The sequence below is a fragment of the Varroa jacobsoni genome, unplaced genomic scaffold, assembly GCF_002532875.2.
Source record: "Varroa jacobsoni isolate VJ856 unplaced genomic scaffold, vjacob_1.0 contig01508, whole genome shotgun sequence".
NCBI lineage: Eukaryota > Metazoa > Arthropoda > Arachnida > Mesostigmata > Varroidae > Varroa > Varroa jacobsoni.
The window spans coordinates 30215-81608 of record NW_019214649.1 but is presented as its reverse complement, the minus strand read 5'-3'; the positions used below and the strand labels follow the sequence as shown (position 1 = coordinate 81608).

Genomic DNA, 51394 nt, shown 5'->3' with positions numbered 1-51394 from the left:
ATAAGATCGGATTAGTCCCTTTACTTCGTGTTCAAAAGCTGGCGACGAGTCTCAAGGTCAGTATCTCCGCTAGGTTACATTATACATCGAAAAAATATTATATTGAATAGCTTCGTTTGTAGCCGAATAATCAGGTATTAAACATTACATTTCATCGATATCCACCTGTCACAAAACCAACGGTCTGCAAGCGAAATGATTCAATATTCAATTGAGAACAGTATCAGTAGTAGTCTACTTTCGGATAGCCGCATCAGTTCAGGTTTAGGGAGTACTGCAAGCCCGTTTTTCGGGGTGCTACGACCCAGATCTCCTGAAAGTCGACTCTCTATGTTTATACGATGATACCAACCCATAACGCTTGCACAAGCTTCGCTGCGTAGGCGTAAAGGTCGAAGCATATCGAATCTTCCTAACGTGAGCTTTATAACATGCCACGGGCCATGAATTTATGGCGAGCAGACGATAAACGACAAGCAGAACTCCCTTAGACAGAAGGTGTACATTATGAACCTGTCATTAGCCTAAGAGCTAAACACACTGATGAAGCGCCTTCAATACCCAATGGCTTGCTACACGATTAGATCGCTAGAAATGCATGTCTATGGACTATTTGGGCTCTACGTTGTATGTACTATATATCAGGGGGTTGCCACAAAAAGAGTGTGTGGTTGTTTGCCCTCGTTCCTCACCAGTTTTGCTCGTGTAGAATAGTCCGTGTCGCGTCTGTCGCAAACAGTGGGTCAGCCTGTGAGTCCGCTCTCTTGGTAGTCATCCTCCACGGACCTCGTTTCATCTGGGCAAATGGGTAAAGGTTTGTAAAGGGTAAACTTTTATTATGGCGTTCGACCAGTGTTACAGCCAGGTAAAAGTTTAAGATCTGCGTGTATCCGCATCATGAACATCGCCTCGGGTATTCTATTTGATTTAACCAGGACTAATACGCTAGCTACGAGCTAAACGAAATCAGTCGCATAGCGAATCCGTTGAAGCCAAACTCTGAAAAAGCTTAATTCGAGGATTAGGTGAGGAGCAACCATAGTGTTTACGTGCATCGATGACCGAGACCCTGGAACCTTTGCAAGAACAGTCTGCCACAGCCTAAAAGCAGCCTTTGAACGTGGCATACCTATAACTTCAAGATACAGCCCGGTGCTGTTGGGAAATCGGTCGGTTAAATCCTCGCGTAGGTGGATACCATAACGAACTTAAGGTGTCGGGGTGCAGCAATGGGGAAGCCAGAACCTGGTAGATTCGACATTTCCATTAGAGCCCTACTTAGCCCGTCGGAAACTGCTGAACGAGGTACAAGAACAATTATAACATGAAACATGTCTAGCGTACATATCTACGGATGCTGTTTAAATATGCAAGAAGGTGTCGGAGTTGCGAAATAAGCGACCCACACGACCGGCTCAGCAGCGTAGCATGACCTCGTTAATATCATACACTCAGATGCATTATTTTTTTAAAAGGTTAGAGTTAAGTCTGACCATCAAACAAATGCGTAAACAGATTATGTCGTAGGCCAGCCAGCCTCAGATACACGTGTTCTCTATGGCATTATCGAATAACCTGGGAATTTCCTTTAGTCCAACAAGGCAAGTATCACAATAAAATTAAAATTTTTATCCCATTGCAAATTAGGTTCAAAGCTAGTTCTTGCGCCTACCGATCAATGCGAGGCTATCGATCCAATGGAATGGAGGGCCTTACCACGTAGTCTCGTAGCTATGCGTAACGCGCTTTTGCGTCGTCCTTCATCGGACGCAGGCTTCTCCTCCAGTATAGGGTGGCGTTAGAAACGTTACGGCCTCCTTGTTTTTTATTCTTTTAACCAAGGCATCATTTCGCTCATTTGGTTCCTGTCCCAAACTGTAAGACGAAACTGCAAAAATCCTGGCAACCTCGTCTACCTTGTCATATTATCGTAACTCTGTTTTTCTGCTGCCATGTCGACTATGTGAGGCCTACCATGCCAAAATTGTCCACGATGAAGTCACGCCACCGAGTCGTTCCAGCAGTTAACCTCTATGACGCTGAGCACGATGCGGTTAACCGTTTGTTGATGGCACATGCTCTAACCACACAGGACCAAACTTGATCATCTCGTGGTCTTAGCACCACCCTCAGCCTAGCTCATCATCCGTCAAGAAGTAGGAATCCACCACTGGCCGTAGCGACAACCCACGCAGGGCGTGCTTATCCTTGAACGGATCAGCCATGTTCGGGAATTGAGGTCGCAAATAATCTTATTTAGCTATCGACAACATGGGCCGTTAGACAGCTAGATACGTTTTGATTTGGTGATTTCTTGTAGCAAAATGGGTATAACTAAACTTTCAACCGGCAATATGAGAGGCTGCTATTGTGGTACTACCAGTAGACGATAATGGCTACCCCGATTTGACAAGGCCATGGACCTAGTGTGAGGGCCACAAGCATGTCCCTGAACTGATCCGCTTCTGTTTAGCATTGGAGCTTATCTTGCCATTTTAGCCTGTCGCTACGCTATCTCTTTCCCGGAATACCGATCAAGGGGCGTTAAACACGCTAACTTCGTCGTACATGACATTTTCTACTTATTACGTGCCTCAGTATTTCGAGTGCAAGATAGCTGTCAGCCTGATGCAAAGAGCTTCAGTAGTTCTGAGCTCTACAGTACAATGCTATTTAGCTCTGGATTTCAGTGGATAAGTCAAGGAATGGTTCGAGTTGTACGTTCGATACAGCTTTGCGGATTATGTTTCGGTTCAGAAGATTAGCGTTCAGCTAAAAGCGAAGCATGCCTACGCCTAGTCTCGAACCTGAAACATGTCAGATGTCCCTCGATTTAGCAGGGCCAACACGTTGCCATAGAACCACCGCGAAAACTTATGCCAGAACACAACGGCCCTTGACCAAGCCATAGTCTTGTCATTTTCGTTGGCGTCAGCAGTCTAATCTTCAAAAAAATGGGTTGTTTCCAGTAGTTCCTGCTTACGTATGCCGATTTAGAGCTGGCATATTGGTAGCTTGATCTGAAGATACCACCTTATTGTTCCACCGACAGTAATTACTCAAGGAAATACCCCATAACGTAATCATCCAAGACCCCAGTTTACTAGTTACGGAAAAGTCTACTTGCATCAAAGTGTTATTTACTACCGTGCCAAAATGGATTGCAAAGTCCGCCTAGATCTGAGAATAATGAAATTTCTACTTATTGAAAAAAACACTGATGTTCGCAAACTTTTTAATTAGTTCGGCTTGATGTGCCCTGCCAGAACGTACATGGATACCGGATGAAATGCCTCTGATCGCGTACTAGGTTATTCAGTTTGACAATATGTTACATTTGTTAGAAGATGATAATAAATATCAATGCAATTGTTATTTCGAATAAACGAAATGTAATGCTAATAACTTTAATCACAAATAACTAAAAACGGTGGTAAACTAGCAACAGTCACAGATTTTTCAGTCATATTTGACACCCAGATCTATCAGTCAATTGAAGCGTAGATGTGCAGTACGAATAGCGTAGCAGTGTGGTACGGAAATCATATTAATACTACAATGTATTATTGAATATCGGGATTTTGTACACATACATATGGATTCTTTGTCAAATATTCGTTTCTTTACAATCTGTTTAGCTAATGTAGGAGTTCTGTTGTTGTCCTCATCAATAAAATTTGCTATTTGTAAGCATTGCCAGCGATAAGAACACAGTGCACTTTTCGACAGTCAACCTTATTAGCTGCCTGTCTCACCTACCGATTCCTTCTTCCCGTATATACGTAATACTAATACCGCCCAGAGGATGCTTCTAACGACGGAACATTCCAATTACATCGCATTGATTTTAGTCGACGTCGTACCGGGAACGGTCAACGTCCTCCTCTTTAGATTCAGCTTCAGCTAATACAGAGTCTGAAAGACGGAAACAGCTCCTTTTACTATATCTGTTGAAGCAACGATCAAGCAAGCCTACAAATAGCAGATACGTGCAGCTTCCATAAGCGAAGTAGCTACATCAGCGGCATGCGACTGGACCGAGCTGGAACTACCTCGTGACAATGAGGTACTCTAGGGTGAACAAAATGGTCGCTGCAACACAGCACTATCGGCTGGCGGTCGAAGTAGCCCACGATGACTAGCAGTACATAGGAATTTTTAGAACAACGAGCAACACGGGATGTGGAAAGGGACTTAAAGACCAAGGTAGGGAAAAGGACAAGCGGGAAACTCGGGGCTTGCGATTGCATTTAAAAGGTGCCCGGGGATCGTCAATGGTTTGCCCTTCCCCTCAAATTTCAGTTTTCGAAAACGGAATCAAACTATTAGCCAAGTTGCATTTAGCCCCTATTCTATGTTGGGTTCTAGGATCCGAGATCTACAATGGGTCTGGGCGCAGAAACCACTCTAGTATTAAGTGTTTGCTGCTTTTGGAAAAAATTCCTGGTGACATGACCTTCAGAAGGTATTAGTATCTTTATCTCGTTGCGACGTTTAAATCTAGCCTGGTACGTGCTGGCCTAACTCAGCTAACGCGATAATTGCTCCCTTGTGTCTCATTCGCTTTTCTCCCCCTTCGGTTTGTCTAGCAAATGATCAGCAAAGTGATGTTTACGTCGGAGCGCTATCTATTAAAGCACTCGATCAACACGTCGGCTTGCAATGAGATTGTCTGTGTAAATGGCTGTGTATGTGGTGGAAAGAAACCTCCAAGAACGAGAAGAAAAAAAGCGAAAAGACTGAGTTGTCGGTTCAGCTAGGACTGAACAAGGTCTGAAGGCACAACGCGCTACTTTGGCCATTGACCCTGTGTGCCTTGCTGCATTTAAAGAGCAGGCCAGTCGAACCGAATTAGGCTTCTTCGTTCGTTTTGACAGAGAAAGCCGCCAGGGGGCGATCGCCGCGCGGGTCAAGGGGACAGGCTCGATGCCTTAGATTGGCGACGGGGTATAATTCGTACCGTACTGACGTACACATAGACACAGAAAGGTATTCGTGCATTTCTTACCAATTCATGTTGGATGTATTTTAAGATTTTTCCGTAGGTACGACTTGTGGCTGCTGATATATCGGCTCAATGTGGAACTAAATGAGTAATGCTGAAGTTTCTCGAATCCAAAAGTTACCGAGAAAATATTAAGTTAAGGAGGTCGCAGCAACCGACTTTGACTGACAACGTCGTAGGAAAAGAAACCTGAAATCATGAACTCAGTAGGAGAATGACTGAAATACTTTGACAAATTCTATACATCGGCAAGAAGCTCTGTTGAAAGTACATTATGCACATCAAAGTAAACTTTCACTGGAATTTAACATCGTTGCTGCTATAATAAAAATTGGATCTGGTGCTACTTGTAAGTAAGTATACATATTCCGTATACATATTCCGATAATATCGTATAAGTTTATCTAATAAATACGATAAAAATAAAAAAACATCGTTTTCAAATTACCGAAATGTTTTAGTCTTTACAGGAAATCTGCTATCAGTTCATATTTTTCAAGTTCTATCTAAACCATAATTTCTGTGCGAAAACATGCTCTTTTTGTCGTCTGTCCCTGTACATAAGCAGTGGTAATTGTTGCGCAACTGACAAAGTGTCTCTACTAACTCTATGTCGATAAAACATCTCTTGCGGCATCTGTACGAAATCAATGTAAAGTCTTCAGTGAATATAAAAAAAATTGTTGCTTAAGCTTTATATATAACCTTGTTTATACACGGCGTACAAAATAGTGAGACACTGACATCCGTTTTCATCGTAGATAGCTATACTTTTACCTTGTCATATCATACAATGGCAAAAGAGTGTATAATATTCGTATGACTGTTAAGATGAAAATGGTACACCTTTGACGGCTGTATTTTAGAGAGTCGGTTACCTCTAGAGAAGTTATACTTCCTCTAGGAAATTACCATTGTCATCTGGAAACGTGCCCAGCTTTCGGCTGACACCTATTACTGCTCTACTTTCATCTGCCAGCATCGCATGTTGACCAATAGATAGTTTTCGGTAAGAACGGTAAATTGCAACTCCCTTGGTACGAAATGTTCTTATCGTCTAGATGATGGCTACTTTGTTATTGTGACAATAATAACACTGTACACCTTGTGAGGCCTATTTTTGGGCTAACGCAGATTTTACACTTCAATATTCTAGGATGTAGGAATCACGACTGCGTTTATCCCGGCCGTAATTACTCGTGATGAAAGCATCTAGCGCGTTCTGCCAAAGCTACCTATTAGAAGCAAAGTAATTTTCGCGACGCATATATAGCCACTGTGACATCGCTCGTAAAGACAAACCAGCTTAACGAGCTCCATGCAATACTTCAATTTAGCTAGAGCACCGAGCAAATGGCCGAACTGAAACTATGGCAGCCTTATTGAAGACTAAGCTTACCCCTGCTTCATATGGTGGGAAAAATAGAGGTGCCACTGCCTCAACTGGTGGTGGAACTAAAGCTCAACCCGCAGACCTTTGCTAGCAAAGTAATGGTTTGTCCAGGTGGCTTCAGTGTGCAGGATGCGTTCGTATGGTTAATTTACACGGATTATCAGTACCAGATGCGTCCGGACCCCCTTCAGTCGACCTTACGAGCATTATACACTTTCTGATTCGTTGTTACCATGCTCACTTGCCTTTTGTAGACACTACACACGTAAAAAAAAGTGGCACTGCTTAGCCGACATTCATATGCAGATCTTTTTCTGTCTCCAACCTACGCTTGAAACAGTATGCCTTCAAAATTCGCTTAGGGTTTTTATCTTTTTTTTTCTATTTTGTTTATTGTAGGACGCTCGTTCGAGCGCAGGAGTCTGCATCCTACAAAGGTTGTGTGAGTAGGCAATATTGTTAGTGGATATGGTGGACAAAACCTGGATCAAAGCCGAGAGTTCAGCTCGAAGGAGCAATAAGTTAAAGGCCCCCCACGCGTCCCTAACCCTTCAGCATCTTAGATATTTTTCGGTTTAGGCTATACGACGCCATTGTTTGCACTTGATCAGTACGCATATTTAGGTTGCGGCTGTTCTTAAATGTTCTGAAAAGGTTTAGAGCAAATTTTCCTGCTGCGATCCTAAGGCGACGACCGTAAAATCTTAAAGTTTCCTACATACACTACCGCTCTCTTCTTTTGGGCCTGAGAAGGCTGAAAAAGGGAAGAAGGCCCCAGCTGGTTATAAAGGGGAAAGACCTGAGCCAGCCGCGTGTCTCAGGGTTGTGTTGTCCACGTTCCAGAAAGAAGAGCAACATGTGTTCCGGTCCGTCCTTCCTGGTTTGATTTTTCTGTGCTGCTATTGGCTAACACAACGGCCAAACGCTAGAACCGTTTCGCTTACTAACAACCCCAGAGGGACAATCTGTACTTTTTGATCCTTTTGAACCAACGCAAGGTCCTTAAAACTCGAGTTGTAGCTTCTTCGTGCTCCGACGCAGCCCTCCATTTAGCTCCGATCCCTACCACTTACTATTCTTCTTCATCTCAATTCGTGGCTATGTGACCATATGGGCGTCTGTGTTTTCGTGTCTGAGACTGTAGCTATATGAACGCTTGGGAAAACCCAAAGGGCTGGTGGCAAGTCTGCGGGCCTGCCAACAGCCAGCCTGTCATAAGGAGTCGGAAAGTGGGCTCATCTCAAAGAGATGCGCAGCCAATCCGTGGCCTCCGTTGCTAGCCCCAAAGACCTTCCGCGCCGACACTCTGATTCTTTGTCGTTTCCGTCTTTTTGGAGCAAGGAGCGACTGACCGACCGACCGACCGATCGACTATGCAACCATATGAGTATGGTTTCCCTCGTATTGGCCCGAAATTGACAGTGCCTAGCCAATGCGGCCAGTGGAACACTATAGCGGAGGCGATTCCATACCAAAAACCCTTTACTTTGTCGCAACCCCCAAAAGCTTGCTCCACTGGCGACGACTAAGGGAGGACCAAAGAGAAGAAAAAGAAACGAACGAATTGATGCAGCGGCAACAGGATCAGCAGCAACAGCAGTAGTAGTAGCGGAAGCGACACACATACACACAGTAAAACGACTTCAGCAGGGGATAAAGCTACTGCAGCAGAAGTGGAAGCACGGAGACTCTCAAAATCTGCTGTTACTACTACCAGAGCCTTCTCGATTAGCTTAGCCTCTGTTTAAGAAAGCTGTCCCCACAGCCTGTATTGGGCCTACTGTTTGCCACGAGGGTGCAATGGTGACAGGGACAACATTGCTATGGTAGAACAGTGTCGACGGTGTCGGCAATCTACGTTGATTTCTCAGTCGGACATGTCGACTAGGATGGTTTTTCTTCTAAAAAAAAGACAAGAACCATCGCTAGTTCTTTTATTCGGATATTGCATTCGCTCTGATTGGAAAATTTCTCGTGGCTTCTTTCCCCGGAGAACTCCGAACTTTGTAAAGGTCGTAGTATAGAAGACGCAAGGACGCGGGTAGCTCAGGTCCTTTTTGCTTAGGGACGTTTATAGTTCTACAGTCAGTTTGACCGTCTCGTCGTTTCATTTTACAATGGCTCGACGGAAATCAAACGACGCTAAACAACAACGATCGCATAGGTGTACGCGTCTATCAACATCATTCAGTCGTATTATAATAAAGAATACGACATTGACGGAAATATCGCTCCAATGTGTAAGGTGCCTTAAGGGTAGAAAACAGAATTATTAGTAAATCAAAACGAATTTTTATGTATGCGTTTATATTCTTGTGCTGATTCTTAGAGATGTGTGTTTGTACGGACAAGCCCCTCAGCTCAGATCAAACACAAGGAAAGAGGAATGGGGGTTAAAAGTAAGGTTGCAGCTATTATAAATGGGCATGCAATTAACTCTAAAGTGGACGAAAGCGGGCTTAAAGCTTTTAGGTATGGACTCCGATTTAAGACAACCCCGCGAGACATAATAGATCAGTTATGTTATTATTTCATCAGATACAATGTGGGTTGTATTTATATAGCTATCAGTAAAACCGATCTGCAGACTGAAGGATGTAACAATTAAAATATATGAGATCAGTACATTGATGACGTACGAGTAATACGTTCTAACATCCGTGTCGTATTCAGGAGTTAATCGCCGCTCTAGTTGCACCTCACGTAACACGAAGTCTCCCAGTTACCCAAGTTACTTTATGTTCTTCCCAACGCAACGATAACCAGTATTTTTTCGATAGCAATATACAGATAGCTGACCCAAGTGACTAAGGGTTTTTTTGTTGAAGATGAATTTGATCTGGTGCGTTACTGTGGACGCTACTGGATGGAAACTATAACTGATATTGTCATGCATCCAAATATAAATAGAAAAAGTAAACATATCTGATCCGTATAGACAAGTCGACAAATGGCGAAAAACTCGGCCCCTTTTAGATAATATAGCCGATAAGCAATAATAATCACTGCAATAGCACGATAGCTGGAGAAAATCAAAGTGACCTAATAATTGTTACCCTCATACACCTGTACATATTCATATTTTAACCAGGATCTCAAATATAGTTCACTATTCTTCCTGAAGTCTTTAAGCATACTTCTGCCCGACCTGATGTCATTGCGAAATCACGATAAATTTGTGATTTTGTCATAGCTGCTTGATACATCATTGGCGCCTATTCACAAAGCCTTTCGAAACGCACAGGTCTCTTCAGCATAAAATAGCTATCATCTATTTGTCAGGTACTCACCCAATGGTTGATTTAGGCATTTTTAAAATGCGTAAGATATTTTTTCTGAAACCATCTATATATGTATGTATAGCGATAACGCAAGCAGTACACATTACCTACAGTGATCTGTAGCAGTACTCCTATTCTTCTGTTGCCTACAACTGATCCCTATGTCTGCCATATCCATATAGGTTACAGTGTTCATCTACAGGCCTTGTGTGGTATTGTACTTGCTAGCGATTATTGAATCAATAATGGTTTACCGCGAGCGAAATATTCGACGAGAGTGCCAAGATGGAATGGTTCAGGTTTTCTTGCAGAGAGAATAGGATTGAATCGTAGGCAGAGGGCACCTTCCAAATGAAAACGTTTGAGACAGCTTTCTCTTGTTTGTCAAGAAACCTTGAATAGATTGTTAACTCTTCTTTCTCACATAAAAATGCCTCTTCTTTTGTCTTTTCGTTTAGCAGACTATAGTAAACGCTGCGTCTAATGACTATTCATTTTCTTCTGGGCCATTTGAAAATCAATAAGCAGACATTGTAAAATCGTTTTGATTCATCAAGGCTTTGACACCGCAATCCTCTCTGTTCAACTGCAACAGATTTATGTCTCTTCCCGATATTCAAAGGTCAAGTAGATCAAACGGATAACATTTGGTATAGGTCATTGTCCTCGATTGGTATTGGGCGGCCGTGGCACCTTGCTAAAATTTCATCGCTTTTCCAAATAATAGGTCATAAACAGGATAACGTTTGTCAGAACATACGGGACTGAAAGGAAATACACCGAACGGACATAGACGCTTGAAAAACAGCCCGACAACTAAATGATTTTGTTAGTAACAGGAAATAGCAATAAAAAAAAAGGTTTACAAGGATGAATTGCGAGGAACTACACACAGGTCACGTTGGTTGTCCATAAGCGACTCGACGGGCATGGGATACGCTAGATGCCTCGGCCGTTTCAAAAGCGACTGCATTGTAACGTTCGAACGACCATTATGTGAGTACTTTGTATGACGCCTCAACACTCTAGCACATAATTCATTCTTAATATAAATATATTTTGAATTTGCTCAAGTTACCTGCGTGCTTAAATTATCCGCAGGTAACTTTTTACATTTTCTATTTAAAAAAAATATTTAGAACGTTTCGCATGGCAAAGATTATGCCTGCTGCTTGTTTAATAAGGTCGCCTGGTCAGTTTTAGCTTCTTTGTACTTGACGTGGGCCCGCTTATAAGGCCTGCCGTTCTAACTAACGGCAACATGAAGCATGTGAAACACCACTTACAAAACAGTTGGCAATACTATATGGGCAGGTAATAACACAGGGCGATCTGTTAAAATTTTGATTTTTTTTACTGGCCGCGCGCAGCTTTACATATGAATTAATCTAAGCCTGGTAAGTTCTTTCCGAGGAATGTAAGCGAGGGAATGAAAATGAGTTATTACTTTATCACGTCAGGCTAGACGAATGGCAAACGAGGTAATAAGCTGTACATCGACAATGTACGGCATCGTAGAGATGTTGTCGCAAAAGGAGCAAAACTAGGTTTCAGCACACCACAGAGAAAAGGTTCATCATAGTCGAACGATGCGGGCTTGAACGGTATAGGTATCGCAACCCTGGCCAGTTTTAAAAGTGGTGGATAACTATGCATACAGGCTTTTGAGCGAGAATCCAGCAAGTACTAACAGCGTCGAATCGTTCACTCGTGCCATCAAGGGGACGTTCGCGTGATTGCAGACAGAATGTTTTATACGAGTCTATAAGAAATTTAGGTCCCGAAGTCGTACTCAAGGTGGACGGACATTATATTAATTTAAGGTGACTGTCAAAACTGGGGCTTTATGAACAAGAACAAAATTAGTTTATGTATATGCTTCTCAATAGTCTTAATCAATCACTAGCTAATCTTGAAAAATAGAATTCAAATCCAGTTACGGCTGAAAGGCTTAAAGAGACAGTCGCGTCGACGGGCAATAAACGATAAACATGGCACGTCGTTGCATCTCAAACGATTGCCTGCGTACGTAAGACTGAACATTACAGCCTACTGTATAATATAATAGGACCGACCCAAATAGAATCTACCATGCAGCTCAGATCTTTTCATCAGCTTTAATACTTCTTATATACTGGAATCAGTTTCCCTACTAATGCAATATATACCTGTACTACGAACGTTGTTTCATTCAAGCATATTACTCTTACCTTATTGTTCCGATGATTTCATATCGTTCTGTCCTTTCCGCGTGTTGTACATTATTGTTATTATAGTACCTGTTGACCTGCAGGATGTTACAGCTGCTGCTCTGTCCCTGTTTTGTTTTCTTTTTTAAGGGTGTCTTCGACTGTTTCCGGAGTTTTAATAAAGTGATGAAATCCATTTTCTTCATGGCCTTCATCTTGTTTTCTTACTCGGCTTTTTATACCAGTTCCCCGGTGTCTCCATCTGGTGCCTTGAGTCAGTCAAGGGTAGTGGAGGCGATAGTACCTTCCGGACTCGACACCAGGAAGTAACTTCTTTCGGATCCTAGACATCCCGGGATTCCTAGTAACGATCATAGCATGTTATCTAATGGGAAGCCTCAATTTAATAAAGGCAGACCTTTGTTCTTGTTGCGTCTGTTACAGGCGTCTGTGGTCATTACTGTTCTATTGTCCCCTGAGATCTATTGTTCACTGAAATAACGGCGTAAGCAGAGATAATGGCAAGCCGAAGAAAAGAAGCATGATTACAAGGCCCATATTTTCCTTGTCGACTGGCCGACCTGTAAGGTTGTTCGACGATCCTGTTCAAAGGGGTTGTCAACTGACTCTAGGGGTGGGTCAGCGACGTCAGGTTTAAGCACTTCCGTGTGTTGAGATGCACCTATGAGGAAACCTTATGTGTCGAGGAAGCCATCGGTTCCGCTAGGCGTGGTATAAAGGCACTAAAAGGTGACTGAGGCGACCTACTAAGATGAGGTCCATTAAGGATTCGATATTGAGAGAGCTGGTCAAGCCAAGAGCAACACAATACACAGCATGTCAAGCGACCACTGCAAGCTGTAATGATCCAGGATTTAGATAGGGTCAAGCAAATGCGCTTCGGTGGGGCGTCGCTCGGCAGCTAGTAAGCGCCTAATCCTATTGAAGGCTAAGATGACCTCATTTTTCCATGTAAGAATATATTATCACTCAATGTATGTACCAAGTTTGAACGCGTAACGAGGATAATTGACCAGTGTTTTTATTCACATGTACCTCGTTGATGAGACAGTGTTTGGCCTGTTAGGGACAACTCATTAGGACCATCTTGCCTAGCTCTGCTGCGTTTCTCGCTGGTGGTTTTATGTGCAAAACGCTGAGACTGCTTTCTTTACATACATTTGTGAGAAGCGCTTACTTGAAACAGGCGCTCGTATAAATAGTGGACGTCACTGTGATATTGTGGTATACGCAGTAGCGGTCATTTGTCGTGAGTGGTTGAAAAGACAGATGATTTCTTCTAGAACGCATTGAGCAGCCCTTGAAGTTAATAAAAAATAATAATAGTTTTAGCCTTTTTCGTTTACTCAGGCATATCGATGGTGGTGTCTAATCAGGGGGTCTTTGTTGGCTCATTCATCAGCCAGAGATCTAACCATTCAATTCATCGCGCCGAAAAATTATCCGTTGCTATAATATGAACTGATCTCTAATAGCAAAATACTTTTTGCAGTTCGACAATCTGTTATGAGACAAAAGTGCGTTATGTTGTCGGCCGTCCTAGCTTCTATGAATACAAATCCTTTTATTCCCTTGTATGCTTCACTGGTTTTATATATTATGCAAATCAGGTCCTCAACGATATTGGCTATTGTTTTCTACCAGTTCACCATCACCACTTGGTTACAGTGTTGTTTATGGTTTTCAGCCCCACATATTCGGCCCCGTTCGACCACTGTCATCGTTTCATCGACCCTCTTTTTTTCTTGGTTTTGTTGACGATTCCACTAAATTTGTGGCCTTTTCCAGGTGCCAGTGGGCAAGCATATCTCCTCGACACTCCTAAATTATAGTCAGGCCCACACGATTACACCGGACTAAGGTATAAAAGAGTTGGTGTGAACAATAAAGACGAAGCAAGAGATCGGTCGGCCACGTAAACAGGGAACCTCGCGACGTAAGCAGTACTGAGACGCGGTTTATATCAAGGTATATTGTGGTAATTTCGCGTAGACTGGATTTACATAGTTCTGTGTCGACATTAATTTTTGGCGGCAAAATATTCTATAGAATGATGACTCGCGTGTAATTTCTCTTATTACCTCTCTCCAAAGTATGCACTCGTTAAATCAATTCAAGGAAGATACTCTTAGAAATTGCCGACAATTTCTGATTGATTCCACTGTCTTCTTCTCCTTTCGTCGGTCTAATTGAGATCGCCGGTGTATTCTACATTCAATTATGTTAACAGCAACCTTCAATGTAATACAATAGGTTTAGGCAAGGTGGTTGAAATTGCCTCCTATCTCATTATCAACTGGTAAACAAGACACCGGACTCTATCAAAATAACATAATCAAACACTTAAAAAATTACAAATTGATGGTAGATGTTAACATACGTTGTAAATCTGTAATTACTAATAGAATCTTGACCGTGGTAAATCTATTTCCTGTAAAAGTATGAGCTCGGTTCGTTGTTATCCTTTAAGCAGGCACGTCATAGAAAAATTGCTAACAAACGAATATAGGGGATGAATTCAAGATGTGATCCAATGGCCGCAAAATCCGTTTTTCCCGTTATCAGTAGATACTTAGGAAGTTCCATAAGACAAATCGTGCCTAAGGATTACGTTTTGTTATTTGGTAGGTTTTTTTTAGGCTGTTTTTCTTTAACTGGCTTCTCGAAGGGATATGAAAAACCCCCACACAGCAGATATCCTCTAAAATACTGACGAAATACGCATTGTTTTTTTTACACAAGCTTTATATATTTTAGGTTACACAGCGGAACGCCTGAAGTTCGCAGATCGCAAGGCCTCCATATGGTTGGGATGCGTTCATCGAGCTCCAATATGTAAACGTCGGGGTCTAGCCAGACGTCTCAAAGATTGGCGTTTCCCCACCTTCCGAGATTTTCCTTCGCCTGCTGCTCTACACAGCTATTTGGAAGCAATATTCGTGTGGCCTTTCGTCCGTGCCACAATATAAAGGTCACCTCCTTATCGGACCTTTCTGAGTCGTGTGCTATGTTATGCATAAGTATCCTTTAAGGCTGACTGACCATCCATCGACTGACTGAGGTCGACCAAAGATCCAACCAATCGAAAATACGAACAATGACGGCTTAGCCAGCCTTATTATTTACTTGAACTTAGATTACTTAGTATTTGAACTAGCAAGTGTGCAAAACACGCATAACAAAAGAGTGTTCTAATAGAAGTCGCCACACAGTAACACCGTTATTTCTCTAGGTCTTGTCTACGTCTTCGTACACTAGAAAATGTCCGCTTTGAACTGGACTTGTGCGGTAGGACAAGTCCGATCAAGACCTACTAACCACCGTTCAAACGATGACCAAGAATCGGCAAAACCTCGAAGCAGAAAGGGCAGGACGGTTGCGGCACTAGGGCTAATTGGAACTCACCTCGCCGTAGTTGGGACGAAAATTATGGAAATTAGCGGGCTAAGAGGAAAACTTAACGGGAGCCGGTACGTAAGAGCGAGCAGCGATGGTGTACAAAGCTGATGGAAAAGTCGAGACAACAATTCAAGGAAGATATATATAAAAGGAGACGACACAACCAATAAAAGCTGTTCGGATTACAATGTTTAACTAAACCTACAAATTGCTACATGTCGTCCACAACAGGAAAAAGACCGTCTTGTCTGTGAACCGTGATTATTATGGACGATACGGTCACTTTGATGGGGCCACGAAAAGAAGGCAGCAAATAAGCCTCACGAAAATTGTTTAGCCATATATATTTGATACGCCTGATATACCTGTCTTTTCGGAGAAACAGACAATGTTGGGTTCATGTTATATCTAATCAATTCAGTTTCAGTTCGATCTGATTAGATTAAAGCAGCAATAGACATGCTGCATTTAGGAAGGATGAGGTCTTCGAAATTACATCTTATTTGGTGGAGTTTTCTTGTCTTAAAAAGCGAGGCACATAGATTAGAAGTTTATATCAGGTGTTATATACATGAACTCTTCGTGCACCTATTGATGGCCTTTCGTAAAATGTTGGTTTACTTTCAAGTAGTTTACTTACTTACTGAATGTTCACGAATTCGTGCCTCAGTTTATGCAGCTTCATTAGACCTAGACGACTTAGAAACTACTACTAACCAACCAAAGTTACTTATCAACCACTTGTTTCCAACTTGCAGACTGTATATCTGAAATGTTTTCCTTTTCGCAGTCCAAGTTTTCTTCTTCTTCAAAAAAAGAGACATTCTTCAAAAACTCGTTTTTTGGCAGGGCACAATAGAATTCCACGTTCATCACACAGCTCCTAGCGAATTACAGTGGCCGTTCGATACGAAATTCGATGTTCAATGTGAGCTACAACTGGATCTTCACCTAACGATTCACCGATCTTCTGAGAACAAACCCTAATCAATGACCTTATACGAGACGTTTTAAACGACTTCCAGGTGTTAAAAACTCTAGTAACACGGTTCCTTGAGAACGAAATCATCAGTGTAGTATGAAAAAGTTTTTCCACTGAGCCATTTTTGTGCGATAAAAAATCCATAAGTACTTTGAACAAATCATGATACATCGACTGTACTTTTTATTGTCTTCACGACGAAAACCAGTTATCAGCTTTCATAGTTGTATTTACTAAACGTTTTTGAAAACATCGTGCCGCTTCATAGTTATTATAGAAAACACCGGGGAACGAACTCGCTGATATTTATTTAAAAGTCTAATCTCTCCCTGACTAGTCGAACATGAACGTTGTTTTGTCGACACCAGTGAAATTCTGCTGACCGATATCTCCCTCAGCTCAACTTGGTCCTATAGAATCATAGATGGGCTGCTCGTCCACAAGGTCGTATCATGGACATGAACAACTCGTAGCTCAATCACAGCACTTGAGTGTCGAGATTTTTGCCGAATTTAACGGCTCATTGGACAGACCACGCTATGTCCTGAGCCACTGAAACGTGTTTTATTTTCTAGAGAAACTATTTCTATAGTATCGCTATTTTGAGTAAAAAAAAAAACACCGCAAACGTTCTAATGGTGTAGAAATGCTTTGTGTGATTGTTTATTATCGTAATATTCCAATGTGTAATAATTGTTTATTTTTATTTTCTGCTTTCTTATATTCTTGTTATTATAATATTTAATTTTTGCAATTATTGTTGCTAGCATCGGTACCATCCATCTTCATATACCTTCTCATGTAGCACTGCTGGTAGTAACACTCTTTAACCGCAACGTTATATGAACGCTGCTGTCACCTTTGATTCTACTCAGTTATTATAATAATGTCCCTCTTTTTCCATGGCTGTAAATTGTCACGTTGCCCCCTTGGTGATCGTACGTACTGAATTCGCTTTCACATTTACGAATTGGCCAAGACTTGTTTTTTATGCATCGCTATTAACAGCGCCGCGTCTCGATACGCTTTGCGCAATCGTCGAGGAAAGCTTCTACTTATTAGAACGATGTTTTTCGGCAGTATGTGTGGTCATATGACAGAAGCGCTCATATAGACGGTTCCACTAACTCAACGGTTATTCCCTGATTTAGGACAGCGGACAGCGTACTTTGAGCACCCCCAGATTCGATTACAGACACGTTTCCTATCTGATGTTTAACACCGTGAAGCTATGCCCTGCTGTACGGTAGGCTGGCTATTTGTCAGATCCGTGACGCGCCGCTGTGGCGGCGCCGTGTAATTATCGCTTATATAGGTATATATATGCAGCATGCTTGGATTGAATGCGTGAACCCCTTCAAATATAGCAGATGAAAGCGCACGCTCTGATTATCACTCACAGACACATTAAGGGTTCTCGATTGTTTACGCTACGTGTGTAGCCCGAAATTAGTTAGCATTAGGCTTGCCATGGCAATGCTTCGGCTAGAACTGAGCAGATCGGCTCTAGACGAAGTTGTCGAACTGCTAGACGGATATGCTAAAGCTACCGCGGCTGTTCCATGCAAAAATACTTTCAAGCACGTTGGAAATGCTGCGTCTTCGTTTGTGCTGGCCTAACTCTCGAACAGCGGCCACTCGTCTCAACAAGCTCTCAAGAGCTGACTGAAGATCAGTGGAGCCTTCTTGTGCGGCCGACACCTCGACGAAGTCTGAGCTCACTTCACGCCCTGGTGGCCAGCGTGGATGAAGAGGCGAACATGCAAGATAGCAAAACGTTTAGTGTACATGTCGTCGCCACTAGCAGTACGTAAATCATACATAGCCAATAAAAGGAATAAAGATCAATGTACCAAATAAACCAACCAAACAAGATCTACTTTGTCGACAGCTGTTATTGTTATTACTACGATTGCGAAATGACGTTAGTCAAGAACTCACTGTAACGTGTCAACAAAAGGATTTTGGCATCGAAGTACGCAATCGTTCTCGTGCGCTTTGGCACGCTTACCTTCCTCGGTCTCAACTTCGCGTTTGTAGTTGAGATCGCAGCAGTTAGCTACAAGCAGGAGCGGCGTTTCGGGACAGCGTTGCTCCAAGGACGTCACCAGCTCGGCGGCTTGATCAAAACTTCGCCGACTAATGATCGAATAGATAACCAGAAGAGCATCAGCATTTTCGATGCTGTGCGTGTGGCTACACTGTTCAAACTGAACGATGTAACCAGAGTACAAAAGTTAGCTGGCAAAATGATTACTCTCGTATTAATTATTATTTGGCTGGAACAAAAGTTGTTCCACTGAATTCGAAATTTTTGCGCTCAGAACATTATCGTGTTATTAATGTAGTTTTTAATTTCGGTTCAGCAGTCTGCCTTTTTCTGCAAACATCGTATCTCAGAGCGTATCACAATTCGGGTTGGCTACAACGAACAATCTGAAGCTCCACTATGGAAACTTTATTATGTGAAGGTCTGCAATAATTATCTGCCGCTGCTGCCACGAATATAAAATTCGTTTTAAAAAAAAAACGCTAGCGAAATTCAAAGAAAAATTACTCTGGAAAAAATTTTACATTATCGAAAGGATAGGCCCTTAAGTGAACAGTCGAGCGAAAACTCAGCCGATGCTTCTGTTCTAAATCCTGATATTTAATGACATTTCATATATTGAGATCGTTATGTCAAGCGAAATTTAAATAGAATTAATGAGTAATAGAGAATCGTTATTATTGACGTTCCTAAAGCGCATAATATAAACTTAACATTTTTAAAAGGTCCACTCCTATAAAAAGACCCAATTCGAAAAAAAAATCAGTAAATTATTGTTTGAGTTCTCTTTTTCTGAGACATTTTACCTCGACATATCTGATTAGCACGTATGAGTATTTCTATCTCATGAAATTCTGTCTCCAATTTCGATAAGCAGACATTCGAAGCCTTTGAACAATTTACGTTACAGTTTATCATCTTATTAGGGAGTCGAGACGATTGTCTTTGACTTTATGAAAACCCCATAAGGATCAGGGTCGTTTTCGTGTTTCAGCTAGGCTTTGCCTTTGCTCTTCACATCTCTTCCTCCTTCCGTCACAACTTCCTAGGACGCCATGGTGCATCCTAAATGTGGAAGGGCGTTTCACCCAAGTCATAGTGGAATAATTGTACGGAAAAAGGCGTTGCAGAGCAGGGGGTCTATGGCTCCATCATGGTGTGCGCGTCACACATTCGACCCATGGTTCGATTACGATTTCACCTCTGAAACCGGGTGGCGTTTGCTATCAAGATCGTCTTTATGCAAGCAGCCGTTTGCTGAGTCAGAACACTGCTCCACCAAGCTCCTTTGCTTTGTTGGGTAATAGTGAATTCGGGCGCCGGGAGCAACATCGCAGGGAGTCGGGACGCGGTTCGAGCTAACTGGTTAAGCGACCTTCAGACAAATTTGAAGCTGAGACGTGCAAGTCCAACGTAAAATTAGATAAAGCCGAGTGAAGGCAACCGATAGGGGCAATTTAGCCCTTGGTCGGCATACAGTGTTGGCATGCAAGTGGCAGTCAATTGTCACGATGGAGGTACGAGGTGACGATTTAAATAGAAAATGTTGTTCCTGTTGGATCGCATTTATTTCGTCTGTGGTTAACATTCCCTCTAGAGACTCGTAGCGTATTTGTGACGCGAACCAAAGAATGAACGTGTACCTACCAGTCTATAGAAGCATTTTAATTCGCTTATTCTAGCTTACGTTCCTCGATCGTCATTAGCAGACGGTATTTCGATCAGTCATTTCTAACATTAGCTAAGGAAGCTCCTAGAATACTATCAAATGCTAAAATAGAAGAATGCCTTTACGTGGCATCTGAGCCTTGGACAACTATCGAGGGTCAGAATAACGTAATGTGCGTATTTTACATTAGAAAAAGATCTCTCCTTATAAATTTGTGTCAACATGAAACCGATTAAACTAGTTTTTTACTAGCTGAAAAAAGGTTCAAGGTTATAGTAGGATTGGGTAGACTGGACAGCGAGGAACAGAACCATAAGCTTATACATGTATATAGAATGGAAACGAAATTTTTCCTTAATTTAATTAAAGGTGACTGACCGCCTATGTGGACCGTCAGAAACCCACGTGGAAATTAGCCTTGCGAGCAGCTTAGGTAGGTGCACACATATGCGCGCCTACGTACGAGGCAAATTCGACACACTCACTTCCGGGTTTGTCGCCACCTAACCTCCCAGGTACAGAATAAGTAAAGCGGACAAAGGACAAAACTAGAAACGATATTGGATGTTTCTGAACAGAATAGCACCTTGTTTTACAAAACGCAATAACACAACGCTCATTTGAAAGGGGCATAGAAAAGGAACATATTTGCGTACAAATCTTTCACCTTTACGCTGTTCGTTGTGCGTCTATCGTATGACCTGATAGACGTTCACCCGTAAGACAAACAGGATACAGCAGGGCAACTGAAATTTGCTTTGCTTGATTTTTCGTTCGGAAACCTTGATCAGTCCCAATACACGGCTAGCAACAGTAGTTGCTACTACATGTTAGTATTTGTCGTTATAACCCTGGGCGATTTTTGGCCAGTTTGAGTCTTTAAGCTGGAAGACGAAGCTTGAAGCAGATCGATTGCTGATACAGTCAAAGAGAGACTCACGCTAACTTTGTGCTCCTCGTGCATCTCCAATTCGAACGACTCATCGGCGATGCCTAACGTCCTGTGATGGACCTCCTTAGCGTGATGGTGCGGATCGTGGAAGAATTTGTCGTACATTAGCCGCGTGATGCAAGCTGCAATTACGCAATGAACAAGATGTGGACAAACGATGCGATCAAAGTCTTATCCTTGTTTCTTCCTCAGAATAATTTTAAACTTACAATTGAAACAGTATTACACCCGTAAATAAATACATTTGTACTTGTGACATAGGGAAATCCATTGCATCTGCAGTTTCAATATTCAGTACGTATATATATATATATATATATACGTACATGGCACAAATGCCATATAGATTTCTTAGATAAGCATAAATGATTATAGGCTTTGAACATCGACTGGCATCGTGCTAACAGCGCCATAGTATCTCTTAAGGGCTGAAGGCCTCACGTTTCTCCTTCGCAAAGCCTGCAGTTTGCAGCAAGCCTTCCTAGAACGGAAACCGGTTCGGTAAGCCTTACGATCAGATGCGGGCGCCTTCAGTCGGTAGCATTCCAAAGAATGTCATTTATTGTTAAACATTTAAGATGTGGCGCAGACTAACCGGAAGCTTTCAGTTCTAATTTCCCCGAATCAATTGCAAATCCGCGTGACGCAGATAAATTGTACAACAGCAACAAATATCGAAGGAAACAGTGGCAGTTTTCCAAAACATTCAAATAAATGTAAAAAGCTGGCGGCCCTGTCCAGCACGAAACGAATTAGGCCTGCGTTCAATTCACGACTAAATCATTCTACTAAAGGTTCTTATGCTTAGCAAATCTATACAAGAGAATGATTAAAAAAGGCTAAGTTAGGAGTGCGCAGTTTCTACCATTTGCTGACTATTATCTATATTCCACTGTTTACTGTAAAAAAAATTATTTTTTGCTCTTGCACAGACAGTACTAAAGAAGAGGAAACAAGCTGTCTGGATTATTTCCTGTAACCATTTACTTGACCGTCACAAACACTATACAGTGACATAACTGGCACTTCATTAAGTAATGATTTTTTCTTAGTGAAGCAACCATTTAAATAAAACGATAGAATAATTAGAGGATTTCATATGCTTAATAAAAACTATCCCTTGCAGGACTATCACAGTAAAATGAATTTAACCCCCTATTTGTGTACCTACTACAGTGTGTGTGTACTAGCATTCTTAACATAAATAATTCATGAATTTAAGAAATGTATTTCTACACACGTGCGTAACTAAAAGAGATTTCAAATGCATTGTCAAGCTACAACTGTCACCCATGAGTACGATAAACTTATCAACGAACAGACGTTGTATTGAAATAACCTTAGGCATAAAAACTCATGTAGGTTATACTAAATGTAAAGGATTAAAGAAAAAAATGAAAACCCTTTATACACGCAAACGCGATAATTAAGAATCGCGTTGTACATTGTGACACGAACTTCTGCGTATCAGTCATAGAAACAATTTACTATTTGGTTATCAGGTTCTATCACTCAACAATGTACTGGCTCACGTAGAATCGATAATTTTCCACACCTGTTTTGCCAACTCCTTTGCCACCGAGTACCGAAATCCTCACTTTATTGGTTTTCGCTTTTGGCGTCATATTTTCACGTACGCCTTTACAATTATTCGTATAATCTATCCGTGTGTGCAGATATCAGTCACGTCCAATCATACACGTCCAATGCCTTGCTTGTCGGACGCACGTATAGACCCATGCGCTGTTTGAGGTCCAGCGTAAACAGTACGCAAGCAAACGCACGTGTTTCGATTTTATACCCGGACTAATTCCAAGGAGAGGGTTCCCGCAAAAACCCTCTCCATTCGTGGGGTTCTACGGCCAAAAAGAGCTCAGCACTTGTTTAGGAAAGGGTATCGGCGCGTTAAAGAGGGACAGCCTACCCGACGTCCGATATAGCTATCCTTGTTCTGTTGCCTGGCTGCCACGTACCAGTTTCTGCAAAGAGGAAGCCCGTAGTGCCGTGTCAGGGCCGACGAGCGTGGCAAGTGGCTCAGCCTATTAAGAAAGAAACAGCGAACAAAACACGATCAATGCAAAGCTCGCACGAACGTGTTCCGCCGATCATAGCCGGAGATTTCTGGGTGGGGGAAATTGCCCATGGTAATCTGACCATCAGTCTATTGCTGACGAACACGAATAAGGGGAAGTGTTCGGAGAAGCACCAGACACCCTGAGGCAGTGCAATGCCCGAAGCACTGTACCCAGGGCACTACGACTGCTACGATTTTTGTAACCATCATTGATACTGTTTTATGGAACGAACCAAGAATAACTTCACCAGTAAAATTTTAATCCTGGCTGAGCCTGTTTTCTTTTTTCTCCTCACCACGAGACAATTATTTCCTCTCAATCATTGCATCGTATCATACTGATGCATCTGGAGATTCCCGTGATAGGTTAGTGGGAAACCTATATGCTTGCTGGTCTTAAGGACACGTTGTGGTCTAGGTTCGAATTCTGGCGTAAACACACGATTCGTGCTGGGAGCTAACAGCCCGGTGGAAGGCGGTACTGGACGTAAAACTCGAAACGTAGAGAGGTGGTTTAAATAATACCAACGGTAGAACTATTATGGTATAGAATTCACGCCAGTGAACCCAAAGAGAGTAGTTGTCCACTTGTGCTAGGATTTTTGCCATGCGCCTCGGACGATATTGAAACAGTCCGGTGTGTAGCGGTCTAGGCTTGTTAGTCATCAGCGCTCATTCCTAATCAACGAACAATTAATCTAATCCGTTATACGAATTCATGGGCATTCGCAGTCAATACAACGCAGTCCAGTGTTTTACGTAACGACAGTGGTTAAGCAGAAAATAATATTATCACTGCGATAATGGATAAATCATAAATCAGAAAACGTCTTTTGGAAAGAATTACCTTGATGCCCGTATCAGGGCAACTCTGCGGAGGTCAACTCGTAGATCGGATTATGGTACTGTAGCAAAGCCAACCAGGTAAATTTCCCGCGCATATAGGGTATGCACCATTTAACAGACAAACAGATTTCGAAAGTTGCAGAAAACCCAGTTCTTATTCTTTCTTTGATGATGATTTTAACCAGGTAAGACGTCGAATACTCATCGAAATTTCGTATTGTCTAGTTGTTAATTTCGAATTCATCATTTATCGTGCATTAAAACGCACATATGTATAATAATATTTAGGGCAAAGCTTGATCAACGCAGTGATAGTTGGCAAAATCTCAAAAGAAGAGATAGCGGTCAGATTTATGGAAGCGCATGTTATCACAGACTATTGCGCAAGATAAAAATCTAATTCAATAAGCAAATCTTAAACTATGCACCATTATTTACAAGCATTGGTATAATATTTATGGCTTGACTCCATGAAACAGACCTGCCGATTGAGAGGAAGGTAGAAAACGATTTCATTGATCATGGAAACGCGACACTGGTCATAAAAGAAAGTCCTGTGGGACGTTCCAACCTGTTCTTTGTTACACTCGCAATGAATCGACGACTGGATAAGAAATTATTGATTCAGTTGCTAGAAAACAGACGCTTATGGCAAATACACCGTGGGTAAATTCGTACATCCTTAGCTGACCTAGTTTTCGAAGGCTCCCATTCAGCGTAACATTGAGCAGTGACTTATTATTACCTTTCTAGGAAATATCAACCACTCGTAGAATCTTAGTCCACTGTCCGCGAATAACAGCCGAGACCTCACGGCTCTTTCCCTAATAGTGGTTCCACTGTACTGATCTGTGATTTCAAATTATCGCGCTCGCATTAGCGCACCTTAACGAGATAACCTTTTTGCGCTGTTTCCTGGTCAGCCACGCGGAATCGCTTCTGGAGTTAGTTAAAAAGTAATCTGTGCGAATGACTGGATCAAAATGCTGCCTAATTCCTTCAGCCTTGTGACCTCGAACCTAAACAAACTTGCAACCCGATCTGAAGGTGCCAATAGGTTCCAAATGTGAGTACGTTGCCCCGGGCCCCTTAAAACAGATGCCAGTCGAGATACAATGGTGATATAATCTAGATTATTATTATTGATTAAACTATATATCTATATCATTATTATCGACAAAACCTTTGGTAGCGACAGGACTTCGATGTAACATTTACCCTAAATAAACATATTATATATGTTTACTTAGGCTATCAACTCAAAATCGTTATATGACTTCGAGTTGATTGGAACAACTGATATTCAACATCTTTTGATGTTTTCAGTTTCACATATGACTACAAATGAATCGTTCGACAAGTTGGGCGTCCACTTCACTTTCTTTTATCTAATAGCTACAACATTACACTTCGCCTGTTTTTTATGTTTTCATAGTCGCCATTTAATCCAACAGCAGTTGTATCTCGGTGCGTCATTGCCACTTCCCTGCTTTCGGTGCATATGTAAACCCTTACATGTAATCTAAGGTTTCGGTTGTTACAATGCTTACTCGTAGCGAAACGGCGAAATCTAAAACTGTAATCACGAATGACGCCCTCAGTATTAGAATTGGATATAATATAGGTTTTCTATGAGAACGCCATGAATACTTTTTTTTTGTGTCCGTTTGTGTACTTATGTCTACTCAGGCCTTTTTGTTCACTATTTTTTATATATTATTTTCTAAAATACTTAATGGCCAGTCTGTTCATCATCATCTCGTGCTTTATACAACCTTAGAAAGCGAAATTGTGCAGGTCTCCTGTGCAAGTACGGTGCATATTAGCTGCCGCTTCATTTATGTAGTTAACTTGGAGCAAGCACAAAGAAACAAAGAGAATATATTTAACTGACACTAGTATTCCCTGACAGACGATTCACCATAGCAAGCTCCTATATCGAACAAATTCCTTAGACCTATGTTGATCTCAAGCTTTCAGCTTAAGCAGATCACATAGTCTATGTGGGTCTGCAACAACTTAGCGGAACACGCCATGCTTGCTCACCTCAGAGATAACTGGCCTAGCATATATCGGTCTTGTTTGTTATTTTACCACTTTACGGAAATGAGTACCACTGAGTGTAAGACGTTCGAGTCAAAGACAACTTTTTCTTGTTGACGCACTCATCGAGCCTCGAAAACGATTTGAACTCAATTCGATAAGGCGTAACTTGTAAGCGCTTTATTAACCGCGAAGTCCATGCAGCCTCGACCAAAAAATGACTGCAAGGTTGCAAAATAGGTTGAACCCCTTGGCTTCGCCTTAAATGAGGTATCCCATTGTGTGAACGACACATATAGCAAGATCCTGAACTGCGAACAAATTGTGAAAGGTGCGATAGAGCTTGGCAAAGATTCTTCCATTGGGACCATGGAATTTTAAAGTGTTATTTTATCGCTCGTTTTATAAATTAGAAAAATTGATGATTGTGTAGAAAGCATCGCAAGTCTATGAAAATGAGGCCATATACGCGTCGAAAAGACTCTTCATCTCATACTCATTGTGGTAGGTGGATCAAGTAAGCACGACATTTTATGTAACGGTTACCTGCCCTTTTCCTTTCTGACAACACCAGGCGGAATAATTCAAAGGATGTTGCAACAAGAAACTGCCAGCTTAAATTTCATTATCCCAACCGGCCATTGGGTTATACCGATCGAAAGCATAAAGGCTTATCATCATGCGAATGCTCCTCTTAGAGTCATCGTCGGCTATAATGGAAACTTCTTAAATAGTTCCATTTTTAGAATTAAAGGCCAACAATGGTGAATGCACAATCATTTTCATTTCACTTCAAGTCTGTATAAGATTCTTTTCTATATGCAACGCAGTCCCCACAAATCCCCAATCAGGACAGTGCTTGTCGTATTACTGCATTTTTCTCAAGTGAAATCTATCTGGGTTTTGCGGTAAAAAAAGTGCTTTGCTGATAAAGTGCTTTTTTTAACCCAACTCAATCATCCCTTAAAGGCCCTGTTGGCTTTTTGAATATTAGAAGATTGTAGGATTTGCAGTTGATGATACTTTGAGCCGGTTTTGTTAAATCTCTTGAGAGAATCGAGAAACTACATGAGTGAGAGCCCTAGCTGTTTTAATGCTAGAAAGAATTTAACGACTACCCCAAATTTATTCGTCCCACAACCTTGAAATGAACGAAGCTAGAAGTGAACGCCTTCTGGATGTCGAGAAATGTTTCATTCTGCTGTAACAAGTTTTTCCGGATATTGCCTCCGATGCAAGCGTTAGACTGTTACATAGGTAATTTTTGCTACTATTGTTAGACTTTTACTATTACTTATAGGAATTTGACTACAAAGACATTCGCTTACATTGGACGTACAATAATTTTCTCGGCCGTTCCTCAGTGTTCATTATCACTTATCGGTAAAAAAATATCATGTCTATATGGAATCAATTACTTTTTTGATGATAAGAAAACTTCTTGACAATGCGCGCTGTATTTAAAACAGTAGTTCGAAAAATAATGGAAGTTGCACCTGTTGCAGCTAAGTATACTTGCGTAAACTTGAGAAGATGGCTCGCAGAGGTGAACTTCACACTGTTCGCGTTACAGGCGAACAAAGTAAACGACACAGAGGCCGGCCCCGAAAGAAGTCGCTTCGCGGTTCATGCACTCTTGATAAGGCTGCCCCCCCGAGCGCTAATGTTGGCAAACGCCATTCACGTGACGCTCCAGATCCTTCGGTATGTAGTAAAAATTAAAGGCAAACAAGACGGAAATTATTCGCCTTTATAAATCAGCCCCTTATTACATTCATATCAAAGTCGTAACGGTAGTGTTTCCATTTTGGCTACAGCGGCGCGATTCAATACACGTACAGAACCTCTTATCAGGTCTTTTTCTACAACGAAGCTGGCGTAAAAGCAAGAAAGAGATGATTATCCAATTATTAACTTCTGCAATACGCTCACATTTACGCGTCCATCCTGTGTAACAAGGACGTCATAGGATTTTTTTATGCACTGTTCTTGTTCAGTTGTTTGTTGTCTATAGATAATCATAAAGAAAAAATGCAACAGTTCATGTAGGTCTAAGGCAGCACAGTCTACTGCTGATTACTTTAAGGAATCATCCTGGCTTTTAGCCAAAGCACGACAGTTTGGTGTATTGCTTGTGGGCAATGACTAAGAGTAAAACCCGGGGTAGCTTTTAGCTCAGTTCCGAACTTTTCACAGTTAATACATTTCGCCATCATCCCACAATTCCCACACTTAATATAAGTGGATTTAGATGACGGTAACACTTGCCGCAGCCGTGATGTGACCTACAACAAGCTTGCACTTTTCCATTATAGCCGACTCACGATTAAGTTGCATCGTATTTAAAAACTTCACACTACTAATTTAATCACATTAGCTTTTGGAAGTAGCGCATGATAAGAAACTGGAGAAGACAACAAAGTTAAATCTTTGTGGACTCTTTTTTGTGAAACTAATAATAATGCTATACATGTACCACAACAAGGCTAGTTTTTGTGCGTAATGTCAGTCAATGACTGAGCATATGTTCAGCTATAATATAATTATAGATTGTTATTATATTTAATTATATATAAATAATTGTAGATTGTGTCCGAACACAAAATTAAGTTGGTGGCTTTAATAAACATGCGATGTCTCCTCCCTCCATGTGATCTATTATTTTGTCTGACTGCTTTACTACGATGCCATTTCGAATTTCAAACATATTCTGAAAACGGAAGGAACGGATTTAAATAGTTACACGAGAGCAATTTCCTACCTGCATAGGTTGTTATTTTCGGAAATGAAGGAGCGCGGTCGTTTGCCTCATTGGTGGACCTAGCTCAAAATCTAGCATTGCCAAAGATAAATCTTGCTTAGGGGTGGGTTGCTCGTGTGTAGGTAACTAAGCTAAATCGGTCAAGAAATCCGTCTCCTGTGTAGTTTGAATTGGAAAAGCTAAAAAGAAATTAATTAGACTTAATGGACTCGTTAGTGCGCGTACGGCCTTTGCTCGAGGTTTTGTTCGGTATATTGCCTATCCAAACGTAAACATGTTTTTTTCAAATGTATGCTTTATTTTCTCCAAATATACACATATTCTACTGACTTTTCCCATCACTGTGTATACGCGTTGGGCCACGGTGTCATAGGTCGCGCATTTAAGTCTAATCTGCCTTAATGTCCTATTAGGTTTCCGAAACAGTCCGAAAATTGCGACTCGCCTTAGTCAAGCCACCAAATGTATCCACCATGAACGACACATTAGTTTCGGCTCACGAAGATCTAGAAGCCCACGTAAAGATGGACAGCTCTGAGCCTACTTGCGAATTGCATAGAACGCGGGGGTAAGCACAAAACTACGTATACGGGCTTCTTGTAAAGCCCATAGTAAAACAACTGAATGCATTTGCGAAAATGCCTATTTGTTTTTTTTTTTAATTATCTAGGCGGACTTTGCGTACTAGTCTCCTTGTGTCTGTCCTTTCTATGTCTAGAGTGGCCAAGCGGGATAAGTGGGCACGTAATATCGGCAATAAGGCTTCAACTAAAGATCCCAAGCCTACATTATCAGATGTAACTTGGCTTTCGTCAAAACCGTACATATCGTCGAAAGCTCGTAGGATATCCAATGAAAAAGAAGAAACCATTCGAAACAAACGGAAGATCTCGACCGGACAAGAAAATGGCCTTTGTACCGAAGTTGAACAACACCGAAAAGAATCAAAACAGCCCAGATCGGTTGTGGCGAAACAAAAAAAGAGTAAAAAAGTTGACTTGAAAGTAGACACACAAATGGCTCAACAAAAAGTCCAACCCAACGATTCGAATGCCGTAGAACTCGACATAGTCCACTGTGTTTGCGGGACAACGTCACGAGACGGTATGATCATGCAGTGTGACTCGTGTTCGGCATGGCAGCATGGGAAATGTTTTGGTGAGTAACGACCAATGACGAATAACACTAAAAGCTTACTGAATTCTATGCCAATGAATCGTTTCAATATTATGTTACTGTATGTCCGAATCTTCCCAGTCTATATTGTTAATTCTTGAGAATAGTAGAACCTTATGTTTATTAATGCAGGTGTCACCGACCCTACTACCCTTCCATCACGATACCTATGCCAGGCTTGTGTGAACGGACGTCGAGTGTGGGCTTCGCACTCCTACAAACAAGCGGCCTTTCGGACGTTAAGCGATGGTTGGTTGCCCCCCTTCACCCCGGTCGATACAATAGGATCTTCGAAACATTTCGCAAACTTGGCAAGAATTTCTAATGTCCTATTTAGGCTCCGCGATATGCTTCATGCCATAGATCTTCGAGTCCAAAAGATACTTGAAATGGGTATGTGTTACCGATTACGTTAGGCGCTCGTACGTTTCTGCGTGTATTTTTCGAGAGATCGCGAGAAATAAAACACGTATATAAGGTGGTGAAAGTCTAATTTTGACATCTTATTAGCCTGTTTTACGCGCGAAACGCAAATTGTTCATATACTAGATATTTGCTATACAAAAGTTCTATGATGAATGATTCGTTAATAAATTATTGACAACAGACTGGCGCATTTGCCGCTAGGCGATGACCCATTGATATTGAGCCCGGATGGGTATTTGAACATAACTATTCCCTCTAATCATGATGCCTACTTAGCTTTAATAATCCGTTTAGAAAAATCTGTGCGATCCAGAAAAAGCATGTTATAATATACTCTACTATATTGGACTAAAACTATCTAAACTATTGGACACCCACCGCTATAGCTTATAGGCTAAGTTATAGCGGCGGGTCTATCATAGAACTCTATCGTAGCCAGTTCCATTCCTGTTGTCCTTTTCCTGACGAAATCGGTTCTATCTATATAGCACACTTGAACTGAATGAGTTAAACGCAAACCAGCTTAGTCTTAGTCAAATTGTTTGTCTGTCTGACACCGCACTGGCTTCAGGATCACCGGCGGATGAAACATATGGTCGATTGGCTGCCGAGGCCGTGGATGCCGCCCGAGTTCAGTGGGCCATGGATGCGTGTGAGACCGTTCTTCGGAAATCAGAACGCGAAACTGAGATTCGACATCCTCCCATTATCATTGGCAAAGATGATACGGGCATACAGTTGAAAGCTGCAGATATCGTCAAGGATCTAGGGATAGTACAACAGCTAATTTTATACAGCACAATTAAATGCGATTCTCCCGCTGAGCGTGGTTAGGAGAAAGAACGTAACAATTTTTTGAGCCAATAAAATGATCCGTGAGGCCGATTGTCGAATGTCAGCGGTAATTTTCTGGACTGAAGCCGCGCCCTGATGAACTTCGCCGTCGTTTGGCCTTTCCTAGATGTAATGCTGTCGGTCGAACTATTGTTATAAAAAGAAATCGAAATATTAATATGCATGATATATAGAGTGAGGTAGCTTTAAGATGTTGAAATCGTTATCGATTACTAATCGCTGGCACTCGATTTTACCGCTGTGTACGATCGTTGAGCGAATCACATGCCTACGTACACATACGACTCATTTCGGCTCGTTTTAGCTTAGCCAATCCGGATAGATTTTTCGCATCTGCCTCATCTTGTACATACCTATTTTTGGCGACTGTAATAAAAACATGGTAAGTTTGTTTCTTTCCTCTTGTTGTTTTCAATTATGTAGGTTATTAGGCCATGCGTAAGAGTAAACAGTAGTATCAATATTATTTTCTTTTTCTAGCAACTCCGTAAAGTGTATCCTAAAAGTATTTGCCTTCAGCGACCCACGTTGTGCAGTAAATATGTATTGTATGTCGAGGAATCTTCACGAATTGAACAGACGGACGCCCGCAAAATGCATAGAAACAAATATGAAATTTCGAGAAATCCTCTGGAATCGACCGACAGGCAACACCAACAAAGGCTTTTCAACGCTTCCAGTCGCTGTACGATTAAAGCTATTATTCCAATGCGCAAGAGAAAATCGTGAATGAATTTTCATTTTCCGATGGTCCAGCCAACTTCTATACAAAATGTTTACCCAGATTTCGTTCTCTTCTGCAAAGCGTTCAGCTGACGACTACAGTCGATCGTCATACAGCTGAGAACCCTTGAGGACGCTGTGTGCTTGGCCAAGGTTCCTACTTCGTTGATTTTTTATACGGCCCCTCTGGTTGCATTGTTTGGCAATATTTAGCAACTAGTAAACAGACACTAAGGTTTTTGGTAAGGGGTTTTACTAGAGAAGCATTTTGGGCAGGCTGGAAGATGCAGATGGAGATCTTCAGGCACGCACACTGTTGCGTACTCTGTGCTGGTGACATAACGTGTTCCTTCAGCTTCAAATTCGCCAACCTGTACATTATTCATTTGTGCTGGAACGGCGCAAAACAACAAGTAAGTCAAAGCCTTTTGTGTTCTCCCTCTTCGGCGCCCTCATTGATCGACATTAAGCAGCGTAGCGTCGGCGCCCCACTTTTTTGCGCTTACATCTTACTGCTCTATGGCGAAACTACAACCGGCGGTTGGTGTCAACTGGATGAGCTACTTGATGAGTCAATCCGCGCGTAGCGTTTAAGCCAACGGAAAATCACGTCAAATAATTAGGGCTAAAAAAAAATCTATCGATATGCGTAGAAAAAGGAGAACCGATTTGATCGGAACAATCTGAACAGAAGTTATACGTGTTAAATAGAAAACAATTTCTATTAAAGAAACTAGTCCACCAACTGTCAAAGCTATAAGAGGCCTATTCAGACCAAACTCGTGGGCAGTATACTCTGCAGGCAATAAAATTGAAGTCAATTTCACTGCGAAATTTAGATGACGTAAAACGTAAAACGTAAAATAGCTGCACTATGTAATTCGTCTGCATTGGATTAAAAATTTAAATAATAGCGCGGCTCGATAGAGATTTGAGGCTCGTTCTTAACAATGAAATAAGCAAAAATGTATTATATACAACATTGGAGGTTTCTATTGTCGAATGTACCGAATAGTAATGTGGACAGTGATTTTAATTAACCATTTTGCACTGCTATATATCCATTTATATCGACGTGTAGATAGAATAATGTGTTTTTTTCTTATTGTCCGGTGAAAAGCGAAATTAGTTTAAACATATTTTTCAGTAAACAGGGAAAACGTATAATGACAAATAATATAATTTGTTATTATATGTTTTAAGCAGTTTTAATTTGGAAGTGATATAGCATATGCTTAAAGCTATCTTTTTTTTATCAGCCTTGATGTTAACTGCTTATGTTCAATTAGTAATAAATATTCTCCAATACGGATACAAGCTGAAATTGTGGCCAATTCGTTAATCAGTCAATACATTAGAAAAAATCCCAAGCCGTCCCTGAGGAGTGCAAGTGTGACCCCACTTATGATAAAGGGAATTTGTACCCATTCTGCTTAATTTCCCATATCTATTTGAACCATCACATCGTTTCTGTATGTTACCAAGCTTCTTTACTTGACTTATATAAAACTCACTAGCTAATTTTCTTTTTCTAACTCTCCGTTGATTTAGAGGGCACGGGGCAAAGTGCATAACCTACATCGAACCGGTCGTTCTATCGGAGGATGCGAAACAATTTACGAACCAATAGCTCGTGCGCTTAACGGGTTTCAGGCTGAGTCGCAACAAATTGTCGAAGTTACCGCCGCAGCGTTCATTATTAGCTTATACATACAGCATATACCTTCTGACCTTGGGCAATGACCGTGGCGAAATCTCCTGGGGCGCCATAGGTTGGGGCAGGTTTCATGATAACTTCCGCGGGATCCTTTAAACAAATATCGACTCAGCGTATTAGTGATACTCGCTTCCATAGTTAAACAAACCTGCACAACATTGATATATATATTTATATATATTTCCTCTTGTCCGCGAAAAAAGTCCCGAATAATCCAATTGAGAGGGAAAGAAAGATGCGTGGTTTGTAATCTCTAAGATGTATCGTTGTTCTGCCAAATAAAGTAGTCTATTCCCAACGTTGTATTATAAGCTGTATTTATTTGGAATCTGAAAAACCATTTTTCCTTGCATAATAGGGACTTCGCCGATTTTCTACAATGTTATCCCTCTTCATCGATAGAGGGTCTTATAATAGTTTTAGTCTTGTTTCATTTTTCTTGAGCTGAACGATCTTGCTTTTGGCAGTAACTCCTTTGCTGGTTATAGATGCGAATTCTGCGAATTTTGCCTTAACTTAGCTTTCAAGCTAAACATAACACTGGACAAACTCCTTTTAAGTACGGTATCCACGACGGTCTACAACCATGTGCTATCGTTTAATTTATGAAGATGTGTTTTGTATCGTCGCACAGGCACCCCTTACCATACAAAACCATCACTTCATTTATTTTCATTTGTACTTATTTTTGTCAATTGTGTTTGGCTTAAATTTCTATTCTATTTTCAGCATAATTTCTTCTAGTTTTTGGACTGAGTCTGCACCCTCGTATTACTCGTTGTAATTGTCCTTCCCGTCAGCTCTCAACAAACAGACAGTACATACCTCATACACACTAACGCACATACACACGAAATGTAAATAGAAATAAGTTGACAGATATATCTAGTGTAGAGCGTTTATTGTGTTCTACAACGGTTTAATCATTCACGATCGCTTTGCAAAACACGAGATTTCGGCCGGCTGCCGCCCCCCGGACAGTGTCATCTATCCGTTTCCTATTGTCGAACTAAATGGATGCCAGCCAAAATCATAGCAATACCCACAGGTCTACAGACAGACCATCAGCGAGCGGGAAGAATGGGAGGCGCTGTTGTACACTGACACCCTCCACTAGGACTATCGGTGTCCCTCATCCCCTTACGTTCACTCGCCACGTTCGCGTGCAAGGCAGTCGCTTTACTTCGCGCTCATTAGACACCACAACTGTGGCCTGTTCCTGTGAACCCGTTATTTCTAGAAATAGATTGACAGATCTCGTGCACAATTGAGCATCCGTCGACGACTGGTCGATGACTATAATCAAAAATAGGAAACACTCTCACCGCCTGTTCTTGCCGTTGGTAGTGCTCCGAAGAATCGAACTATCGGGGACGACTTAAGTATACACCTCTATAACCCCTATCATGGTGGCTGTGTTATTGTTTCTGAATGTCTATCCATGCCAACGGCTTTAACGAGTGCAGGCTATCAAGGAAGCCAACTACGACCTGGTGTCCTTTTATAGATGTTAGTCTTCGTTAACAGTTCATCAGCCGTGGGCCATTGCCGCACGCTGTACTCTGAAGTATGCCCTGATTGAATGTTACCGCCGGCGGAGCAGTCCAGCGTAATCCAGCAAAATTCAACTCAGTTCACTCTATGTATAACCTAAAATACTCTCCGAAAGACGTGCAACTGGGGAGCACTCTTAGCCGAACATACGTTCGTCTTAAACAGCATGGGATTGACCAACGTCTCAGCTAGGTTAAGGACGAGTATTTCTTTGCCGCTCATCCACTCACGAGTATGAGCGAAGCCACAACAGTTGCTGCACTACGTTGTATAACGGGGCAAATTATGGAAAAGTTTATATATATCAGCGGATAAAGTGAGTGGCTACCTCGACTTTATATAAACAGCGTTAAGCGGAGAAGCAAGACCTTGACCGATAGAGGTTTAGTGGGTCAAGGCGGCGCCAGCAGCTGGAAGTCGTTGGATGTACATATAAGCTTTCACAAGAAAACGTTCGTTAGATGAATGAACGCGCAGGGCTGGTGCTGATCACCGTGCCAGGGATTAAGTGAAGTTAATGCAAATAATCTAAAGCTTCAGTAAATCAGTATATGAGCTGTCAAAGACGTACATTTATGTGAACGGCAATGATGTAATCTATGGTATGGTTATGTATCATGCAATATTATATCGTGTAAAGGATGAAGGCCAAGACTAACAACTCGATAGTGACTAGCTATTAGCACAGAGCGGACCGTAATAATTGACAAACGTGCTTCGATTCTTGCTGCTTTTTAGCTTATTCATACCGTAAATCGCTTAGGATGTTACATACGTTTTTCTATGAAATAATGAATAATCCACCAACGTAATTGTGCTTTAAAACCCGTCGTGGATAAACATTATACTGTCTGACCCTAAAGCCGTTCATAATCTAAAACCACGTTGTATTGTGCTTATCGATTCGACAACAGGGCGTTATTTTTATTCAAGCAATATCCAAATACTTAGTAATGCTTTTTTTCTAGATATGTCTAAAAATAATAAAAAAAAATTATTTCAAAGAACGCCACACGTTTTCTAACTGCGGGGCCCCAAACGCTTGACTCCGTCTATTCCGTAATACTTTGCCGGTAATGGTGTATAGTCGCGCAACACATCTACCAGCGCCTACCGTTCGTAGCAGATGTGCAAGCAGTTCAATATCGCATATATATATGTATGTCTCCCTAATTACAGCCACCTCCATAAATCACGCGGTCACATCTGGACCAACGAAAACCAATCAGAAGCACGGTGTGTAAAGTGAATTTCAGCAAGGTCCACAACATTGCCGAGGAAAGGTAAAATCTTTTTGAAATGTAAAAGCATTACCTAGCTTTTGTTATTCCCATTCGATAAACTCTACTCCAATGCCACTTTACATTCAGGCAAGCTAATGCTGGCTAAACTGGTTTGGTGGTAGTACTTGCTTAGCAACGAAGTAGTTTAGATCTCTTCAAGGCTATGACTTTGTGGGCATGGATGAAATGGTTACTCAAGCTGCCCAAAAATACGATATTTTTTGGAGTACGAGATTTTGCGTTTTGTGAACATGTCATTAAAAACAAACGCTTAGTGAAATTTTGTGGAGCTAAAATGTGTAGGGTGACCATGCATTCTGAAGTAATCAGTCGTAAAGCAGAGTAATTTCTGCGATAATAAGATGTGTGAACCTGTACAACGTTTAACTGACTCGCTAGGAAAATGGTTTTCTAATATACTTAGTTGAAATAGCTCGAGTTAAGCATATGACACGCTATCACGACGGTATTGTCTTATAGATAGCAAGAACTCCCAGGACAGACCCACAAGTGGAAACTCCAATTTGTAAAATTATTAGCACTTTTCACACAAAATACGTTTGACATAAGTAAACACCGTTGTACTCCTTACACGCAATGTGTTCGAAACTGGTTTTCAAAGCACCACTTTCTCTAATGCCTATTATACTTGAAAAATGCTTGAGTGCTTAAAAAAAAACTAAAAATATTATGTGTTACTTTATAATCATCTTTTATTTGTACTATGAATTAAGCTGCATAATATTTACCTGTACCTAAATTCAGAATACAAAACGGGTACGAACAGAAACGGATAATCCTTTACCTAAAAGAGTTACTCAGAAGGCAGATATATGACTTCTATCACATTCCAGCTTATTATTACCGAAATCTTCACTTGTTTTTATTTGATCACGCATATTACATAGGTATGCAAAACCGTCTCATGCATATAGTGGTGGTGTAAATTTCTCGTATTTAATAAAATATACATTTGTACATGGTTACAAAAAATGCCCACTTTCAAACCATATAGATATGTCACTATAAACGTCGATTTAACTAGGTAGAAGATTAACGGCTTTTATTGTGCGGACAGCGACGTGTCACTGTAGGTAGCACTTTGCATACTAACATGTGGAATCTAGTAAAAGCACTCTTTATGCTGTTAAAACGAGACATTCTAAAACCGGCCAAAATTTTTATCTCATATTTTAATCTCGAATTGTGGGCTATGTGTGAATCAGCCTTTTGTAATTTCGAGAAAAGAGTCTTTAGCCTCGAGCACAAACAAACAAGCCGTTGTACCGTCTACGCAGTAGAGATGAACTCTTCGCCCCCTTTGCTCGCTCACCCAATCTATCTTAAGTGGGCCAATTTGCCTGTTTTCACTAATGCACGTTCTTCTCAACATCATTGAAATGCCATAGATAATTTTGCCGGCTCTTTCCGGTCATTAAGTTCGACCTTAACCGATGTATGCACGGATGCTGAGAAGGGAAAAATAAGTGGAACGTACTTCTGTAACACACGACAACCATCATACAAAATGTTTATGGCTAACCGAGCCATTCAGTCCATGTCATCGGAGAACATGCAGTCTTTTTTAATTTGGAGACGAGCCTTTTGTACGTAAAAATCGCATAACCTTCGTATGGACCGAACGCATACAAGCCTCTTTGGCTCAGGCGAACTCTTGCAGATTTTCTTCATAACCTTCTTGAAAATTTCTTTATAGTCTTCCTTAGAAATCTGATGTTTCTTGTAAAATTTCTTGAGATAACCTCCCACCTCTTTCACCACAACATCTTGAAATTTGGCATTTTCGACGAAAAATTTCGGGAGCTTTTTATTGGTTTTTGGATCCGGAGCTGGTTTTGAATCAACTGAAAATAGAAAATAACAGTTGAAAAAAAAAAATTTAATCTACTGTTGTATTTGCAGGCAACAACATATACTCCCTCTGTATATTAGTGCATTATATGATATGCAAAGGCAACTATGTCAGTAGCCTGTTACAATCCAAGTCTTTCTAAATCGTTTTTACTAATTAGCTTGAACTGTGAAAATGCTATTTTGGGGAAAAAGTCAGTTAATGCTCTCGTGTTTTCATTGCCGACATTATACTAAGCGATGCCATGTTATAGTGTGTTTAAAATTAAAACACCGGAGAAGGAAAACGGAGGTTGCCTAAATTTTGAGCCGTTCACGCTAATAGTGAAATTCGCGCAAATGCAACATAGTTGGTTATTAAAACTAAAAAGACTGTTAACCATAAGTATATATAAGATAGTCTAATCTCGAAGATTTCACCGTTTTTTTTGCATGTTCTATGCCATGTCATCCAGATGTACAAACAAGATGCTCTTATCAATAATAGATCACTTACTGCAGTGTGTGTTGTTGTTAAGAGGAGCATCAGTTCCCGGTGTGGATGTGACTAACTCCAATCCATCGAGGTTGTTGTCATCTGAGTCAACTCCACTGCTATATCCTTCAGCATGGTGAGAAGGCGTTGTGCTGCTAGCAGGCTGTGGTGACTGAATCTCTGTTTCGGCGCCAGGTAGCACGTACGTGCCAGCGATTGGACCTGGTACCAACAGAACGGAATGCCCACTCTGCAGGGCCACATTAAATGTTGACATCATATTACTTGAGGGGAGCAACTGTTCAGAAGTGTCAGTTGCGGCGAAATCTAGCGATTCGTCAGCTTTTGGACGAATGCCGACGAGAAGCTGTGAATCTGGTATTGATTCTGCCTCGCTCAAAGAGTGCTTGCCTGAAGAGCGGCAAGGGCTATACTCGCTCTTAACAGACTCTGGCTCCATCTTAATCTCATTGACTTGATCACGGTCTCTCACTTCCTCAAATGAGGACGACGAGGGGCGATCCTCATCTTGTAAGTCATGTGTTTCAACCTTGAGATGGTCCAACTCGATTTTCGGAGCAGCAACCCTAGGCAGCTCCAGTGAGTCATATTGATCTCTGCATTTTTCCTTTTCGATACGAATATGTCGTTTCGTCAACTTCGTCGGGGAGCGACTTGCTCTTCGACGACTGTCCTCCTCAGCGCTCGAACTTTGGTTTCTCATTCTGTCCTCGCTGCTGGCGCTTTCCCTTCGTCGTCTCCGTTTAACACTTGGACTTCTCTTCTGCCCCGCGCCTTCCATTTTCCTTGGGCTCTTTTTCCACCGCCTACCATCTTCGAAACTGGGACTCCGCTTTCTCCCTCGGTCATCGGTGCTCGCACTTCTCCTTCGCCTCCGATCGTTTTCGACACTTGAGCTCCTTTTGCGTCTTCCGCCTTCACCGCTAGGACTCGTTCTGCTGCGCTGTCTACGTTCAAAACCTGGGTTTTCCTTTCTTCTTCTGGTCCGTTCCGAGCTCGGACTTCTTTTTTGTTTTCGCCCATCAACATTAGGACTTCCTTTCCGCCGTTTGTTCTTTACGCTCGTGCTTCTCCTTCGTCGATTTTCCTCAACACTAGGACTCCTTCTTTTTCGTCTATTATCAGGGCTGTCGCTCTTCTGCCGTTCTTCAGCGCTGGCATCCCTCCTTCGCCTCGGATTCTTTCGCTTACTTGTAGACTCCTTTTCTGCTCGACGCGATTCTCTTGCGCGGCTTCGACTTCTGCTGCGGCTTTTTTTTCTGTTGTAGTCATTTTCCCTTGAACTCCCGTCTTGAAATTTTCTGGATTTTCCCGATTCCCTATCCCAGTCTCTGGCAGGTTTGACTGAACGTTCTGCTCTGTCTCTACCGCGGCTTCTACTTCGCGACCGAATTTGCCGAGAAACTTCACGGCTTCGACTTCTGCTGCGGCGATACGAATCTCGCGGGAGACTTCGCTCGGCAGGCCGAGGTTCTCTCTCGATTTGCGTCGGGCTTCTGGAAACGCTTTTTTTCCTTGAGAAACACTGTATTTGTGGGCTGCTTTCTCGAGAAATTCGTTCTTGCTTTATTCGCGGACTTCGTGGCAAACTTCGCTCGCTAGATGGCCGCTCCTCTTTAATTTTTGGACTTCTCGATATATATCGTTCGCGGTTTAATCCACTCTCCGTCTTAATTCGTTTTAGACTATTAGAAGGGCTTCGTTCTTTCGATTTTCTCTCTTTCTTAATTCTTTGAGGACTACCGTCGACGGATCGACGCTCTCTTTTCATCGTTCGGTTAAAACTTCTGCTACGCGACCGTCTTGAATACCCACCCCCCATGCTTCTTTCTGACTCCCGTTCCTTTTGCGTAATTTGTGACCCTTTTCTCCTATCTGTTGTTGTGGACCTCTTACCGTCATATGATCTCGCCCCATTTCTCGTATATGCTTCTTTAAAAGCTGAAAAGATAAGGATGTTACAATACATGACCTGTTTTTTTCTTAAAGCAACAAACCGAAATGTAATTATCCTGTTGTTCGATTCTCTCAGTTGCTTGTGTGCGTATCGCTAAACTCAAAAACGCTCTAAGTAAACATCCTTGTACCCAAATCGTTTTTAGTAGATTGAAAGTATATGTAAGGAGATTTGACCCATTGTAATGATCGTTCACATTGATTCATCCCTAAATAACAAACGACCTCCGGTTTCTGCTAAGTCATCGGTAAGACTGAATCAACGATCTATTTCTTGGCGTCTATCGCAAATATAACCTATTTTCTTGTTGTATAAAAAATATGAATCTTGCGACCCACAATTCAGCAGCTGGTTTTCTCTGAGCTTTATCGACATTTCAAAATTCAGACATTACAGAAAAATATACGCATTTCGCTTAAGCCATGCGTTGAGATTCTCACACTACTCCTATGAAATACTTATAGCCAAATGCATTTCTTAATAGCTAGAGTAGCAAAAGTATTCACTACATGTCATAACGTTAGGAATTGAAATGTGACAGTATGAACCAATCGAGTTCCTGCTCTTAACTGAAGCTTAATAATCCCATGTCCAGTATATCTGCTTCATATCGCACCGATCGCGTATATTAACCACACTCATTCTATCTCTAAGCATGTATTTTGCATTATCGAAATAAGTCAATATCGAAATAATGCCACCATGAACCTTTTGGGCAAAGTGGACGCGACTGCACGCGAAAGACGATGAAAATATTTACAACCAACCAAAAAATTTCATCAGTAATCTGTCCCAGTAGTCTGTAGGAAAAATGAAAGGCAAATGTGTCATGCAATACAGTAATATAAGTAGTCACAGAGCAGCCAACACCTACCGATGGTGAGCATATGTGAGATCGCGCGTGCTAATAAACGCTTGTCGGCCAAATCAAATGAAATTAGAGGTATGGAGGAACGCCTTCGCAGCCTTTACTAAGCCATTGTAGAAATCGGTAGGGGCCCAAGCGGGATGCCCAAGCAGGTCCGGAGATCGTAGCTAATATTAAAATCGTGACCCAACAAAACAATTCTAGAGAATCAGTACAACGTTACAGTTCGCTTTGCTTAGTCCTTTCTTTCATAAGGAACATGATAGCAAGCCGACAAGAAAGTAATACAACTTTCTGCATCAAAAATCAGGAGAGAATCGATTCAAGCTGACCTAGTCAATTTCGTGAAGTACGTTTTCCGCCCAAGTGTTTGCCCTTATTGCATAGTACATACATATTTTAGGATTATGGAAAGAGAAAATATGGTAAAGTAAAAAATCTTACTTCTTTCGCCCTCATGGCGCTCCGTCTTGATCTTTGATGAGCTCGCTTCTGGATCCCCACCTTCGCCGGCTGAATTTATATATCTGTTAGGTTTCTCCGTTAAAAGCATAGGTTGCGGTGCAGCCTCATCAAAGTTCACGGGTTCGGTCTTTACTCGGCATAAGTCGAAATAACACGGTACCTCTCTAGGCTCTTCTTTGATAGATAGCCGTGGGTGAAACGATAGAGCTGGCGCTACTGAAAGACCTGACTGGTCATCGTCGAGCTCGCTGAACGCACTCAGTGAATTTATCACAGTGGGTGTTGTCAGTCGGAGCGAATTAATCCAACCGTGTGATGCCTGAACTGCCTTCTTCCTGACAACGTTTTGCTCCGCTTCGGCGTAAGGCGGTGGTTCTGATTTTACTGCCTTAGTATCTGACGCATTTAAATCATTACCTACAACGACTGTTCGTCGTAAGTGTTCCGGGCCGTCTAGCACGGACGCCTCAACTTTGATCTTAATACACTGGTACGCTTGCTCATCGTCGGGTTCTTGCTTAATTTGCAAAGGGGATGAGGGTATCTCTTGCTTGATATACAAGCTAGCCTGGCTATCTAGCTGTTGCTTAGTTGAGCTCGTATCAGCCGTTCCCGTATCAGCGGTTATATCTGATGTAACTGCATCAGCGATATTCCGCAATCGTTCGAGGCAAAGGGCTGAGGCTTGTTGTGTACTGGTTCCCACTGACTGCTGCGAGTCCTGCTTAGACAGCCTTGGCCGTCTCGGCGAATCAACTTCACATGATGTTGACATAACGTTAGTAAGTACATCTTCTATAGTGTTGTCATATTTAGAAATAATATTCATGTCTACCCTGGATACTCGTGACGGCTTATAATGCATATCCACTCCGTCGCTATTCACTGCTGGCCTTGTTTCTGAGACAATAGGAACAGCCGGTAGTTTCGTGGGAGGCGAGCTATCAAATGAGCTTCGCCTCGTAAATGACGAGGATGACGATGGCGTGAATATCTTTGATGCGCGGGCTTTGGCAGTTGATGTGACGGACTCGTTTACTAAAACCACTTTTCCTGATGGGTCTCGCTTAAGCTCGGACTTTCTACTTAGCAAGACTGATTGCTTTTCTAGCAGCCCACTAAGAAGATCTCCGCCAGCAGGTGGTGGTGGTGACGGAGGACGAAGTTCTTGCTCAAGTTGTCGAGACCGGCTGGTAGGAAGATAGTCTTCGCTGTCACTACCACCAGGCTCATAGTTGTTCCGACTTCCAAAAACGTGTAGGTCCGGGACCAGTCCACTGATACCTCCTCGGCTAACTTTTATAGACTCGAATGCCACCGTCCCACGACTCGTCGACGGCTCGTCTATACTCAACGCACTGAAGCCGAAACTGTTTCGATTAAGCTTGTTTAGGACACGGTCGGATAAACCAAGCGATCGCGCGATACGGCACTGATGGTCAAGGGATGACGTGTACGCCTTTCGGACAATGGTTTTTCGTCGTCCGCCTTTTCGTCGGCTAGTTTTTCGGCGAGTAGTTTTTCGGCGTTTAACGGTTGTCATACTTTTTCGTTTCTTTGTGCTTTTTTTTCGTGTAGTAGAAATTTTTTTTTTTTGAGTTGAGGATTTTGAGGATGCCGTTCCTGCTGTCATGCTTGTAAGCGCCCTTCGCCGCCCGGAAGATCCTCCAGCGCGTTGAGACTGACTACTTGTTCCGGGAGCCCCGCCACTGGCCCCTCGACGCGTCGACTGTACTGCTCTTCGAACCCTCTCCGTAGCTCGTGTACGTGGAACGAATATACCAAAACTTTCGTCACCGTCTCCTAGCAGCGACTCGTTTTCGTCATCATCTATCTCGCCCGGTACGCACCTATACGGATAAAGGAAAACAAATATGATGTTCTGTTATTCAAATGATTATTTTTAGATCGCAGCTGGAAATGAACAGGCCAGGTAAATAAATTATTTGTACACCTCGTTGGCACTACAACGATGGTACGACCTCGCCGCTACAAGGATATTTTGGTTATCAGAAATGAACTTAATACTCTGATTTAAGGTCACAAAGCATTTTGTAGGTTTTAATGATGAAGTCGAAATCCTGAAGGATACCTTTGAAGAGACGTATCCCGCACTTAATCAATTTCGACAATAAATCTAGAGAAGTGAACCTGCCACCCTAAAAACACCTTTCGAGAATGCTGTTCACGATGTCGGTGTCTATGCATTAAGCATTTGGCAGCATTTGCAGGAGCTACAGTCGAACAAGCGAAACGTCAAAAAGACTGTCGGCTATAATAACTGTAATGAACTTTAAGTTGTCAATGTGGATTCATTATCACGAATTTTTCGCAGAAAAATGAGGATGATATGCTAGAAATCCTTAGAATAGCTATCTTTAGCCCTATCTACGGAACGGGTTTAAAGGCAGATCCCTCCAATAAGTAATCTGCACTGCTAACTCCTGTAGTGTATAAAATCCAGCAAAGTATCTTAGTTCAAGTCATATATCAAGATACTAATGCATAGAAACTGATATTAGACGCCCAATTTATCAACAAACCAGGATACGGAACATTTTAGCTACTGGACATTCAGTTCAACGGAGCAACCAGACGCAACAAATCTTGGTGCTATATAGTTCGATTTCAAACTTGCTTAAAAACAAGTCACACACAGCAGACTAACCTCGAAGCTTTTGGCCCTTCTTCCGCACTGTGAAACAGACAACTTTTTGATAGCTTGGTTCGCAGCTTACCTTTGCATTAGAACCTTTAAAGTTTGTGCAAACGGCTAGTATTCTGAGCGTTAAGTGTAACGTCTATATGCCCTCAAAGCTTTGGATGTATATAATGTGTATAAACTCATTTTTATAGGCCTCGTTTTTTAAAACGGTATTTTACATTTTCAATAAAATGTGAATATATTATACACGCGCTATTTATGGCGTGCAATCACCCTATTGCGAAGATTGTTAGCTTGGTCATTAAATATATTAATTAGCACTTCAATTCTAGGTCATAAGGCCTCTTCTAGGCATCACAGTCAGTTGTAGAGAAAGAATCAGCAAAATTTGGTTTGGTAGTGGTATTGCCAGGTACATTACATCGTCCCGAAACAAATCTTTTTCTGTCAGAAGCATGCACATCCTTAGTTAGACAAGACGCTATAAAACAATAATTTGGATCAATAAGGCTTAAATAAAAGCAATTTCACATAAAATTGCTGAGGTGTTGATTATAAATAAAGCATTGTATTGCAAATCCCCTTTGCTAATCGAAGCAAGTCTGTTCTGACGTTGACAAGGTAAAGATTTGGACTAACTGAAGCAAACAGTAAAGCCTTAGTCTTAGTTTCGTTAAGAACATCGAGTACTATAGCCTCTCTATAGTCTGTCATGAATATAAAGGAAACTATAAACGGCACTACTAGTTTTTCTCTGTTAAATTCAGTTTAATATACATAAACCATAGAAAGTATACCTGGGGCAAAACCACTGTCCCGGAGGGACAGATGCCAATGGTGGGCTAAGACATGCGCAGTGATAAGCATCGTCGCATTCGTCACACAAAAGTAGGGTATCCTCTCTGTCAGAACTACCACACACGACACATACGATGTCGTTCACGTAGGCATTTAAGTCAAGCTCTTCAGGTGTGATCTGTTTTACTGGCACCTCTTCAAGGATCGATCCTGAAACAGGCATGCATCGTTGTTTAATCAAGAGTGGAAAGTCGGGGAAATAATTAGCAACTGACCCGAACCTCAATATTTTAATCCATATAAGGTATCTATATGATTTGACAATTGTTCTCGGCCATTAGCCAACATGCAAACATTTAAAATTTTGCGACACTAAAGGGCACATTCGTAAACTCATTGGAGTATTACCACAACAAATCTACAAAGGTCTACCTTGTAGAAGAATTTTTATGTTCCGAAAAGCAGTTCGGCAGAGAGGGCAAGTAGAATTGTTACGGCTCCAGGCAACGATACATTCAAAACAAAAAATATGTTCACATCCGTCTGGCCGACCTAAAACAGATAAGAAGACATCGATGATAAACTGCATTTTTTGCTTAACATATCTATAATAGTTTCCTTACTGGTATGGGTTACTGCTGTTATTACTTATGATACCATTGCAAAACTAGTTAGAGAGACAACACGTGATCCAGCTTACCCTGTAAGGCCGCACCATCCAATTTACCAAGACAGATGGGGCATGCATTACCAGCCCCTCCAATCGAACTAGAATCGCTTTCGGCGTCACTACTTTCGACGACAGCTTTGTCTTTAGCGAGACGACGTCGCCTGCTGCTTCCTGCTTCGACTTCGCTACCAGAATCGGAGTGATCCGAACTTGATGCACTGCTACTGCTGCTTAGTACTCGTCGAATACCTTTTTTTCGTGGCATGATCAGACTGTCGTCGGAACTAGATTCGCCATCGTCCGACTGTATGGCTGGGCCCCCACGCCGCTGAAAATGTAATGACGTTTATAACGTTTTGCTAACGTACAGCCTAATTCGAATAATTAAACGATATTCGAGAAGGGAGCATCATCGGCCTCTGCAAGCTGGCTATAGAACATGAGTCAATGGGCAAGTTCGCAGATTGAGCTCCAGCGCTAATAGAAAGTGCGATGTCAATTGTATCTCTGAATGTTTACTAGTAAAATTTGATATAGCCTACAATTATTAAAACTTGATTGCATGTACTGTTATTGCTTCGGTAAACCATTAACCGTGTGGTAATATTTATAGTGTAACCTAATGATATCTACAACTGAGTTGACATCGGCGTTCTCTTTTTCAAACAACGTATTCCTGATGATGCTAAAGTTAATGAATGTTATCTGGATTGTTCTCTTGTTTAACACAAACCACGAATGGTCAATTCGGATTTCCGATTTGCTCACTATAATATCCGATTATATATTAAATGCTCCACATATACTCCTAAAAAGAAAGGAATTCACCAGCAAATATACATGTAACTGAGCAATGCGCTTGTTTAATACATAAATCTAACAACAAAGTTGACAATAGAGTTAATAAATAAATTGCTAACAAATAAAACTATAGATCATGGCTGGAACTGTTTATTTAACAAACCGGGACAAAACCGCATGAATTTGAGACAGGGAGGTCACACGCAGCGGGAACGACATCGGCTAATCAATAGAAAAAAAGGGCATGCCTTACGTATTAATACTCTTAATAGATATGGCTATCCTTACGTTGATTTCCTTTGAAATATTATTTTATAAACATATGAAACATGAAACTTTAATATTTAGTTCTTGATAATACTGAATTTTCTGCAGCGTATTTGCAGTCGTATTGTCTTACCGAAGACAAGACAGAATATCCGGAAAGTTTGTCAGAGACACAATTTGTGAAACAAGTTGTTGGGATCTGACTATGTAACAATAGTATAATCAGGCATGATATACATATGGGTATAATGCAGTTTGATAGATATACATATGTGATGAAGAAATATGAAGAATGAAGAAAAAATAAGTCAAGTGAATTACTTGTATATTCTGGAATATATTTGATGTGCACGCAATTCGTTGAAACTAGACATACATTTCATTGAAAGACGCGTTTACCTTTCTTTGGCGGGTGCCGATGCTATCTGATTCTTCATCAGTGGACATTGTTGCGAGGGTTCGCCGTAAAGATTAGGCGATTAGTGATCCTATAGGCTTCAGCTCTAAAATGGCAATAAAACACATAGATAGTATCAGAAGACCACAGCGCAAGCACAATCGTGTACAAAAAAATTATCCAAATTAGTTGCACTCTTCTAATAACTTAATTAGGTCGAAACAGTCTTTCGTGATCATAGGTGCTCATCGAAGTCGTGTTTCTACAGCAGCTTCATATTAAAAATGCACGAGCTATAATATATCTACAATACATATCTATGTACAATCAATAAAGCGTTTTTGCTTGAAATTGTTTGCAGTTTCCATTGAATGGAACAACATGTGCAGCTTTCAAAATACATTTTTCCTTACCCTTGGAAACAAAAGGTCTTTCTATATCAAATCACGCGGCTAGACCTTTGGTCAGGATCATTGCTTAATCTCGTCACTGTTATATTATCACCGTCGAAAGTGTTCCCTTTGAAAATCATCAGAAGGACCGATCACAGTTTCCTTATAAGTGTGCTAAACAGACACACCATGACCATCACGAACACATAATACTGCTCTCATTTCATTGTCGTCAATTAATGTTTTCTGCATTCCAACAATATTTCGATACGAAGACCTACGACGTACGCAACATTCACCACTAGCACAACTTCTTGATCTCCGTACAATTGTCCGCTTCTTGATCACGGATCGACAACATACTACAGCGCGTCAATTTAGGCGAGCAGGGGCTAGAGGACTTCGAAACAATCAACACTGGGAGACGCGGTCTCTATCTAATGCCATGTCCAAAATAAATCGAAGCCGCTACTTGCATGACCAACCGGGCGCAAGCGGTCTACTAGATTCTAGTTGTCACGTAGCAATTGATAATTAGAAGTTTACAAATAATGTACTCCTCATGCGTTGTTAAATACCACATAAGTTGTAACAGAGGGACTTGAAACAGCAACCGGCAACTGGTCTATGTCAGCATAAGTGGCTAAGCCGTCGAACCCACCGTGTATCCTTAACGATACCAATAAATTGATAGGAATTTTCCTTGGGACTAAGTCGTTACGATCTTCAGTTCCTGGCTCTAAAACCGGGGCCCACTAGTTTAAAATTTCCGCTGAGACATATGACTTCGCTAAGCTTGAAACCCGCGAAAAAAATAATTGACGCATTAAAAGAAAGAATCTATTTCGATTACGTAATGAACACGATTACGTTAAATGGCACTTAAGATATTATTTAGGACATATCCAAAACCTTTATGATAAATTAATATTTCATAAACACTTCAATAGTATAGCGCTTTTTTGCGGTCTTTTTTTGCGAAAAGCGCTGGTGTTGTTGCAAATAGGCAACTCTGTTTGGTCAGCAGTAACTGGATACTACGCCTGTGCAGGCTGAAACCGATGACAAATTTTCCTTGCGCGGGACTGCAGCATTCAAATTCAAGCATTCAAGCAAATAATCTGAATTTTAAACGGAAAAAATAATGAAAAAAGTATGAAATCGTTAAATACATTCCAGATACTAACGGAGCTGTAATTGTAATGCATACAATGTAAAAGCAGGAAACAGAAACTTCCTTTTTTCCACTACAATATTGACTACCGATTACTGTGTAATTAAATCACTAGAAAATAAATCAGTATGGTTTTAAAGTCATATCCACTACCTCGAGAGGTATGAACTTGTATACACGTTTTTCTTTATAAAAAATAAGATGCCGATGTTTTGGTGCATTCTAGTCAAATGGCGAGTTTGTAAATTCTATAATCCGCGTGCGTTGTTCAGGCTCAACTTTGTTCAATTTGTATGTCCACAAGAGTTTACCGTTTATTTGTCAGGCGACATGGGCCCAATAGAGGACCGAGAAATCATAAACGTCGCAGTGGCGATGTCCATATTAAGCTCTTTCGTTGCTTGCTGGCTTGTTTTCTGGCAGTATACATCACTGCCGAAACAAACTAGTCCTGAATAAGCCAGTACCGGGATGCTTACCTCATTTAAATGTATATCTTTGACAAAGGTTCGCTCTCTCGGTCGCAACATATGCGTAAAAAAATTGGAGAGAAGAGACATATATCGACTATCCACCCTGTGCTAGATCTATCACATTCAGTATGATTTTCCGAAGCTGTATATGATGACTGAGACAATACGATAACTTTCTCGATGTTATTGAGCTCCTTTGATTGAGCTTAATCGAAGTGGCTCTTCGAACCTTGTACCCCCGGGCATGCGCTGTACCATGGTGCCTCGAACCGCTAGCCGCGACGTGCAGTTATACCAGCCGTATTCGTGGAAGCCATAACCCATTGCATGCCATCCGCCGTAATGCGGATGTGGTCGAGATAACGCAGTTCGTAATGTTGAATTTTGTGATGATGTTTTCTAAAAGCAGTTTGTAAAAGCATTTAAAAAAAGGGAACGAAAGGAAACAACGAACTAGTTTATTTTTATCTCGAGTGTGATTGTAACATCTTCGGTCCTTTATGAAGAAAACTCAATAGTTGAAGAGGATGCTTCTGATGAAGATCTGCTGAAAACGCTAAGGGAATATTAGGCGCGAAAATATTATTGTAACCGACTAGTGCCGGTACCGCGCCACTTCGATGGCAAAAAAAAAACTACTTAAAAATGTGTCAGGGTTCACGTCGGCTATTGCCGTTAAGAACTACTTCTGCTGACGAAGAGCTAGTGGAGTAGTATAAGCTATGCGATGCGATGCGATGCAGGTCACACAATAGATGATGTAAATAACATTTTAGCTGTTTAATTTGAGCGAATATTCGTTCAGCTTTATTGATTCGATTATGCAAAATTGATTGACATGTCGGCCTCTTTTTTTCTACGAATTTTGGAAGCAAGCAATGAGATTTTCGTACATTTTGTAGTATTTTATAGAAATCGGGCCATTCTCAACTCATGGTTCATTTTCAGAGGATGTGATTTTATGAATAAAATTGTATAAAATGCGAAAAACATTTAAAACTGATTAATCCTGAAAAATAACAACTAACTCTTGAGAGATTAGATATTTACACATGAACTTCAGTGACATGCCTAACTGGATGCTGATGCGAATGAAGGCTGTGTTTCAGTAGGTCTGCTTCTAAACTACCAGCAGCTAGGCCACCCGCAAAAAGGCCTAGACCCTTTCCTTTGCGACAGGTGGTGTCGAACCGAGTGAAAACGATTAACAAACAAAGACATATTAACTACACGTCGATTGAATTCTATCACTGCTACAAGCACCTGCAAGTACTTCTTTAGCGATTCTGATTGAAAGTGACAGACCGATTACTGTGCTTCGAAGAACATCTTTGGACTTTCTCGTAAGGCGTCGCCGAAAAGAATTCCACCTTCCTCCTGTATATATCAAGATGTACACATCGGGCCAGTCAGTTCGTAGAGGCCCTGGCGAATTCTGCTTTATATATGAACACCATTGGCTTTGTATGTCTGTGACATCTTCTGGGTGTGACAAAACTGACTCCGGCAGGATATTGATGTCGAACGATTAAACGCGGGCCGTTTGTTGCTATTCTGTGAGATTTTTCATAGGTTTGGCGAAATCTCCATCAGTCCTCTGCTAAATCCGCCTGTCCTCCGGCTGATCGGTTCTCGAAGCAGTCAAAAAAACGCAGCAGGAACAAACGACGCCGGTTCTCATTAGTTGGATTCGTTTTTCG

General features: G+C 41.4%; 3 protein-coding genes across 5 annotated transcripts; 1 reads left to right on the top strand and 2 right to left on the bottom strand.

The window, feature by feature from the left end:
- Positions 1 to 16900: 16900 nt before the first annotated feature.
- Positions 16901 to 22694, bottom strand: LOC111272067 (ras-like protein family member 11B). The gene is made up of 4 exons (XM_022853246.1): positions 22497 to 22694; positions 20930 to 21063; positions 18282 to 18480; positions 16901 to 18000 (listed from the first exon to the last, which is right to left on the bottom strand). The coding sequence occupies exons 1-4, from the start codon at positions 22564 to 22566 to the stop codon at positions 17798 to 17800; spliced, it is 606 nt and encodes a 201-aa protein (XP_022708981.1). The 5' UTR covers positions 22567 to 22694; the 3' UTR covers positions 16901 to 17797.
- A 1918-nt stretch (positions 22695 to 24612) lies between these two features.
- LOC111272064 (uncharacterized) lies at positions 24613 to 31160 on the top strand. 3 transcript variants are annotated; one of them, XM_022853244.2, is made up of 5 exons: positions 24613 to 24927; positions 29079 to 29233; positions 29384 to 29823; positions 29974 to 30234; positions 30839 to 31160. In XM_022853244.2, exons 2-5 carry the CDS (start codon positions 29139 to 29141, stop codon positions 31099 to 31101), a joined length of 1059 nt encoding a protein of 352 aa, XP_022708979.1. In that variant the 5' UTR covers positions 24613 to 24927; positions 29079 to 29138; the 3' UTR covers positions 31102 to 31160. The 3 variants fall into 3 exon arrangements, with proteins under 3 accessions (XP_022708979.1, XP_022708978.1, XP_022708977.1); XM_022853243.2 differs by lacking the exon at positions 24613 to 24927 and adding an exon at positions 27427 to 27608 and having other exon boundaries at positions 29974 to 30090; XM_022853242.2 differs by lacking the exon at positions 24613 to 24927 and adding an exon at positions 27427 to 27608.
- Positions 31161 to 37087: 5927 nt separating this feature from the next.
- LOC111272066 (uncharacterized) lies at positions 37088 to 48471 on the bottom strand. The gene is made up of 8 exons (XM_022853245.2): positions 48069 to 48471; positions 47658 to 47761; positions 46221 to 46518; positions 45953 to 46072; positions 45520 to 45730; positions 42037 to 43907; positions 38768 to 40708; positions 37088 to 38264 (listed from the first exon to the last, which is right to left on the bottom strand). The coding sequence occupies exons 2-8, from the start codon at positions 47703 to 47705 to the stop codon at positions 37951 to 37953; spliced, it is 4803 nt and encodes a 1600-aa protein (XP_022708980.1). The 5' UTR covers positions 47706 to 47761; positions 48069 to 48471; the 3' UTR covers positions 37088 to 37950.
- Between the last annotated feature and the right edge of the window lie 2923 nt (positions 48472 to 51394).

Excerpts from the sequence above, each read along its gene's own strand:
- LOC111272067 (XM_022853246.1), bottom strand. The coding sequence starts at position 22,566 with ATGACGCCAAAAGCGAAAACCAATAAAGTGAGGATTTCGGTACTCGGT. Across the intron at positions 21,064-22,496 it reads CAAAGGAGTTGGCAAAACAG|CTTGCATCACGCGGCTAATG; the intron begins GTGTGGAAAATT and ends GCGTAATTGCAG. Across the intron at positions 18,001-18,281 it reads CGAAGTTGAGACCGAGGAAG|GGCGTGAAGTGAGCTCAGAC; the intron begins GTAAGCGTGCCA and ends GCTGGCCACCAG.
- LOC111272064 (XM_022853242.2), top strand. The coding sequence starts at position 27,438 with ATGGCTCGCAGAGGTGAACTTCACACTGTTCGCGTTACAGGCGAACAA. Across the intron at positions 27,609-29,078 it reads GTGACGCTCCAGATCCTTCG|GTTTCCGAAACAGTCCGAAA; the intron begins GTATGTAGTAAA and ends ATGTCCTATTAG. Across the intron at positions 29,234-29,383 it reads GAATTGCATAGAACGCGGGG|AGTGGCCAAGCGGGATAAGT; the intron begins GTAAGCACAAAA and ends TTCTATGTCTAG.
- LOC111272066 (XM_022853245.2), bottom strand. The coding sequence starts at position 47,705 with ATGTCCACTGATGAAGAATCAGATAGCATCGGCACCCGCCAAAGAAAG. Across the intron at positions 46,073-46,220 it reads GGATGGTGCGGCCTTACAGG|GTCGGCCAGACGGATGTGAA; the intron begins GTAAGCTGGATC and ends TATCTGTTTTAG. Across the intron at positions 40,709-42,036 it reads GCGCCATGAGGGCGAAAGAA|CTTTTAAAGAAGCATATACG; the intron begins GTAAGATTTTTT and ends TTATCTTTTCAG.